The sequence below is a fragment of the Amaranthus tricolor genome, chromosome 8 (assembly GCF_026212465.1).
Source record: "Amaranthus tricolor cultivar Red isolate AtriRed21 chromosome 8, ASM2621246v1, whole genome shotgun sequence".
Classification (NCBI taxonomy): domain Eukaryota; kingdom Viridiplantae; phylum Streptophyta; class Magnoliopsida; order Caryophyllales; family Amaranthaceae; genus Amaranthus; species Amaranthus tricolor.
The window spans coordinates 23795235-23850234 of NC_080054.1; the positions used below are offsets into that span (position 1 = coordinate 23795235).

Genomic DNA, 55000 nt, shown 5'->3' on the forward strand with positions numbered 1-55000 from the left:
TATATATATATATATGCACTATATGTTGCGGTTCTTGAAGAAAAGAACTGTCTTTTCTGTATACTTTCCACGGTTCTATTGCTATCGCGGGCTTTACGCAATCGATCGAATTATATAGATATCCCTTCAACACAACATAGGTCATCGAAAGGATCTCGAACACCCACCAAAGCACGAAAGCCAGGATCTTTCAAAAAATGGATTCCTATTCGAAGAGTGCACAACCGCATGGATAAGCTCACACTAACCCATCAGGAAGAACCGCAACATATAGTCCCTTTTTAAAAAAAAAAACAAAAGGGGACTATATGTTGTGGTTCTAAACCGCATCATATAATATTGTGTCATATGCTGCTATCACAAATTCTGTGGGTCAAAATCGCAGCATATAATAGAGATAAAATCGCAAAATATAAACTTTTTTTCACTATTATTTAATTATTGAGCAAGCATAGAGTTAATTAATGCATAATTTTAAAAGATTGTATATATCATTTCACTTAGTTGAGCTACTTATTTTTAAATTTTAATGTTTTGAAAAATATAAAATAAAAACAACAATTAATTCTTAATTCTTATTGTTGTGTATTTTCGATCCCTTATTATTTGTCACATTTTATCCAAAATAAATTTGACACATAAAAATCATATGCAACAAAGAATAAATTACGACCTATGATTCAAAAAATAAATAGATAAATAAATTACGACCTAGAATGTAGTTAGAGTTATTCATTCGAGTCATTAGATTGATTTTAGATTAAGTGTTTCGAGTTGGTTTAAAATCGAATCAAAGTCGAATTTGGTTATAAGGTTGGTTGAATGTCGAGTCGTTGGGTCTATTCTGTACACCTCTAAATGTAGTAATAATTTTATTTTGGACTACTCTTGTGAAATGCAGTCTCTCGGTGAGACAATCAAAAATTGTATTAATTGGACTATTAAACTCATATATAAGGAATGTCTATGACGAAACTCTCACACACAAAAGTTTGTGTTATATTTTTAATTCCTTTATTCAAGATAAGCTAAAATTCAAAAGAAATTAATCATTCTTCCAAATGCCAAACATGGTGTTGTCTTAGAGTTCTTCACATTCTTCCGGTACTACCACTTATAGTCAACTCAAACATTACTACAATGAACTTCCAATACCAAATACTTGTAACACCACTACCATTGCTGTAGAGATTCAATTTTAGTGGAAATTCTTTTTTGGGATTTTTATTCTGTAACACCCCGGCCCCTCGGACTGCTGGTGACTACTCATGGAGATTGTAGACTAGCCCCACAAACCAACACAAGTCTTTCCAGCGCACTTTGGCCTCACTCGTGCGCACCCGGGAAAACTTCCCAGGAAGTCACCCATCCTAAGATTGCTCTCCACCAAGCATGCTTAACTGTGGAGTTCTTAGCAAATAGGCTCCCTAGAAAAGAAGATGCACCTTGTTGATATGAGTAGTCTATCAATCCTTTTTCAAGTTAAATCTGGGATATTACATATTCACATTAGTAAAAACTCAAAAAAAAAATTGCAAATATTTCTAAAAAAATTTTAGATCACAAGGATTCTACCATCTAAAATAAATATTAAAATTAAAACTAAGAGTAAAAAGAAGAGTTAGGTACGAGAGAGAAAGTAACGAGAAAAATTTTTATTTTCTTATTGATGGACTAAATTAGATTAGTAAATATTTCAATATAAAATTGAATGTAATTAGAAAAAGAGTGCAGAGATATAAAAAAAATTTTAGCCACCAAGTGGTCTAATGCATTTGGTATACTAATACTTGATCCCAAATCCTGCAAATCAAGCTTTACTGTTTCTTTTTATGGTCCCACCTAATCGTTTTATAATGTTGTCCATCACTTTAATTCTCATGCATTTTCAATTTACTTGGTAATAAATGTAACATGGATTCACCAATTGAGTTTGAAGAACATATCTATAATAATCACTAAATTAAATATTTTTTTATTTCCATATATATTTTCTTTTATTACTCCCTCTATGGCTCGAACCTCTAATCTTTTTCTTTTGGTACATGGTAAATTGAGGGTTGGGGAAGGAATTAGCGTGAATCAAATTCAAATCCTTCATAAAAAAAATTAATAGATGCTCCGAATGATAAAATAAGACTAGATTTTCTACCCTTTAATTATAAGATGACTAAATTAAAATAAATAAAAAATGCAAATCAATTGAGGAATAAATAATTAATCACTAAACTAAATTAGAGCAAGGAAAGGTGCTCATTTGGATTATCAAGTTGACTTTGGATTAGATATTTTTGGTCGATTTTAAATCGAGTTTTTTGTTCACATTAGTTTTCACATAATAGTAAATCTAATTTTAAGTCAAGTTAAATTAAATTCGATTATAAGACCAGATAAATATCAAAGTTACTTTTAATATATGTAAGCAAGACTTATCATGTAGGAGTACAATAAATCAACAAGAGGAAAAAAAGCAAGTGATGAATGCATGCATGAAATATTTAAAGTTGTTGAATCATTGGTGATTCTCAAAAGGATGAAAGAAAAAAATGAAAAGTGACATTGGATGCTAAAAACCGTGGTAATGACTAATGAGTAATGAGGAGGTTTTGTGGGGATTCTTTTGTTTGTGTCTAATTGTTTCTATTTTTGATAATTAAAATAAAATTTAAAACGAAAAGAAAAAGATAAAAAAAAGGTGAAAAAGGAAAAGAAGATGCCCTAATTGTCTTTGTGTAACAAGTAGAGTAACGTTTGTCTAAGAATCCTTTGGATTTGGGACTAATATTTTCCACTTTTTTATATACAACTAACACCTCAAAGTTATATGTAAAACAAAACTTTTTTTATTTACAAAATTGCTATGCTTTTATGAGCGTAGATATTTTTTTAAAAAATAATGTTTAATTTACAATTAGAATAAAATTTAATTATCTAAAACTTTTTTTAATCTTTGTTGTTTTAGTAAAGTCTTGTATGAAATTGTCTCAATATGAAATGAATTGTAAAATTAATTTTTTTGGTGATTAATCACTTTAAAACTGACTGTAAGTAATCAGTTTAAGGTTGTAAGCGATCACTTTAAGACTCTATCTTAGGAGGTTATAATTAATCATTTTAAGATTGTAGGTGAATATATTAAGGTTCTAAGTGATCACTTTGAGACTGAAAATGTATATTGGGCGAGACGGTATCATTTGAGAATTTGGGGGTGTTTTGCAAAATAGTTTATTATAGCATTTTAGCTGGATTTTGATACAAACAGGGGGTTGAGTGGTCAAATTAGCAAATGCTAATATTTAGTAAATTAGCTGGTTGAAACAAATTATTATTATAAATAATTTGTTTTGAACAAGCTGCTCACTTTAATCAACTATCAACTATTTAACAAACACTCTATTTAATTTATTAGTTTGTTCTTTTTGTCCTTGTGTTTTACGTGGGAATTTATAAAAGCTTATTTTATAGTATATCCTTATGTTTTCTCTTCTAAAAATTTGGAATTCCAACAGGTTTTGAACAGATTGGATTAAAAATACTTATGTTTGATCTAATCTTCTCTTAATTACTTTTAAATTTTTTCTTAATCACGGTTAAACAATGTGATGGTTGACTTCACATATTCTTTCTAAAAGTATATTTGAATAATAAAGTAATACTTAACACGGAGATGTTGGGAATTTTCAATATCCCTCTTGTTTAACCCCGTCTCATCCAATTTATATTATTTATCATTTTAATTCGTCCCACCTAATTTACACTAATTTTATTTTTGGACAATATCTTACTACTTTTTTTTTAATCTCACCTATACACATTAACTTTTTTAAAAGTTTTATTAATTTAATTTATTCACTCTCTTTATTTATTACCATTATATTTTTCTTGAAAAATTCTCAATTTCTCTTTAATTCAATTCTAATAAGAGAGAGGAGAAAGAGTTAAATGGTACGCTACCCAAATAAAGTAGTACAAATGGTAAAGTAACTTTGTTAAACTCTCCCTTTTATTAATTTTTCTTATTTTCTGAGAACAGAGATTTCACAAAATTTTTCACATTATATAAATTTTTTTCATTTTGATACATTTTTGGGAAGAAATAACATTATTTATCTAACATATTTTAGTGAAACAACAATACATAATTAACTTTTTAAATTTGATTCTTTCATATTAATAATATTCATTCTCTCATTATAACTATTTCCTCTTTTTACTATATTTATCTATTTTTATAATTTCAAGCAAAAATAGTTATCATTTACTCCAATGAATAAATTTTTTTTAATGGAATCTTATCACTCATGATGACTTTCATCAATTCCTCTTCATATTTCAATTGGGAAAAACAAAAAAATTAGAGGGAGTACTAAAAAAGAGAAGGATACAAGAAGTAATAGAAAATTGCTTAATCGGGAAAATGGTGCACTAGAAAAATGGAGCAAGCACATTTTTTTTTCACAAATTCTCAAATACGAGTTTTTACGGTGAAATTATTTATTAAACTAATTTAATATACATTTATTCTATTAAAATGATCACTTATATTTTAAAGTTATCACTTATAGTTATCAAGTGATCACTATTATAATCTAAAGTGATTATTTAATTTTAAAGTGATCACTTTTATAGTCTAGAGTGATATGTACACTTGTCTTAAGGTAATTTTATAATTTTAACGTAATCACTTACAGTATTCACTACTTTTTATAATTTTTGAGTGATCACTTATAGTCTTTAAATAATCACTTACAATCTTAAAATAATAACTAGCAATCTTAAAATGACTAATTAAATAAATGAAATAATTATATATGTTTGTCTCAAGATAAAATGTTCTCGTACAAAACTTACCCCAATTAAAAGTAAATAAAGAGAAATTGATATATCAAAAGGAGAATCAGAGGGAGCATGAATCATTTTGAGGCGCTATTTCGGCCCAACTGGTTGACCATAATTACCTCTAATCATATTAACCGATTTTGTTGATTGCAAATGGTGTAAATGATAAAAAAAACTTTAATGTAATTTTTTTTTCACAACACATGTTGGAAATTTGGAATTCATTAGAACTTAAAAACTATTGTTGAAATGAAAAATTATATATAACACAAATTTTTGTGAGAGACGATCTCTCCAAGAAACCATTAGATAATATAGACTAAATAGCCCATTTAATACAAATTAAAGAGAAAATAAGAATGTGAGCTTCTTATTTGAGGTCGTCTCTTTGAGAGATGATCTCTCACAAGAGTAGCTAGATAGATAAAATTACGAAGCTTTATTATCAATCGAAATGTCACAATACACTAAATGAAAATAACGATAAAATTCATTTTCATTATCATTATTTATTACTCCCTCCATTCTTTTTTGTTCTCGCTTATTATTTGCACAGTTTTCAAAGCAAATTTTAAATCTCAATATCTTTAAATACACATAATAAAAATTATAAAAATTACATAATAAAAAAGTATACATTAAGATGAATCTAACGAGATCTCATATAGACATATTTTATCTTCTAAATATGTGTTAAAAACATTAATTAATATCTCTCTCCTTAAGTAGTAATATTCCAAATAGAAGAACATTAGAGAACGGAGTACTTAGCATTATTATAGGACTGTCATAATACACTACATGAAACTAAGACTAAAATTCATTCTCATTATCAATATTTATAACTTAGCATTATCGTAGGCGGTAGGACTGCCATAAATATAATACACTACATGTAAATAATGCAAAAAATCATTCTCATTAACACTATTTATAACTTAGCATTATTGTAGAAATGCCATTAACACTCCATGAAAAATCTCAAATATTAATTCCAAAGCTCTCTTCTAGTTGCCATCAACATTGACAATCACCAAAACTTTAGAATGTCCTGTATTCATTCCTTTCTTCCATTCTCATATTCATAAAGGGTATAAATAAATGGAAATCTCAAAGTCTATAAGGTGATTAATTTCAATGCTCAAAACACAGTAATACCTCTTAATTCTAACACTAACCAAAGAAACAGAGTCCTTAATCAACAAGCCAAACAGGCCACAGTACAGGCAAATTAAAACGTTGACGTTCACGCCCACATGCCGAAATCAGCTTACCTTCAAAACTGATGAACGAGAAAAAATGGCGATCAATAGCAATCAGTATTTGCAAATTTTTAAATCCCAGGATATCGTAAATCGATGTTGCGCTAAATTACCGGTCCTCCAAAATAATACAGCAGAAAGTTTCTCCTGGATAATGCCTTCCTGTTTTAACACATTCTGAAAATCTTAGAAGGCTGGAGGCTGTAGGCTGTAGGCTGTAGGCTGTAACATTCTGAAAACAGCTACCCACACCACTAAAATGCTACTTAAACTACTACTTTGCCGAATAGTTATATTTTATTTAAATATTGTTTTAACCTCACCGAACCACCAAAAGCTACTTAAATTAATACACCGAAAATGCTCAAAATGTAAAAAGAAATTCAACATTCAGATGTTAGTTTTTGTTGCACCGGGAAAACAAATTCGTAGTTGTGTTTTTTCTTACTGGCGTAGCTGTATACTTCTATTTAATTCCCACTTACCCTTTCAGGATGTTTCATTGTTAGTGTTATAGTACATCTTTTTCGCTCATTGGTGCTTACTGTCTCTGTTTTCATGCAGAGTTTTTTGTTCTCTTTTATCTTTCTAACTTCTAATGCTTCATAACCATGCCCAAACCAAGTGTAACAATTAATATCGAACCGAGGAAACACATAGCAGGAAATTTTTCTTAAAATATTTACATTGTCAAATTATACTCCGAGAAAACAAATAAGAGTTAAACTAAAAGGGATTGTCCTTTAAAAACAAAGAAACAAGAAGAGAACAGACTTATGATAGAGTGATAGAATTATACCTTCAAGAGAAAACTCAACCTTAAACAGGCTCTTTTGCTTACTGAGATCATCATCTACTAGGATGTTTTAAGCACAGGTATTTGTTTAGCGGAATGATTAACATTAGCTTTGTCTGCTTCAATGTTGGAATCCCTCAAGGGCCAATTTTTCTTCAAATTGAGGAGCAATTCCTTCAGCACTAGTTTATCTCCTCTAGTCAGCCCAGTTGCACCGGACCCATCAGGGTCCTGTAAATGCATATTGTTCAGAGGGTTTAACATCTCCAAGCTGGACTTGAACATCCTATCTTTCCTCAGGAAAACACTCTTGGCATCAAACCAAGCTGCCCAACCCTCCCTCAAAGGTGAAACATGGGAATCCAATTTTTTAATTAGAAGTGCATCCTCAATGCTGCCAACTTTTAGCACCTTCCTTCTTACCTCCTCGTCTACAGGTACATCATCTGAACCAAATGCTACCTAGTCATACAAGTATTTTCCCATCAATTACAGATATTCAAATCCAGAGGAAAAAAAACTGATTGTAATGATCTGCATAGAGGGGGGATAGAGCAAATGCATAGAGCTACTGCCTCTCAACACCCCCAAAAATACCTCAAAAAAGGAAATAGATGATCAAGGGTAGTCAGGAGGATTTGAGCCACAAGTAACATTTTTGAATAGTCATTAAAATGAAGTTCATAGCAACACGAGGAAACATTCAATCATTAAGGATATATCAACCTTACTAGGATTGTCATCAGAAGCACGCCCAACATCAAACATTGTAGAATGAGCCTCCCAACGGTCAAATTCATCAATGGATTGACCATCAAACGCACGACGAATTACTTGAGAAACATGATCAAAGTAGTAACCAGTAGATGAACCGGAAGCAATCTTGGGTTCATTATCCTCCCCTTCAGATTCAAGACCCCTCAGGATCTCCTCTTCATTTGAAACCTTAGAGTCATCATCAATGATGTCAAGCTCATCAATTTGGTCATCCGACAATGTAGCCCTGAGTTCAGGATCAGAATCTTGAAGAAGTGGGTCATCAACACTAAAAGAGTCATTAGTGGAAGCAAGTCTATCATCCTTAAAATGTTTGCTTTGGTTTGCGGTGAGGCGGTTATAAAGAAGTGAGACTGAAAGGAGGAGGAGCAAGGCTGCTGTAACTGCACACATATGTACGCCATAACGGTAACGACGTCTTGTACGGAGTGTCCCAAGCATCTTAACACAAGAAAAAAAATCAAATCACACACAACTTCTAAGGCTTAGAACCCTTAACACAATTAACTTCTAAGGCTTAGAACCCTTAACACAATTAACTTCATTTGTTACCCATTGTCATTAAGAGGCTCCCACCTAGGGTAAGGTTTCGGGGGTCGGATATACGCAATCTTACCCTTACTAGGGATAATTATAATATTGTTTCCGATTGACCCGTGGTATAAAAAACCATCCACAACTTCACATAAATAAATAGTGCAAATGATTAAATGAGCTATTTCAATATAGTCCATTACAACCTAAAACCAAAAAACTACAAATCTTTTGCCCACAATGTTGTAGTTAAGATTTAAGAAAAATTATTAGATACCACATATAAAAGACAAAGAAAACTACATAAAAAGAAAAAAGTGTAAAGGCTAACACAAGATGCCAATGTCTCAATGCACAAAAGTTCAAAGCTTTGCGCATCACCGCATTTTGTTTCCAACAAAAACTTAATTTCCACAAGACATACCGACAAATTTTGGACAAGGTGAAAATCCAAAGGTTTCAATTAATTATGTCTTCCTCTAACTCAGATTAGGTTGCTGGTCTGTTTGTCCCAATTGATTATAATAACCATGCCTGACTTTTTTTTGAATATTCGCTTGTTTGTTAGAATCAGAATAAGCACACGAATCTAAATCATTCTCAGCCATCGCAACAACATCCTTAGAAGTCAACCACTTACATTGCAGTGTGATTATTAGTCTTCCCCACACAATGCCAGAAATTCAGACACATCACGTGGAAATTAATTATCATTTGATTCAAAGAAACAGGCTGTAATGGCTTGCTTAATTTTTACCTACTCAACGCATTCACTGAATCGTTAACATGTAAAGAATGTTAAAGCTCGGAAAGTATACATTATCTATTGTTCCTAGCTCTAGTGAGGAAATTAAACGGCTAGTTGAACCTCCCTCCCTTCAAGCCACAAATAAAACAAATGGCAAGACTATCCTTACGGAAACACACACTGAGAAATCGGCCATGTATATTGTATTTTGCCTTATAATCAAATAGACGAAGCCATATATGATCAATTATTGAGAGCCTTATTGAAAATATGCTTAATAGCTCAGAAAATAAAGCAAAGTGCTAAAGTACAAACCTTCCTTCACTTTGGTTAAAGCACATATATTAGTTACTCATCCATCCTAAGTCTTTAATAGGGGAAGAATTCTTTTTCAACTTAAGCTCCCAAATTGTGCACCTTCCTTCTCTTTGGTTAAAGCACATATATTAGTTACTCATCCATCCTAAGTCTTTATAATTCTTTTTCAACTTAAGCTCACAACTTGTGCAACTAATAGGAAGCAAGATGGAAAATTACCTTTATTAAAACACACACAACTAGCTGCTCCAAAATAAATTCCTGATGCAAACAAAGTACCTACACAACACTAATTCAAATATAAATTATTGATTGCTATAACATTAAGATATCAACTGAAACAAAAAACAACAAAGTAGATGCACATCACAACACTAATTCAAATATAAATTATTCATTGTTGTACCATTAAGATGTCAACTGAAACAAAAAATTACAAAGAACTCTTATTCTGACCAAAAAAAACCTTTGTTCGGCATAATTTTCTGTTTTAGTTTTTCATTTTTCTAAACACTAGAAAAACAATTTTAGTTTTTTGTTTTCTATTTTCTCAAAACTGTTTTAAATTATTTTAAAACTAAATGTCATTTATATTTTTGAAACAAACACAAAAGAGACCAAACAGAAGCAAGATGATCATTAGATAAAACACTTGAAGAGTATGACCAAGCATCGTGAGAACATCTATCCTCAATCTACATGATTTTGGCAGCCATTCATAGTCCAATGCCTATTTGAAAATTTCTCCATTAGTGTTCAAGTAAATCTACACAACAATCTCGCAAGAAATCTCAAATGCATAAATGAGGAACAAGATAGAATGGGTAAATTTCTATTTTGTTCAGCAAAGTTATTCATTCATAACAACAATTTCAGCATGTTCAAACATCACTTTAACATGCAGTGAACTCATTCTAGAATGTAGATATAGTACGTTCTTGCAATCGAATACACCTATGTCGTCTACTTTTTCAATATGAAGTGGAAAAAATAGGAACATGAAACATCAAAATTACTTGCAATATCAGAAAAAGTGCATTAAAGACATTAACACTCAAAATTTAAAGCCACAAACTTGCCACCAACAAAAAAACACTATTTGATTTAGCTTGAAATAAATTATGAAGTGTACGGCCTAGGAAATCCATCTAAATTATGAAGACTCTTTCGGTTCACAATTAACTCAGATTTTATTCCAACTTCTTATTTCTAGTCTTTTGATATTTCTCATGATTAACATCATAAATAGATAAGAATACTAATTTGAAGCAAATCTAGAAAATGCTTAAGAATCTTAAGATTTTATGATAGAAAGCTTTAAACCCTTAAAGTAATCCCATATTAACCCAAATCAAAATCAAAATTAGAAAAAACCCTGAAACAATAATCTTCAATACTATTAATATGCGACTAGAATGACGAATATACTTCACATATATTTGATGATAAACACAATTGAACAAAGTAAAAAAGAAAGATGAAAATATAGTGAACAGGACGAAATACATTGCAAATTAGCTCCCACAATCTTTAACAAGATTAAGCTCTACGATTCTAGCAGAATAGGAAAATATAAATCAATGGGTAATAGAAGAAAGGTGTGCGGTAGTGAATTGCGGAACGGCTGCTTACTAATTGTTACTTTGAAATTTCATCAAAAAAGAGCAAGTTTAACTTAAATTAAACGACTTTTGATCCAAAATAACGTTGGGAAACTTCAGAACAAGTAGAAAATTGTAGCTCTTGTTAAGAGTAAGGAATTTGACAAATATCCAACAAACAAACGAAATCGAGCAAATGCTGAGAAATTTGAAAAGCACAAAATTGTAACAGATCAATTAGGGGAATTATACATGAATGTAAAAAAAGCGATAAATCATAATTACCCAGTGATTCAAACAAAATGGTTCGTCTCATCCCATCAATGCCATCGCCAGTCCAGTAATCAGTATGATCTCGATTAGTAAGATCTTGAAATGACTCTGCTAACCTTACAAGCGAAAATGCTTAAATTTTGAAAAAACTGATTCCTTAACAATCAGATCAGGCTAGAGAAGCAATTGTCCAAATATAAAAACGAATGGTATAAAAACTTCAATTTTTCCGATATTCCGCTCAAAGATACTCTCTCCGTTGGCAAAGATTACCGTAAAAGGCAAAGGACCATCTCATTATACCCTTATGGCTGTACGCTTGTACCCCACAAGGATTGAGCGAAAAGAGACGTGTATAGTCAAAAAAAAACCTGTAATTAATGTCTGTGTGTTTGATAGGGGTTAAATTTTAAACTTTTTGTTCAACATGCAAATACTCTATTCATTTAACAAGTGCTTTTAATCATTGTAAAGATCTTTTGTTCATTTAATTTTGCTAATATTTACATTGTCTTTACCGTTTTCTTTAATTCTTATTCAATTTTTTTCTCTCTATACAATTTTAATAATGTTAAAAGGTAGGGAAAATATAAGGAGAAAAGTAGTACTCCCTCCTATTCAGCTTAGGTGTCCCATTTTCTTTTATGATCAAGTCACCTTAAATGTCCCATTTCTATTTTTGGCATACATTTTTGACTATTATACCCTTAGTACTTTATCCTATTTTCAATTATACCCTCTATTACCCTTACTAATTTTCCCTCCCTTATAATTAATCAACATACTTAAATCCTAATTAATACCCACCCATTTACACACTCCCTCCCTTTATAAACCTAAAACCCTACCCATTCCCCATTCATCTTGCCGTTTTCTCATAATCCTGGGTTGAAATCTTCACCTTCTTCCTTATCTTCTTTCTTGTTCTTCTCTGAAAACCCTAAATCTGGGTTGCAGCTTCACCATCTTCCTTTATTTCTTCTGTGTTGTTGTCTAATAACCCTAGATCTGGGTTGAAGCTTCACCTTATTCCTTAATTTCTTTCGTGTTGTTGTCATGGCAAACTCCAGTTCGCCTTTTAAATCCCCCCTGAAGAATCCTAACTCGACAATCGACTCACCCATGAAAAACCCTAACTCACGTACTTCTTTACTTCTGAGAATCCCCAAATCTCCTTACAAATCGCCGTCTAAGATAGACTTTAAAGGGTTCGATGATGGAAACCCTAGATCTGGACTGAAATCGTTTGAGGAAGAGTCTTTTGATTACAATGATGACTCAACTTCTGTTGAGACTGATCCTAAGTGGGGAAGAGAACTTGACTCTGAAGGTGAACCCATTTACACACCTGAGCCTGATATGTATCCTGATCGTGAATATTCTTCCATTGATGCTGTTTTTTCGAATACTGATTGTGAAGAAGAAGATTGGCTTGATAAGCTAGGTCCTTTCTCAAGTGAGTTTCTGTTTGTGTTGGTGCATGTTCATTTTGACTGATGATGATTTTTAAGTTAAACGTTTTTTATGCATTTAATTTCATTGCTCTGTGATCTGAAAGTGAGAGCAGTTTTAGCCACCATAAAATCGAACAAAGGGGGTTTGGATTGTTTTCCAACGTTTAATGCACAAAGATGTTCGATTTTGTACTCAATGATTTCAAAAAAAAAATTACCTGAGAGTACTAAAACAACCAATTTTTTCATTAATGTATATTTGAATAAAAATGTTTCATTGAAAACAACATAAAATTTTTGTTGTTTGCATCTGAAACATCCCGTGTTAAAGATCCCAAAAATATGTCCAAATTTAAAAGGAATTTACATTTCAAACATGTAGCTGTGTTGGTTAAGGTTGTGTTGGCTGATCTTCTGTGTTGTTGTTGTTTTCCTCTGTGTCCCAAAAAATTTTGTTGGTTGCTGTTCTTTTGCTCATATGATGCTTTCTGTTGCAACTGCTGAAATTCGTTGAGATTGGTTGTTGTTTACTTCTGATATTTCTACATTCAAATCCCCTTCATCATATCCCCCTGCATACCCAATGAGTTCCACAAGCTGATTCATTTTTTCTGTACTTAGCTTTGTGAATAAATATTGAAGTGAATCAACAACCACTTGTTTGTCAATAGTCAGGTAATCTGGTAAAGTCCCTTCCCTTGCTGCCTTTGTTTTGTTCATGTGAGGAATGTGATAGTCAAAACCCCCCTGTCTTTTCATGACCTCTATCATACAAGCTTGTAAAGTGATGAATACAAACCTTAAACATTGTGGACTCAGATTTTGAAATGCATTATTCACAGCCCTAAGTAACTCTTTAACATTGTAAGCAGATTTTTGATATTGCAAAGCTTGAATTGATCTAAAAAAACCTAGATCTAGCACGTTCATGTCAGGGGAATTTGGAGGTTGTTGCACTAATTGTATATTAAATCCATCTTTCATTGCCTCTTCTAAAAATTCTCTGTCATTGTGTGCTATATGAGGTTTGGCATTGTCTTGTTGAATGTAAATATGCTTGGACAATTCTGCAGGCCATTTTGCTCTAATGGTTGGCAGCACATTAGTGATAAGCATTTCTCTAATGTGCTCTTTTGTGATTGATTGTATTGGTTTAGTTTCCATCTCCCCCCTTTTCCTGTTCTTTGAGCTTCTTTTTGCTGGCTCCTGTGTAATAAATGGCCAAATGCCTATCTTACCATCAAAAAAAACATCACCTTCAGTTGTAAATATAGGCTTTGTTACAGCACACATAAACATGATTTTTGGTATGAACCTTTTTGATTGACATTCTCTATGTGGTTCTACTTCACCCGGAGCTAGATAATAACTCTGTGTCTCTCGGGTTAGATAGAAGTGTTTTTCATCTATGTGAACAACGTTAGTATATGGCTTAAACTTGAATGCATCATTTTGTTCATCATATTCACATTTAGATAATGCAAAGCTTAACCTGTGTAACTTGTTGTTTTCATTCAAAGTCGGTTTGATTGCGTTTGTGTGCCTTCTTATTACTTTGTTCCTCTTCCACCTACACACCGTTGATTGTGACACTTCCATCTGCTTTTGCTACTGAATGTTGAGTACCCTTGAGTTCATATTTGATGGCCTTGAATTTTCTTCATCGAATTTTATTTTGTTTGCTGCTTCTCTGCCCCCTCTCTTGCTGTTGAGGTTAATCACTGTGGTGTTGTTTGTCATCTGCTTCTTGACATCATTCCACAATCGTGTAATTGTTTTCCTAAAAACTTCAAACTCAATTGCAAGTGCGTTGATTGTGCCTTGCGCTGGTTTCCCCTTCTTATTTAATGCAGACAGCAGCTTCTGCATTATGCGTTCTCTTTGTTGTGTACTTAAGTTTTTTGTAGGAGCCAGTGATTTAGATGAATGTGTAATAAATGACCATTGTCATTGTCTATTTATGCTTTCTGTTTTGTAATGTAATGATTGATTTTTTGTTCTTGTTGCACATTTCAATTTTGGCGCCATACTTTCTGTTTTCTCAATTTATGCTGTGTGCTTTGAAAATTTGCTTGAATTCATGGCGGCAGTTTCTGATTTTCTTGTGAATTCCTTCTTTTCGGACATTTTAATTTGGGGTTTCAAATTAATTTGGGTACTGTGATGATTTTTTCCATTTTGAAAATTTGGTTGTTTATAAATTGGAGGCTATTTAAGAAATTATTAATGCATTTTTTGGGTAATTTGGAAAATCTGAAGTCAATGATCGCAAAAAAATTCGCACTCACATGATCAGTAACGACTGCAACTACACTGAAGCTGTTGAAGAATTGAGAAGGCTCTCGGAGATACCGTAACTGATGTATTTAATTTTTAGTACTCTTGAGAAATTTATGTAATTTCCAAAAATTATTGTAAACGTAGGACTTAATTATGTAATTCAGGACTTAATTAAATTATCGATGTAATTTTGGCGCAAAAAAATTTCAAACTTTTGGTGCCAAAAAAATCAGCTTTTATATTGGGCTAAATTGGTGGGAATCATTAATTCCTTAATCTTTACAATTAAAAACCCATAATACTACTCTCTCTCCTCCCTTAGGGTCCCATTTTGACTTTTCTTAAAATTCGTGAAAAGTCAAATAGGACACTTCTCCTGAATAGGAGGGAGTATAAAAGATAAACTTATATCAGTTTCTCTTGTATTTCATTATTTGTTGTGTCTCAGTACTAAACTACCTTACACATATATACTCCCTCCTATTCAGCTGAACTGTCCCATTTGACTTTTCACACTTGCCGAGGTAACATTTTAACTCTTAATATCTCAAATTATGCTTAATTAAAAATTATAAAAAGTTGATATTAATAATCCTTGTATTGAGACAAATCAAACAAGATCCCGTATGACTATGTTTTAACTTATAGATTAAGAGTAAAATACAAATTAAGAGTGATAAGTGAATAGTGCCAAAAAAAATGGGACAATTCAGCTGAATAGGAGGTAGTATAACACAAGGAAAGGGAAAAGGGAATAAATGTAGTACTATTACAAGGGATGCATTCATTGTGTGGTTACATCAATCAGAACTAATAAGATTTTTCTTTTACTTAACAATTGTATTATTGCACATTGTTGTAATATATGTAATCTTAGGGAGTTCTTTTTAACATTTTTTGATAAGGGAATATTAACGACTCGTTTGACTGTAGCTAATAAATAGTCAGAATGATAACAAAAATTTAGTATAATTTGATAGAAAAATATGTTGGCAAGATAAATAGTTATTTTTACTATATATTATCTCATTGTTTTTAGAAAAAATTTGAAAAAAAAAAAAATTAAGGAAAATTTGCAAAGAAACACCTTTTAAAACCCCTTTTTTTGTAAAGAAACACCTTTTATAATTTTTTTTGTAAAAAAACACCTTTTAAGAGACTTTTTTAAAAAAAAACACCTTAAATCAGTTTCCGGTAACTTTTGCCAACTTTCCGACATTGACTATGCCATTTGTCAACTTTCCGGCGTTGACTTTTGTTTTTATTTTTATTTTATTTTTAATTTTTATTATTATTAATTTTCATTATTTTTGTTTTTATTTTTATTTTTATTTATTATTATTATTATTATTATTATTATTATTAATTTTTTTTTAATTTTTTTTAAAATAATAATAAAAATAAAAATTAATAAAATTAATATTAATAATAAAAATAAAAATAAAAATAGAAACAAAATTAAAAAAAATTTAAAAAAATTTTAAAAAAAATTAATAAATTTATATTTTTTATACTTTTTATTTTTATTATTATTATTATTATTATTATTATTAATTTTTTTAAAATTTTTTTTAAAATTTTTTTTTATTTTTGTTTTTATTTTTATTTTTATTTTTTATTAATATTAATTTTTTTTAATTTTACTTTTTATTATTATTTTTAAAAAAAATTAATAATAATAATAATAATAATAATAATAACAATAATAAAAACAAAAAAAAAATTATAATAATAAAAATTAAAATAAAAATAAAAATAAAAACAAAAGGAAAAATAAAAAAATAATAATAAAAAAATAATAATAATTTTTTTAAAAAATTTTAAAAAAATTTTATTATTTTATTATTTTTGTTTTTATTATTATTATTATTATTATTATTATTATTATTATTATTATTATTATTATTTTAAATTTTTTTTAAATAATAATAAAAATAAAAATTAAAAAAATAATTATATTAATAATAAAAATAAAAATAAAAATAAAATAAAAATAAAAATTAAAAATAATAATAATAATATATCTTTTTGATCCTCTATTCTCAGTTTCTCACAATCAATCACTAACAAATACTCTTAAAGTGTTGCAATATTTGATTAATTTTTCCTTCTATCAAAAAAGTTGGATTTGGCTTCCCCAACTGCCCAAAAGCATATTTGAACTTAAAATAGAATAGATCTAAAACTAGACCAACTCATCTTATATGAGATGGACCCATAATATATTTTTTAGTTGGTGACTTTAAAATCGTAAGTGATCATTTTAAAGTTATAAATAATCACTCTAATACTATAAAAAGTGAATATTTTAAGATTGTAAGTGATCATTATAACGTTATAAGTGATCACTTTAAAACATAAAGTAAATCTTGGGCCAGCCCAATAGAGAGGCTATCACCGTGTGGAAAATTTGAAACAATTAAGCAAATTTAACAAAAAAAATAAAAAAATGAGTTTCAAGTAAACTTAATTCCAAATATAAGCGTTTTTATGTCTGAATCTAAAGTTAGGTATGTTTGCGGTTATTAATTGCGAATAAAAAAATTGGTCAGAAAAAGTCAAAATTATTTGTTCGCACTTAATAACTGCGAACAAAAGAGAGTCAATGTCATAACGTTAAAAAGAACGAAAAAAAAAACAAAAACATTGTTGTTCGCGAACAAACATGGTTTCCACCATTTTGGTCCCTTCTAACGTTATGACATTGTTTTCATTTTATTCGCAATTACTAACTGCGAACAAACAATTTCGACTTTTTTTGACCATTTTTTTGTTCACAATTTATAACTGCGAACATACCTAATCTTAGGTTTCCACATAAAAATGCTTACATTTTGGATTTAAGTTTTAAGAATTAACTAGACTATTTTTTTCCCATTAAACAAACCAAGTAACCAACCAACTCCTTGTTTTTTCCAATAGTCAAAGACATACTCATATCATATAATACCATTATGCTCTGTATTAATAAATTTGTCCAATTTTTATTTTTAGTTTTTATAATTATCTCATTATTAGTTATTTTCTCTGTTTTCATATATTCTTTCCAAATAATTTACATATATTCTATATGTAGTTTATTTATCTTTCCCGCTGCAGAAAATTCTTTTAACCTTTCTCGAGCTGGGGATTCTTTTGGCCGCGCTCTCCTTTAAAGGTATGAGTTTCCGCCGTCCTTCTCTCCCTAAACCCTGACTATAGTTTTCTACGAACGGGATATAGTGGGTATGATGATTTCTTATCAATCGATATGAAAAAACATATTCATATAGGATGTTAATAGATTCATCTCAATACATACAATCTAAATATTAACCTTATAGAATTTTAAAAACTTCGTAATTTAAATTATTTGACCTTTAAATTTGCATTGAAATTCGTAAAAAAAAGCCAATGGGAAGAATAATAAAAACAGAGTAAATATAATCTATTTCTTAATCTCCGTATAATATTACAAATCTTTTGGTTTGCCATTGATAGTTGATACTGAAAGAATGGCGACCAAGCTGCCCAGCCAAAGCCCACTGATAAACAAATACTCCTTCATAAAGAATATCGAAAAGTCAAAATTACCCCTTGAACCCAAAATCCTACCCCTAAAAAAAACCTTTTAAGTTATGTCTACGAGTAGGTCTTCAGGGTTATAAAAGGAAACTTTGAATCCCATCTATAAGAATACTCAATAATAACTCTAATCTTTAAAATTACTCCCTTTCACCCCTTTAATTTGTACTTAATTTCTATTTAAAGGTGTCTCGTCTTTCTCATGTAAATCATTTCTATTTAACTCATCAAATTGGTAATGGTCTCTATAATTTTTTTTAATTTCTGTTTAAAATCATTTATCATTTTACTCTTATGAGTTCGACATTTATTACTTTTCTTATATACCAATTATAAATTAGATGAAATAAATCAAATAAAAAAGAAATAGAATGTAAAGCCAAATCAAAGTTTCTATATAAGTTTTTTGTAAATGTAACTTTAATTTTATTAATCAAACATATGAAATAAAGTTACATAAAATTAGTATGTTGCAAAAACATATGACAAGTTCAAACTTTTGCTTAACATACACCAAATGTGAACTTCATCGTGAGGAACACCATATATCGAACATAGTAACAAAAATATTTTGTATGTGAACTTGATATTAATTCTAGGCAAGATGCTCTTTCCTAAAGCATCATTTCCTCCCTACTACGGTGCTTGAGAATATAAACCGAAAATATATTATGAGATACAAAGAATTATATAAAATTCCTAGCACAAGGAACTTAGAACGATATGAGAAAACTTAAGTGGAAGAAAAATGAAAATGTACAATTGAAGATTGCAAGTTCTCTATGTAAAATACTAGAGAAGAAAAGAAAAATCAAATATTGCATGTATATTCCATGTACATCTCATATAAGAAATAACTTACACTTATTTTCTATATTTATAGAAAATCATACAATCATTCATGAAGTAATATGTCACTTCATGAACCGCAACATCGATTTATAAATCGATGTCGATATTAAATCAATTCATCCCAATAATTCAGTTAATATAACCATAATAACCTTAAGTAGTTATTGCATGACTAACAAAACCAAATAAAACGAACATTGCAAAAACCAGCGCAAAAGTCGCGAGCTGCGCCTATGCTTATACTATAACAAAAAGTTTTTGCAATCTTAGGATATTTCCTATTAATTATTGATTAAATTAATTTATTTGATTTAATTAATTATAATTTTCAATAACCTTTATACGCTTTAAATGACAACAAAGTCTAGCAAATTTTTATATTTCTTGATAGACTTTTAATTTATTTTTTGAATGTTCAAAACCAAGCCAATCCTTAACCTTTCATCCTTGTCTTAATTTTCCTCTATGTAATTGATAAATTAGAAATATCTTGTTTTTTTTTTTAATATTTGTTCATTCATATCAAGAATACTTTTATTAGACAAATACCTACAAAAACCTCAATTTACAATCCTCCTTTATTCTCTCTCTTTTTCTTTTATTATTTCTTAATAATACCGATTGTAATTTTTTTCTAATTTAGAATAGATAAAAAAAAATTTAAATTCACGACAATTTTTTTAATATCTCTAATTTTTTACCTTAGCCTAAACATATAAAAACCCAAAACAAAAAGAAAAAAAAGAGAAGAAGGGTTATAATTGTAGGGTACATTGATTTAATAATTGGTTAGCAAAAAAACCAGATTTGTTTAGAGGAAGAGAGAGAGAAAACGAAAGGCAAACACACATCAATTTCAACCCTTCCCTTTACTGAAATAAAAGTACCAACCATGGCTAAAAAATAAGGTATAACTACTACTCATCTACTCCTACATTATTATTCCCACAAATTTTTTAACCTATTTTCATTTTATTTTATTTTATTTGAATTTAATTTTGTTTATTCATACTTGTTCCAAATTCTATCTGCATTATTATTTTGGTTTGTTAGGAAAGAACTAAGAACATAAAAAAGTGTCGTATTTTTTAATTTTATGTCACGTTCTTGAATGTATTGGTGACCCTTTTAGATATGCTTCGTTTTAACAACAGCAACATCTACAGTTGGTCCAGTTAGTCACCCTCTTGAAGCAAGAAAAAAAAAAGAATTTTTAGGTTAAATAATGAAAAACCCTAGATCAATTTAATGTTTTTACATGATTTGAAAATTACCCAGGTAGAATTTTGGTTGTAATTGTACTTGGTACTTTTTATTTTTGTGATTTGGACCCACTTTGTAGGATAATGTTGTATGTGGGTTTTGGGTTATTTTTAGATCTGTGCTAGGTTTCACCTGAAACTAACATATTTATGAATTTAATTTTTGGTTGTTTATTGAATATTTGTGTAAAAATTGAAACTTTTTTTGTTTCTGATTTAGGGTTTTCAAGTGGTGTGGATGCTGAGATTTTAATTTGTCAATAATCAGTGAAATTTAGCTTCTGTTGGTTATGTCCCAAGGCTGCTGATTTTGTAAGGTACATAAAAAGTTTTATTAGGAATTCAAATGCACAAATATTACGCTAGTTTGTTGATTTTCTATGAGCCGGATACATTGGGTATAAGATTTTGATTTTGATTCTTTTACTACTTAGTTTGTAAATTGCAAATTGTGCCCATAGAGCATCTTCTTCAGCTGGACTTGATTAATGTCACATATCACAAATTCTTGTGGAGTAGGTCTTACTGTGAGACGCTCTCTGTACATGGGCTGAACAACCCAACCAATATAATTATTAGCATATGGGTTCTTTGTTTTGAGGTCGTTTCATTGATAGACGGTCTCTCACAAGAATAGCTCGATTGATTAAGGTTTTGGTTATGTTTTAATTTGGCTAATCATGTCAATAGTCATGCTCTGGTTTCTACATTGATGAAATATTGGTTCATTATTAGCCATATGACCATGTTTTGATTATTAGTACTTCAGTAGGTTCCCTCCTCCCTTGGCTGCTGAAAGCCGATCAAGTACCATATAATGCGGAAAAGGAAACGGAAATGAAGAAGATATGAATCTAATCTGATATAGTAATGTTTTAAATGAGTTTATGTTAAGTTTATAAAGATAGAGAAAATTTCCTAAAAGGTTTAATTGAAGGAAAATACTCCTATTATGTAATGTTTTAACGAAAGGAATTGTTTACGTTACGTTCTAACCGAAGAAAAGGTTTTTATTGCGTAAATGAAGAAAAATTTTGCGTTATATTTTAACAGAAGAAAAAATTTAAGTAATAGCTAACAAAAAAGTTTAGGTCATGCACCTTTGCTTTCTCCCTATAAAATGTCTTTTAAGTTTATGTAGAAGTTTTTGTTTTACTAAATTTTTTTCCCCCAAGATTTAGTGTAGTAAAAGGTTATGCACTAAATTTGTTTACTGAATATTGGTTTTATGTGGGTAATTATTTTTTACCAATATGCAATAGTGTGTTGATATTAAACTAAATGAAAAGTAATGCATAAGATTTTTAATTACTGAACATTTTATTTTAAATAAGGAAAGTTAATTAAGTGATTAGGTGATAGAGATTAGAGAATGATAAAACTTAGTTAAGTGTTATCATTTTGCATTTTACTTTTGTTTGTGAATTTTGGGTTGAGTAACCTGTCTAGTGTCGACACATAGAAGCATGTTTTCGTTGACAACACATATTGAATTTGACACACTTTCAAATTTTGGTGGCGCAACTGAAACAATAGATGAAGTTATTATTTTCTTATATGTTGAAACTTATTTTCTGGTAAGTATCGTTCTTTTGGGAAAATAATATATGCTCAAAAATTGCAATTATAAGTAAACATTTTTTTCTCATATAATGAGAAACAAAAATAGGAAATTTAAGTCCTTTTAAGCTTCTTTCTATATTTTATTTAAAGATATTGGTGGTTTTAGGAATGTTTTGATTGATACAATGAAAAGTAAAATTGATATTTAAAAGATTTTTGATTAATTATTATTTTTGTTGAAATCAATGTTTTCATTTTTTGATCTTGATATTTCATACAACTACTCTTGTGAGAGATCGTCTCTCAAAACAAAAAGCCCACATTCTTATATCTCTTTGATTTGTATTAATGGGCTATTTAACCCATATATCTAATGTGTCTCTCAGAGAGATCGTCTCTTAAAACAATTTGTGTATTTCATATTGATGATTAGACTTTAAAGTGTTTCTTCCATATCCTTTCTACCTTTTAAGTGTTTTATCCTCTCTTTCTCCCCAACTTGCGATATAGTAATCTATATGGCATGTCGTACTTTTCTATTTTTTAACTCCCTTCAATCTATTTAGTACAAAATACTGAGGAAAGTTTCCTTCTAAAATACTATCCACGTTTTCTAATGATGCTTTTAGTTTGTTGTTTACACGTCTTTACAATTGTTGTTTACACTCTTTATAATTCTCTTTATAATGTAATTTTTTGAGTCTCTATTTTTAGATTGTTTTGTTTGTTTCCTTCTCCTTTTCCCGGCCATAGAAAAAAGTCGGAGGTTGTAGTAGTGGTCGCAATGTCGCAGACGCGACACCTCATTTTATGACTCGTTTTGTAGACATCACATCGTATATTATTAACTTGCAAAATATTCATTTTATTAAAGTAATTCAAGTTAACTGTGACATGTATTTAACTTAAAGCTTCTAATATATTTTTAAGAACCTAATACATATTTTAGAAAAAAGATTATGATGGCTAATATGTTAGAATGATAGGTTTACAATGCCATGTTACTCCATGATTTTGAATCACATGTCACGTAATGGGGTTTTGCCGAACGATTAGCCCAATATCCGTTATAAAACGACCATTATTTACGGAACAATCTCATTTTTGTTCCATGGTCTATACACTCCCTTGCTAAATAATTCGTTTACATCATATAGTAGTAGGTTGAATATTTGGTTTGGTAGAGTTTATGAGATGCAAATATGGTGGGATCAAAAGTTGGTGTGAGATTTAAGTCGTCGTCGTCATCATCATCATCCCAATGAGTCCCGCCCAAGGCAGGGTATGGGGAAGGTGGGAAAGAGGGCAAACCAATACCCTCTTCACAAGGAGGTTGCGATCGAAGGGAATCCTTCAACTCGAGTATTGCCTAGCATATGAGGTCCCTACAAAGGAAAAGTTTAAGCCTGGTGTGAGCTTGGGTCAAATGGATGTAGCAATATTGAGCAAATTCAAAATGAATTTGTTAAAAATGTTAAGGGACAAAGAGAGTAATTTACTAGTTTTAGGTTATTAACAATTTCTAAATGAAACTTTTTAATTCAATTAATTGGATGACATAAATTTAGTTTTGTTTGTTTGATAGTCTCAATCACTTCTCTGATTCTTTGCTATTGTTATTGGTTTTTATTTAGGTTTTTGATGCATTAAGCATTATCAGTTAGTACTTATACAATCCAGTTGTCTCTGTGTAAGCCATAGTGTAATGTGTGATTTTCCCATATAAATTGTATGTACTTGACTGCATACTCCATCTAATTACAGCTTTTTGTTATGCATACAACTCCTTGATTTTCCACAAGCATTTGAATTTTGATTAAAATTTAAATAATTAGGATGGCATTGCGATTGTTTTTCGGGTGATATGGAAGTTCTCACGCATTCTATCCTCCTCTATGCTGAAAAGTCTCGTCACTGTCAAGAGAAACCAGTCATGGAGTCTGTGGAAGAGACAAAGTCCGATTGCGATAAACACACCAAACAAGGCCCTTTAGACGAGAAGTCGGACTGTAGTCTAGCGATTTTGAAAGGGGCCATACACACAATGCAATGCGAAGTTCAAAATGTAGATGGGGAAGCTTTTGTTGTAGAAGAGAGCGCTAATGGGTCATGCTGTAGTTCTGATTTGAATGGCCCAAAGTTAACTAGGGCTTTCCTTGATCATGGTGATGATAGTCTAGAGGAGCAGGTCCAATATAAAGATGCGTGCCTTGATTTTCAAAATTCTCATGTAGATGTGAACACTATTGATAGTGAGCCACTTTCTGAAAATAAGGAAGAGGAGTTGTCTATATCAGCATCCAAGTGGCCGGAGCAAGGTGAATCCCTAGCGTTATGGGTCAAGGTATGGTTTCTTTTATATGTTTTCAATGTTCTACATTGGCGTACTTGATTATTGCAACTCTGCAAACTACATCGTTTTACTATGCTAAGATTGCACTAATTTTATCTCCCCCCTCTCCCCTTCAGCTATTTTTATGATTGTTATCCTTAGGGTTAATAATAAGATAAAATAAAATCTTATATGATATATAATAATTGAAACAAAAATGAAGTTGATACGTGTCGTTTTTCATCAAAAAAACTTCCGTGTATTTTTAAGGGAATAGTTGGGACTTAAAAAAATTTGACTACATATTATATTGAAATTTTAAAAAATTTCAATGATTATAGTTTTGTATGAGCTGTCGGCTTTCTTCCCTTCTCAAACCCTGATTATAGTTTTCTATGAGCGGGATACATTGGGTATGATGATGATGATTATATTGAAATTTTAAAAAATTTAACTACATAAAACGATTCATTTAAATCATGTGCATTTCTTATTTATGTAAAATTGCGCATGATGTTTGTTACCAAGGGTTAATCGGAAACAACCTCTTTGTTAGTGTTATCACTAACAAAGGTAAGGTTACATACATTTGACCCCTACCCAAAACCCCACCTTAGGTAGGAGACTAGGAGCCACTTAATGGAATTTGGGTAATGTAATGTGTATTATATTGACTTATTTGGGTAAGTAAGCTATTGGTTGCAATTAAAATTTTTCCTCTACCTAAACTTGTAGTCTGAAGATGAAAAATGTGATTTTAACATAAAAATGATAGTTTTGATCAATTCATTGAGTTTGATTGTTATTCAGTAGGAACAAAAAATAATATCTTTTACACCAAGATGATTGATTATAGTGAGTGTGATATATAGTACTATGATTGATAAATAGCTGTTTATTTGCCTAATAAACTTCTTAATTTATACAAACAACGTTTTAAAAGTTAAAAATAACACTTTTGAAATCTATTATACAATGACTAAATATCAATGTGTATTAATATCTTAATGTGTATTCTATATAATAGCATAAATCCATTCTATTACATTACATTATCCCAATTCTATTGAGTGGCTCCCAGTCCAACCTAGGTTGGGGGGTTAGGTTTATTCTTGTCAGTGCTAACATTATCAAAGAAGTTGTTTCCGATTGACTCTTGGTAGCAGACATCACGTCCAACTTTGCATAAATAAGAAGTGCACAGGACTTGATGAGTCGTTTTACTAGAGTCCATTATAATCCAAAAACAAAGAACTATATATCTTTGGCCCTATCAAAATAAGGGGCATAAATATATAAGGGAAATCATCTATATACATCGCCAAAATAATATTTATGTGTGAAATTATAAAAAAATTGTAAGACAAATCATCATAAATATTATGCTAAGTTTGAATATATACACAAGATATGAAAAGTAACAAATTTTTGATTAAGTTTTATGCTAACTATGCTAGAATTTTAAAAAATACAAAAAAAATATAATTGATATGTTATGTAACCTACTCCTTATTTATGGAAATAAGAAAGATTTTATGCTAAAGATTAATATGTTGAATAGTTGTTACATACATTTTAATTCTATTTTCATGTTTTTTTTCTTTTCAATGTTTACTTATTTTGATATTGTGTTGTAGCTTTAATAGAGTGAGAGTTGACAATTTTCAAATTGATGCTCTATTAATTTTTTTTATCACATGAAACTTTATACGCAATATATATTCTCTTTTTATTATGATTATATTTTAATTTTATGTGTGATGTATTCTATCTAATAGCAAGAGATACTAAATTGATGAATCATTTCAATCATTATGATTACATGTTTTTAAAATTGTATCTTGATAAGTACATTGTGATAACGTGAACAATATCTAGTGAAGTTAAAATAAAATTTTGTAATATTTGCTATTTTGCTTATCAATATAGCGAAATGAATTTTACCTTTATAAAGCAAGAGCAAAATATTTTAATATCATATTCTATAAAATGGATTGCATCCAAGTAGTTTCTGATTATTTGATTAAATATTTAAAATCATGAAAGGTACTTTTTTTTTATCGAATTATGACAGTTACTTTGGCGTAAATAAAAATATATCATTCTAGCAATGTACATTAGAAGACATTTATTTCATTTTAAAATTACATAATGGTGCAATTTTTAATCCTTGTGCTTGTATTACTCTTTTATGCAAGTATAGTGGAGAGGGAAGTGGCAAGCTGGAATCAAATGCGAAAGGGCTGACTGGCCATTAGCAACTGTTAAAGCAAAGCCGACTCATGACAGGAAGAGTTATATTGTAATATTCTTTCCACACAAAAAGCATTATTCTTGGGCTGATACGCTGCTTGTTTGTGCAATTGACGAGCTTCCACAGCCTATTGCACATCGGTCACATAAAATTGGAGTTCAACTGGTTGAAGATTTGACTGTTGCACGCCGCTTTATCATGAAAAAGCTAGTAATTGGCATGTTGAATATTGTTGACCAGCTGCCTATTCAGGTGTCAACTTTTAGGTCTAAATTCCTTTTGATAAGCTTTAACATGTCTTAATTTGATTTCTTTTCCAATGCTTTATGCTAGTAAAAGGGTGTCAAAGCCTTAATCCTATCAGATCAATCTGCTGCATGAGCAAAAAATAATTTTTTTGAGGTTGTTCGCAAAGACCCTCCTCCTCAATTTTTTTCTCTTCAGTTATATTCTATTAGTTTGTCTCCATCAAAGTCATCATCCTCCCCAAACCCCATAAGGTCTAAACCCTTTTCTCTCTACATATACTGGTGCATTTTGAGGCTGATGCCTGATATTGCACTTACCAAACTAACGCAGGCAATTCTTTGGTTCTCGCTTTTCCGCAACTCCAACTTCCCACCAAATGTCTTCATTTGCACTTTATTTCTTATAGTGTGCCAGATATCAATTATTGGATACAAGCTGTCTTTTTAGACCAGTATGATGCTATTTTAATCCTTGTCAGTTTTGAAGTCTTCTTATTTGCCCTTTTCTTAATAAGGATCACTTGTTTTAGGTGCTGGTTGAAACTGCTCGTGATTTAGTTGTATGGAGGGAGTTTGCTGCGGAGGCTTCTCGCTGTAAAAATTATCCTGATCTTGGAAAATTGCTCTTAAAGCTCCAGAATGTAAACTCCTAATCCTGTGCATGAATGAGAGCCCTTATTTCTAAATGTTATCATTATTTAATTATTTTGCTCTTTTCTGAACTATTTTCTTTTCCATATGTTCTCTGAACTTTGAGTTGCCTCTAACTTTATTTAGTGAACTATTCTCTCAAACCTTTTCTTACAGATGCTATTACAACAGTACTTTGATGCTAACTGGATGAGACATTCTTTCCATCTGTGGGTTGAGAAATGCCAGAAATCCCTTAGTGCAGATTCCATTGAGCTCCTAAAGGAGGTATCCATTTGTCTTTGCTCTACTTTCCTGCATAGAATTGGATGTGTTTGGCAGTGATGTTAGTACGTTAGCAGTTAGTACCTGCGGCTGTTAGGTGTGGGGGAGAGTTGATCTTGAGTGAGAGTGCCCCTTAGAAGTTAGAAGATGAATAATCCTTTTAATGTTAAGCATATTTTTAACTGTCTTAATACACATTGCATATGATCCTTTAATGTCATTTTCATGTTGTTGGCCGAAATTTTCTGATATCTTATTAAGAAACATTTAAAGACATGTTAGAGCCACAGAATTCAACCCTAGTGAGAGTCTGAAGTTGACCACTGCGACATTTTCCCTCTTTTCTCTCCTTTTTTTAAAAGTGCCTTGCATCAGGAATTGAAGAGGTAGAGGGACTCTCTTTTCCCTTGTCTAATGTGGTAACAAGTAAGCCTCGTGTGGGTCTTGCATATTTAGCCATGGACCATCTCTTGGCCTACTAGAATTTCTATCTTCGTTGATTTTTCTCCTTATTTCATTTAATTATCTATATTATATGTATGAATTTTGAGTTCAAGTGTTCTTTCTTCCTAAGAAAGTTCTTTTGCTTGTTGAGATTTAATTTGGTTGAGTAACGATGCTGCCTCAAGAACTTCTGTTGTTGCTTGGAAAAATATGTGTCTTCCTAAATGGTTTGTGGTCTCAATTTGGATAACATTGGAGTATGGAATGAGGTTGCCATTGTGCAACAACTCTGGGCTATTTAGGTAAAAAATGATCGTCTTTGGATCATATGGATTCACAACTACTATATGAAATTTATTTCACTTGTGGATTAGAAACTTCCCACCACCGCATCATGGATGTTGGATAATTGAGAAAAAGTGTGTTATTAGAGATATGGGTTGCTGGGATATGATCTTTGGTGGTTTGTTTAGCATTAAGAAGGTATATCATATGTTGCTTGGAAATTTTGATAATGTTGGTTGGAGATGTCTTATTGGTAATAATCTTGCGTCTCCTAGAGCTGTGTTTTGTGTGTTGTTGATGGTCCAAGGTAGGCTCCCTACTATTCATAGAATATGTAAACGGGGTATCAATCTCAACCCCATTTGTGAGTTATGTAGGGATGTTGATGATTCGCATGCCAATGTCTTTCATGATTGTTCCTATTTGGTTGCACTAAAGGACTTTGTCTTAAAGAGCTTTAGTCGTATTGATTTTAGCTGTAGCTTTAAGGATGAAATTGGTATGTTTTTTAAGCTTAGTAGGAAGAAGTATTAGAACGAAAAGCTGCTTGTGCTGTGTTGGTCTGAACTTTGCTATGGTACTTGGGCAATTAGGAATAAATTCATATTTGTAACGGTCTAACGCTTTTTACGGCTGCTGCTAGGGACATCTTGTTTGAAATTGCAATTAGATGAAATGGTCCTAAATAATGTTGCTGTGCTGAGGCATTTTTGCATTCTCCTGGTCCCTTTTTGCCGAGTATGCTGGTTGCTGGTGATAAGCAGTGTAGGTAGTGGGTTTCTGTCGGTTTAGTTGTGTGTGTGTGCAGGGGCCTGTGTGGTGCTGCAGGTTTCCAGTTTCCTGTCCTCTGCTCTGCTGGTGAACTGGGCCTGCAAGCCTTTTGTTTATTTGTGTTTGTTTCTTTTGGTTCATGTGGATTTTGGGCCTGCACAATTGTTAGTTTTTCATGTTTTTTGTCAGTTCCTAACACAAGAGTGGCTTTGAGCAGCCCTTCATAGAAGGTGGATACTTATTCCACACCATAGTGTAAAAACAGTGTAACAGTTGCGATTCCCCTCGTGGTAACAGAACGGTGATGCGGTTATCGTAACGCCTGTTTATCGGTCGAAACCATAAGATATTCCTTGATACAGCTTTTTACACCTTAACAATGTGGAAAATATCGGTTCTTTTTTTTTTGAAAACTTTGATGCGGCCTTGTTTTTACACTATGGTCCACACTGATGCTTATATAGGGTTGATTCTTGTTTTTGTTGTCGCTTTTGGTGGGGCTTTGTGCCTTTATGGTGTTGGGTTGTTGCCTTGTACCTTTTATGCTCTTTTTTGGAAATGACCTTAAACACTTTAAGCAGTGTTTGATTTAAACATTCTTGTGAACTCACTCATTTAACTTTTTTTTTTGCTTGTGTTTGATTCTGTTATATCTTACTGCTCTAGGAGCTAGTGGATTCTATTTTGTGGAGTGAAGTCAACAGTCTTCGAGATGCGCACGGGCAACCAGCATTAGGTTGTGAATGGAAAACGTGGAAGAATGAAGTCATGAAAAGTTTTTCAATTACTCATACTGTGTCCGGCAGTGGAGGCATCGAACAGACAAGAAAAAATGGTGTAGAGCATACTAGTGTTATTCCATCAATCACAAGTCTTCAAATTAGCCGAAAGAGACCTAAGCTCGAAGTACGGCGTGCAGAGCCCCACAGTTCAGTTGTTGAAAAAAAGAGCCGTCAGGAAAATACCATTCTTGAGATTGAATCGACTTTTTTTGCTGGTGAAAGCACTATGACTGCCAATAATGCGCACATGCCTTCTAACATTGCACAATCTTTCTCTCTGAGTAATGTCGTGGATAGTATGGATGATGTCGTGCTTGATACTTCATTTACGGACCCCACTCCGAAAGAAGATAATAGATTTGAAATCGCGAACGGGATTTTTGATACAAAATCCGTTGGTTCTAAGGTCAAGAGTAGGCAATGCGTTGCTTATATTGAGGCAAAAGGAAGGCGATGCGTGAGGTGGGCTAATGATGGTGATCATTACTGTTGTGTTCATTTGACTTCTCATTTTGCAGCAGAATCTTTCAAATCAGAGTTCACTTCACCAGTTGAAGCATTTATGTGTCAAGGAACCACCAATCAAGGTAGCAAATGCAAGCATCGCTCATTGCCGGGCACTTCTTTTTGTAAAAAACACCGTCTTAATGCTGATGGAACATTGTCTTCAAATACACCCGGAAGTACATTGAAGAGAAAACATGAGCTGCTAGACAAAACCGAGAACACATGCAAGGAAATTGTCATGTTTGAGGAAGCTCAAAGACCTCTTGAAGAGCATTTGACTTTGACCTCACTTAATGGGGGGAATGCATCTAGTGAAGGAAAAGCTGTTCATATGCTTCTGGAGCTGGTCGAGGACTCTAACAGTAAGAATATGGAGGTTGCCTTTTGTGTTGGTTTGGGCATGGAGGAAGGCCATGCTGAATGCCGAGAGAGCCCCAAGAGACATTCACTCTACTGTGAGAACCATATACCAAGTTGGCTGAAACGCGCTAGAAATGGTAAAAGTAGGATAGTCTCAAAAGAAGTGTTTCTTGATCTTCTGAAGACTTGTTCTTCCCAGAAGGAAAAACTGCATTTGCACCAAGCATGTGAGATTTTCTTCAAGTTCTTCAAAAACATATTATCCATAAGAAACCAAGTTCCCCGAGAGATTCAATTTCAGTCGATGTTATCAGAAGCTTCTAAAGATTTACATGTTGTGGAAATATTACGGAAGTTGGTTTCCATGGAAAAAGAGAGGCTGATTAGAATATGGGGCTTTAATCTGGACAAGGAAGCACAAATATCCCGTTCTCCAGTTGAGGAACAAGCTATGGTTACTGTAGTAGAGGGGGCTGATGATGATGGAAGTTTCAAATGTAAAATTTGCTTCGAAGAGTTTTCCGATGATCAATCACTTGGGACCCATTGGATAGATAGTCACAATAAGGAAGCACAGTGGCTTTTCAGGGGCTATGCTTGTGCAATTTGTCTTGATTCGTTTACTAATAGGAAGGTTCTTGAGACACATGTACAGGAAAGACACCATGCTCAGTTTGTTGAGCACTGCATGCTTATTCAGTGTATTCCTTGTGGCAGTCATTTTGGTAAGTCCAATGAGCTATGGTCACATGTTTTATCGGTACACACCGAAGGTTTTAGACAGTCGAAAAAAGGGGACAATGGTCTCCAGTTGGCGGACACCCAACAGAAACCTACTCTGTTGAACCCTCCTTCTGTTGACAATTCTGAAAGCCAGAGCAGTATACGAAAGTTTATTTGTAGGTTCTGTGGTCTAAAGTTTGATCTGCTGCCTGATTTAGGTCGCCACCATCAGGCAGCTCATATGGGGCCAAGTTTAGTCAGTTCTCGTCCAAAGAAAAAAGGTCTCCGCTTTTATGCCTATAAACTTAAATCAGGAAGACTAAGCCGTCCTAGATTTAAAAAGGGTCTTGGTGGAACATCTTATAGACTCAGAAATAAGGGTAGCATAGTTTTGAAAAAACGGTTGCAGCCCATTAATCGTATAGGTACTGGAGGTTTAAATGTTCCTTCTCATGTAATGGATACGACAAGCATAGTTCGACCAACTGAGGCTCAGTGCTCGGCCATTGCAAAAATGTTGTCTTCTAAAGCACAAAAAACAAGACCTCGCCCTAGTAATCATGAAATATTGTCGATTGCGCGTTCTGCTTGCTGCAAATATAGTGTTCAGAGGTCTCTGGAGCAAAAATATGGTGAATTGCCTGCTCGTTTATACTTGAAAGCAGTTAAACTTTGCAGTGAGCATAATACTCCTGTAAGTTGGCATCAAGAGGGGTATAATTGCTCTAAAGGATGCAAACCCATGGAAGATCAAGCTTTGGGGTCTGTTTCGTCTTGCCCTTTTAATGATCATGGAATAGCGGATAATACATCGTCAAATTCACTTCAAGATGAGTGTGAAATGGATGAGTGTCATGTCGTCTTACACCCACATCATTTTAAGTGGAGACATTTTCAAACAACTATTATCTTGTGTGATGATATCAGCTTCGGACAAGAAAGGGTACCAGTTCGTTGTGTCGTAGATAAAGATCTGATCGATTTGCTTCATAATCCAGTATATGATTTTGACGGACAAGTCGTTTTCATGCCTTGGGAGAGCTTTACGTATGTTACAAAGCCATTGTTGGCGAAATCCTTTGATGTCAATATGCAGGTACATAAGCTCATTTTCAAGTTCTACTTACCAACTTCACTTTAAACAAGAAAAATGAGCTTCAAATGAGTTCCGTATTTTTTTTCTTGACGAATGAGTCTGTTGATAAAGTGTTTTAAGTTTTTTGATACTCGTTTCTCATATTGGATGCTTCTTGTTTCCGCTTTGTTTTCTCAAAGCTTTCAGCCTAGCATTGACCTTTAAGCATCATATAGATTTTCTTTCTTCTTCGGAGTATTCGTGTGTGGATTTGATATTTTGTGTAATAATATAATTTTTCGACTTCCTTTCAGAATTTGCAGTTGGGATGTCGCTGTTTACAATCAGCTTGCTCTCCCAATAAATGTGATCATGTCTACTTGTTCAACAATGACTATGAGAATGCGAAAGATAAAAATGGCATGCTTATGGAGCAAAGATTTCCCTATGATGATAATGGTTGCCTAGTTCTTGAGGTAACTATTCTTATGGGGTGTATGCCTGCTTTAATTTGCTCTTTACATTTGGCAAAGGCCAAATATATGCTAAATGTCATTTGTGCTCTACTAATGTATTCGTGCTCTCTATGAAAATTGGATATTTAGCTGTTGGTGGTTGCGCTTTTTATTAATTGGGTGAATTTGCAGGATAATTACCTTGTTTATGAATGCAATCACTTGTGTAAGTGTAGTAGCAAATGCCCAAATAGGGTCCTACAAAAAGGGGTTAGAGTGAAAATGGAAGTCTTCAAAACAAAGAAGGTGATTTTCTTGAAGACTTTTTTGAGATTGTTTTGGTCTTTGGACTATCGGCTGATACTTTCTGCTTTCTTGACAGGATTGGGCTGTCCGAGCGTGTGAAAAAATATTGTGCGGATCGTTTGTATGTGAATTTGTCGGTGAGGTATTAGATGAACCGGAAGCCAGTAGAAGACGTAAAAGGTTCATGGCATACCCTTCATCTATCTGCATGGGTCGGATCTGGGTTGGGTCCCACTAGACCTAGATCCACACCCTAGTTTTTTATGGATCCAGACCCGGGCCCAATTCCATAGGGTCTGAAAAGTTTGGACCCAGACCTTAGGGTCTCGCCTACAAATTTGCTACCAAGTTTTTGCTTAAGTATTTTTTTTCTTAGGTGCGGAAAAGAAGGTTGTGGTTATTTCTATGACATGGCAGCTCATTTTCAACGTGTAAGTGAATGGATGGAGGGTAAAGGCAAGTACATTATTGACGCTACAAAATATGGAAATGTTTCACGGTTCATTAATCACAGGTGAGGATGGAGTTGCCTAAACTACCTGGTGAAACATGTTGCATGCTTTCTCATGTTTTCATTCTGAAGTATATAGAATTTTCTTTTGGGCAAGCCCAATGTCGCATGATTTGCTAATCTCCCTGCGAATCGCGAATAAAAAAAAGCGAATTATGGTCGGTTTTGGGCTATGAGTCAACTTAAGGATAAGATTCTTGAATCATAAATACGATTAGTAATCTGGGGTTATGCATTTTTAATCACTTACAAAAGATACAAGAAAACATTTTTGACAAATATTTGTTGCAGTACGTTATCATTATCAATTTTCACAGTTTGTTTGTCTTTCTTTTTACATCGTAACTATATCCTGACTTTGTTTTCTATAAGTTTGAATCTTAGCCTGACATTCGTTGCGTTTGTTCATTTAGCTGCTGCCCCAACCTTGTTAGTCACCTGGTCGTTGTGGAAAGCATGGATTTTCAACTTGCGCATGTCGGTTTCTACGCGAAGAAGGATGTAAGTGAAATTGATGTCTAGAAAAATAAATAATGCTAGATACTGAATTAAACTTTTGTTAGTTTTTAGAGGTACGAACTTTGTTTTTCTAGTGGCTCTCCCCTCCTTTCATATTAAGGCCGTGCATTCGATTAATGGCTCGTAATATGTAGCCTTCGTCTCTCTAACTCCGAGTAATATGTTACTCGCAAGGCCAAATATACCCTTGGTTTAAAGGCAATATTACTGAGGGTAGTATTGTAATACGACGCTGTTGATCAAAATCCCGTCACTCTTTCTGCCTCCCTCAACGCCTTAACGACTTCCAAGTGCTACCACCATCTCCACCCATTTTCCTTCCGTTTCTTTGTCATGCCTTTAAATCTTAACCTCCTATGTTTGTTATATGCTTGATGACGGTAATAGGACCTTTTGCCCAATTCTGACAACCCGAACTAACACCTCTATCAATCTATCCGTCCATCAGTTCACTAGAATCAAACTCTCATTCCAAGCGTTAGGTAACATTCAAAATAGTTTTATTTTCTTTTTATGTTTCTTTCCGATCTTCATTATTATCACTTGTAACTTCTTCTCTACGTAATGGCAGATAGCTGCAGGGGATGAACTTAGTTTCGACTTTCAATATGAGTCGCATGCTGGAGATGGACGTACTCACTTCAACTTGTAGAGGCCGCCTTCAGTAATAGTATTAGCATAAGTTTTTAGGCATCAATTGTTGAATAGAAGCTGTTTTACGGCATTGTAGCTGTATTTTCCGTTCCTTTCATCGACTTATTTGGTAGAGCTCAGCCAATGCCATGCGTTGTCGTATAAGCCGTCCTTGGTCCTCCTGTAAATTGATTGTTTCATTCTCTTTAGCTTTGTTTACAATCATCCATTTCTAATATCTGTTTAGCTGCATGTGTTCTCGAGTAAGAGTTCTGGTAAATCTTTTTTCATTATAGCTCTGAACATCGATTGTTCTGGAATCTCGAATGATATCTGTGAAAATCACGTGATTTTTCGATGCAATTTATATCGTTGGTAACACTGTAAATGGATCGAGTTGGTGTGTGGAAGAGATCCGAAATGGATTGTGAAGCAGCATGGTGTACTCCTAAGCAGAATCCATAGTAGATAACTCTAAAATCATAGAAATTTAGAAATGTCTTGGACACACAAATAGTAAAGAAATTCTACATTGATATCTGCAACTGCAAATCTCATAAAATAGACCTAAGGATATAAAAAAGCAGTTATTCTTGTGAGACACCGTTTTTCAAAGAGATAACCTCAATATCAAAGAGATGACATTAAAATAAGAAGTTCGCACTCTATTTTCTCTTTAATTTGTATTAATTGAGTAATTTTTCCCATATATCTAATGCGTCTCTTGGAGAAACCGTTTTTCACAATTTGTGATAAAAAAGGCTAAATACGAAAAGCGTGTTGCGCTAGGCTGCCCATGTGTTGTATCTATCGTGTCTTGTGACAAATTGTATTGTGCTAAGTCATGATGTGAATAATGTTGTGTCAAGTTGTGCTTGATCACCTAAAAATGAGGCTTAGCCATGGAAATCATATCATGTTGAGTTGCTACTTTTGACTTATTTTTTTTCTAATAAACAACCAATAGTCAATCTCTTATAAACAATTAATCTACCTATCTTAAGCCAATAAAACAATCAATACTTCAATTGATCAAACAAATCAACTAAAAAGACCATCAACTTACAACCATTTGACGAACAATGACCCATATTTTATTATTCACAACAAAAATAATACATTACTTGACTCTAGGGGTGAAAGTTTGGTTTTTGGTTTGGATTCGATACAAAATCAAATCAAATCGAATAAAATTTGGTTTTGATATTTTCAATCCAAATCAAAATCATAATATTTATAATCCAAATTAAACCGAACCGAATTTTAAAATACCAATTCAAATTGAACCGAATAGACCGAATTGCACCGATTTGTATATTTTGCACCGAAAATCAAATTTGCACGTATTGTTTCAAACTTATTCTTTCTAAAGCTCCAAAATAGATATTAATAATTTTAGGATTTTTAATTTGAACAAGTAAAAAACTTTTAACAAAAATCTGAAAATAAGGGCAAAAATTCAAAATGAATCAAATGGAAGATATAACATGCCTTTAATATTTCGATTTTTTCAGTTCTTTGGTTTTGTTGGACCCTAGACCGCGTCCAAACCGAAAACCGAATTATAATTAAAGTTCAGTCCAAACCAAAACAAATTTAAAATATATTCAAACCAAATTACTTATTTGATTTGGTTTGATTTGGTATTCGATTTTTCACCAAATTACTTACACTCCTACTTGACACTGCTTCAAAATATAACAAAAAAAAGAACTTGCTCTACTATACAATTTTCAGCAAAAAAAGGAAAAAATTGATGAAATAAGAAAAAATTATGAAACAAACCAACCTAGCTAATTAGCTAACTAGCTTAGTACTACTACTACTATATTCTTTTCATTCCTTTTTCTCTTTGTTTAATAAACTAGGAAGACATAATATTATGTTTTTATACCAAAAGGCAAACAATAATAAAAATAAAAATCTAACCTTCATTAACAATAACAATAATAGTGATGAAGTTGTTACACTACATGTATTCGAACTCTTCCAACAGAAAAACCAGTGGCTTTCTCTGAAACATTGCTAGAATGACGAAGCCCTAAGGTGAGTGACACGTCACCAGAAGCATTACCAAAGCTAATCACAGTAGTGGGACCCATATTTTGAGCCCCATCAAAGTGATGGCAAGTGTCTCCCAAATATTGGGACACACTAGGAAGCTGAACAGCCGTATAAGGAGGTGGTTCTGGTAATGGGTGTGGGGCCAACATTGTATTATGATGAGTTGATGATGTTTTGGGTTCTGAAGAGGAGGAAGACAAGTGATTCTGTGTTGTTTGCTGGTTTCTTTCCTTTTCTGTTTCTTCTTCAATTTCTTTTGACTCTTGTTGGTACATCTCTTCAATCATGGGTTTCCATAATCTTACTCTTGCATTTATGAACCAATTTGATACCTGTGAATAACATGCATTTAACATAGTAATTTCCACGGAACATTGAGATTATATTATTAATTTTTCTTACAAAATATGAATAAATATATATTCTTATCGGTACCACTATTAATCAAAGGAGACACTCAATAAGTGGTGGTACTTTTAAATTGAGAATCACTATACTAAATTGTAATATGGTGGCCTTCAATAAAATTATTCTTAATGCTTACTTATATTATTCTTAATGTTTACTTACCGTATCCTCAATGCCTACTTATATCATATTTAATGCCTACTTATAATATTTTAAAAATATATAATAAGTCGGCCAAATTAAAAATATCTCTCACAAGAATTTGTAAAATATAAAATGAATGGTGAATAAGTGCCTAGTGCCTACTCACATATCCTTTCCATATATAACACATTCTAAATCAGAATCTAAAGGGAATTTTTCTTTTTATTAATATAATGGAAATTGAAAGCATCTTACATGAATTATTAAATAAAACCTTTACAAGTTAACTTCTCAATAAATCATTGTGAAATTGCAAGTGAGCATTCCTCAACATATTTTTATATATGAAGCAAATTTATCAATTCATTTTATTAAATATCTTTGTTTATAAATCTTTTAACTTATAACACTTGACATTTCACAAGTTGTCACTATGATAATATAAAAGAATAAATTAGATAGAACATATGTATTATTAAATAAGAAAATATTTCAAAATATCGTCCTCCTATATGATGAAGGTAGAAGAAGAGTTTATTTCAAATTTCAATTATTAATTAAGAAAGAAATAAATGACACTATATATTACTATTTCTTCCTTTGTCTTGTTTGGTTTAATGCAAATAAAAAGTTGGTATTTTTAAGAAATAGGTGGATAATGATAATAAATAAAAAGAAATAATAAATTATATAAATAAAATTAATAGAAATTAAAATATATAGATTATTATCCAAAAATAAAAATAATACAAATTAAATAGGATAGAGAAAATACATCTTTAAAATTTGTCCTTTTAACTATTTTTTTAAGAGTTTTTTTAATTAAAAAAAAATCGAAGTAAAAGGTAATTGTATTGTATAATAAAAAAAAAACAAGAAAGAAAAGAGGTGAAAGGTAGTTATGATGGAGTGTTGTTATACGTGTTTACTGCAAGGCTGTGAAAATGTGATTAGAGCTTAGTATATTGATTATTACATGATCCAACTGACAAGGGACGCATCATCTAAACCTTCCGTGGGAGTGTCTTTCTTCAAATAGGGCTACACCCTACACCCTTTTGGTTGTCCTATATCCCAAGGCTTATAGGGTAATTTTTTCATTTTTTTTACTTTTTACGCTCTTCTCGTTTAATATTAATTTCATTTTTGAATACTGAATGTCTCTTATTTCGCATTAATTCTATTTTTAGATATATGTATATACTACTTTCTTGTAATCTCCTCTATACACTCTAAATCTTTTACGTTTCGTTGTGGTACTAAATGATGGTAATGAGAATGATTTATAGTGTAAAATTTTATCAAAAGTTTCATGTCATTAATTCATATGGTGATGATTTTAATCACAAAAAAACTTTTTATTTATAAATTTCTATTATCACCTAATACCACCTCTTTTAATGGTAGCCATGAGATTTTTCAATTAAAATTACACTAATTTTCATTATCATTACCACCGTTTATTACTACCTACCAAACCGACAATTAATTTATTACCAATGTAGACATTTTCTTAAAAACACTTTACTTACTCTGATGCTAAATTAAAGTAATGAAGGAGTAATTATTTTCTTAAAAATTTTGTGTTTAATATCATTTTGCTACAAGGCCGTTTTTAAATGATAATATATTTCAGAATTCGGATTAAAATATAGTAAATTGAGCATATTAACATTTAGTTGGGCATAAAATAGATAGAGAAAGCATGGGTAAATACCTGACTTCTTGATAAACCAGTTTGTCGAGCTAACAGATGTTTATCAGCGTCGCTTGGATACCTAAAAAAAACTCAGATATATTATTAAATTAACCCAATCCTTAAATTTCACAATCCTTTTCATTATATTGACACTTATTTTTTTAATAAAATTACTAAAATTTTCTTAAATTTATTTTTAATTATAAAATCAACCATTATTATTACTAAACTAAATTTATTAATAATAATTAAATTAAAATAAAAAATATTAATATTAAAAAAGAAAAAAAATTTAAAATCGGAAAATAAACCTAATCACACGTTTTGTGTTGAAATTTGATACATAATCACTCTTTTGGCCAAACCTTTTGATAGGAAAATCACATTACTTCAATATTTGCAGCATTAGAACCTAGACTTCAAAATCTTTCCAATGATACATTACATGCCCAATCACGATAACTGAGCGAGAAACGACGATCATTTAAAATTTGCTTGTGTTAAAATTTGATATATGTTTAATCTTTTGGACATAGCTTTTTATAGAAAAATTGTATTAATGCAAGGTTTACGGCATTAGAAACTAGATTTCAAGAGCTTTCCAACGACATATTGTATGCCCAATTCTGACAATTGAGCGAGAAATGACGACCATTTAAAATTTACAGTGATTTCTAACATGCAGTCGCGCGTGACGGACTGCGGTATGGTCGCGTAAAATGCGCGACCGGACCGCGGTGGAGTGGCGCATCTTACGCGACTATACTGCGGTCCGGTTGCACGCAACTAGATGTTAAAAATTCCTGCAAACTCTAAACGGTCGTTATTTCTCGCTCGGTTATCGAAATTGAGCATATAATATATCATTAAAAAGATCTTGAAGTCTAGGTTCTAATGCCTCAAACATTGCAATTATATGATTTTTCTATTTAAAGTTATAGCCAAAAGAGTGAACATATATCAAATTTTAACACAACATATTATGGCGCAATCATATTGATGCTTATTTTCGATGGCCATTGTAATTTCATTTTTAGTTTTAGCTTGTTTTAGTTCAATGAGTATTCGGAGAGAGTTTTTAGAGAGATGTTAAAGCTTGAAGATTTGAAAAGTAACTAGGGGCAATTTTGGAGATTCAATATATAAAAGGTAGAGATAAAATGTAAAGGGTTGCGAACTATAATAATACCCTAGATTAATTAACTAAGTTAGTATGCATGTATTGAAATGAAATCATAATATTAAACTATTATTTAAAATATGTTACCTCCGTATATGTTCTTCTCAAATAGAATTACGAATTTTAGTGTCAGACTTTGACTACGATTTCTCATCGATATATAAGAAAAAATATATTTATGTGCGATCTTGTTAGATTCGTCTCAATATATACTTTTTAAATGTCAACTTTTTAGAATTTTCGAAAACTCACAATTAAAATTGTTTGATTTTAAAGTTTGCGTTGAGATATGCGAAAAAAGTGAATGAGAAAAATATTTGAAAACAGAAGATATATGAGAAATTCAGAAAATAATGTTGTTAGTGGAATATAAATCGGTGTTTTAATTGTCAGTAATTTTAAAAATCAATCAACATGAATAGAGTGAAATAATAATAATAATAATAATAATAATATGACAGTTTGTGGGATAAATTAAATAAAACATTGATAAATATTGGAGTTTAAGAAAAGATGATTTCAACAATATTTTACTTTAATTATATTACGACAATACTAAAATTGTATACATATAAATTAAAAACGATATTTAGATATATTTTGTTTGGTGTTATAATTATTTAATTCAAAGTTAAAGGTCAATTTTTGATGTTACAATTTTAGAAGCAATTTACCTATTGGGATACTAATTACTAGAATATATTAATAATATCCATTACTCTTTCTCCATCACCAATGTAAGAATGAAAAATAAAATCTTATTTTTTACATCAAACAATTTCTAACTATTAGATTTACTAATGAACCTTTCCATACTTTTTAAGTAATAGAGCTAATAAGTATATCCTACTTCCTCTTTTTAAAATACCCAACTATATAAGACATAACGGTATTATCAATCTTCAAACTTATTTTATATATTGTCAAGTGGGATCTTATTTGAATTGTCTAATCGCATATTTTTATAATATCAATTTTTTATAATTTTTAATTAATAATATTTTAAGATATACGTAATCTAAATCACATATTAAATTGCGTAAAAAGTAATATGTAGTATTAAACTAGTCAAATAGACATTGTAGGGTGTGAGAATAAATAGAAATTAAATAGAAATGAATTTATTGTAAATGTAGAAGAATGAAGTGTGGCTTATTCTCTATCCTGTTAATGAAAAGGGCGTTAGAATCTAAGAGAGAAAGGTGATGGAGAGTGTACATAGGACAACTGTGTTACACATTTCAATCTTTGTCATTTTTTGATTTATACTCCTATTTAATGTTTGTCTCTGCAGACCAACAAAAAAGTATGATTGCTGTACAATAACGTTCATGAGGTTAAAAAAAAAAAAAGTTAAAAGGTGTATATTTAGGTGTTTTTGACAGATTTTAGGTATAATATTTTAAATTGATTTGCTTTTAATTTTCAGTATTTGTAAATATTTTACCAATTTGATTTTGAATCAGGTTAAATTATACTCAATTTTGGTTAATTGCCTATTTCAATGGCTTTAGTCTATTTTTTGCTTCTCATGAATACCATTGGCTTTTTGCTTGTCATTATATTATTTCTTGGAACTTATGCTGTCATTGATGCAGACATACACTAGAAAAAGTAACAGCAAAAGAAGAGTAGTATAAATTAATGGAAAAATTAATTAGGATAATTCATTGTTTTTATGATTTTTCAATGATAATCACATTTTTTATTAATTATGAATAATTTTAATTTTAGAGATATTTACTTAGAGTAAATTCGGGTAATCGGATGATTTGATATAGTAGGTAATTTACCAAAAAGGAAAACTGCAAATTAATATAAAATTGGAGAAAAATTTTGAAAATTTACATACAATGTTCAATACTCTAACTAATTAATATAAAAATATTGGATTATTCCGGCTAATTTTACTAAATTAATTAAGTAAATAAAGTTAGACATTCATGTTTCATTAGTCAATGTTCAATACTCTAACTCTCAATCTCTCAATGACTTATAAAATGCGCTTTCTTAATCTCATCGATGGTGAAAAGCTTTGGTTAATAGTTTAAAAAGACACAACAGTTCTAAATTATAGATTATCTTCATTGGTTAGTTTAGAAATATTAATATTATTGAGAGCAATATACTACTCATTTTATTCAACTCTTTAACCATAATTCTAAAATAGCATCATTTAACTAAAAGATTTTCACATTTTTGAGTTAAAGGGTGTTATTCAAGAGGGATAAAGTGAACACTCATCTATAAATTAGAGCTATTTATGGGCGGGCTACTCGTCAGACTCGACCCACCTGGCTCGAAAAATGGGCGGGCATGAACAACGTGTTTCAAAAAAATTTTAAGTTTGGACGGATTATACCCGCCCGCCAAGATAAATGGACGGGTAGCAACGCCAAAAAAATATCCGCGGGTATACCCGCCCACCCCGCTAAGTTCAATATATTAATTATTATATAATTAGTTCTATTGCTATGAAACTAGTAGTCTAGTGTCTAGTACTACTAGTCTACAATACATACCCAACTTTAGTAATTAGAGTCCATACTCATTTTAATAATTTTTTTAATTTATTATGATTAGAGAAGTATATGTCTGGACTTCGACTCCGTAGTAAGATAAATCGATGATGGAATGTTTTTGTTGGATTATCTAACATAATGTTTATATTCATGTAATTTGAGTGTTTTGAGACTTTTTATGTATTTTGGACAATGTATTGTATTTTAATTGTTATTAAAACTTAATTTTATGATTTGTATTATATTTTAAATTTTTATATAATAAATACCCGCCTACCGGCGAGTCCCGCCCGCTTTAAAAATGGGCGGGTAGCAAAAAAAAATTACTACTCGATCCACTACCCGTCCAAGCCCGCCCATGAACACCTCTACTATAAATCTATAATCATCAACGCACAACGTTATGATGCTTATATGTGTTTTTAAAACCCCAAAGGTTAACATAAAGGGAAACCACAATTCATCTAATTTTGCTAAATTTCTCTTTATAGTATGTTTCTTAAGTTTTACCGCATTTTTTATTTTTTGTCATAAATCATAATACACTCTTTTTCTTTAATTTTTTTTCTATACATTTCGTTCACTTCTCACAAATTGAACTTTTATTTCCTATGTTTCTCTGTTTTTAAGTTTGTATAAATTTATACTTATAGCAAAAGTGAAGAAATTATAAAAAATGATAAATAAACCATAGTGGAACTACAAAATCTTAGCTTGTATCATTCGATCCTTATATTGCATTTAAGATTCAAGGAACAATATTGTGTTGGAAAAGGTCAGTATTAATTATAAAATGGTTTTAGAATTGTACTCTAGTTATAGCCATGTTTAAAAACTATTTAAACTGGTGTTGTCACTTATTACTTGTCACAACTCAAAACATCTCAAATACCTATATATAGTAAGTACTAATATAAACGAGCAACTGTATATAGACACAACCTAATAATTCTATAAAAGATAGAAGTACAAAAGAAAATACCTTCTCCGTTTCATAATTCTTGCTACTGATTTTGACATATTGTGTGGGAAAATATCACTATTAGTAGCAAGTATTATGAAACGGAATAAATATATAATATAATAATTTAAACTCAAAAATAAATTTTCACTATGTGGTAACAACATTGAATAATAACTACGTACTCCCTCCCCTTCATTTAATAATGACATAAAAATTAAAAAATTGAATATAGTGAATTAAAGTGGTGAGATATTTTAAAATAGAAAGACAAATACATAGACTAAAATTGAAGAAGTATGTATAATATGTGGGCTATAGCCATGCCCTAAAATAAAAATAAAGTTGATCATTTGTAAAAACTTAAAGACTTAATCTGATTCATCAAAAACATTATCTGATCTATCAATATTAGCTGAATTAAACTAAGCAATTCTGTCCATACTCTTGATGATCTATTAAGATGACATCAACTATTTTTAATTTACTTATAAAAATTAATTTACTAAATTTTGTTGTATATATTGTAGTAAATAATAGATTTTCAACACCATCTATCATGTTCAAATAGATAATTCTATAGTAAATGACTTTTCAAGTCAACTACTCTACCAATTTAATAAAATACAAATTTATCAATATATATTAGTATTTAATATTAGATTACTGGTACGTGTATACTAGAGTTGATTTTTTAATTTGTATAAAAGTATATAAATTTTTTTAGCTTATTTCCTACATATATTTTTAACTTTTTTTTTTTTACTTTTTTATAAGATTCTAATTCTAATTAGTAAGAAAGATAAATAGTTTATACCTCACAATAAATAATTAATAATTAGGATTAGATTATTATGATATTTTGCTTCTGTGAAAGGAAATTCCTTATTCACCGAACTAATTCGAAATTCAAAGTACTAACTATTCTATTAGAAGAAAAATAATTCTGCTAAAAACAACAAGCAGAAAAAGATAAAAAACAGGTATGACCATGATGATGATCAAACAAATTTTGGTTCATCCTTTTTACCCAATTTTTATGCAACAAACACACATACAAAAGGTAATCTTTTATCCCACATTAATAAATTAAAGATAATTATGTGCACATTTTATAAGTTATTAGAGGCCTTCTTATCGAAGCCACATGCATGGTTTTGAAATGAACATCATGTTTCCCCGATAGTATATGGTGACAATTCACAATAAGTCCAGCCTAATTTGTTGGAATACATAACATATTATGGGGCCTCAACCATCAGTTTAAGCTTTTGATTGAGTTAGTTCTTTGATATGGTATAGAAGCCCTTGAATCCCGCTCACCACTCATTTAAAATGCAATATTAAGCGCTTCTAGCCTCAAACTCTCATATATAAAGGAACGTATTAGAGTATGTATACGGAGGCCACAACTATTAACAAATTTATCATAATTTAACATTAACAACAAAAAACAAAATCACAAAAAGAGAGATAAATTAATTAGGAGAAGAGAAACATACGGATGAAGGAAATGTTCAAAGAGCCATGCCCTTAAAATTCCAACAGATCTCTCAGGCAATCCTCTTTGAGGTCTCCAACCTTCTTCATCAATCATTCCCATTTGATGAATTGCTCTTTGTTGTCTTAAACTTTGTTCTAGAATCTTCAACCTTGGTGTTTCACTCTTTGTTATTCCTGAACTTGTTGGATCTTTTTCTCCAAGCATTTCACAACTGTGTTTTAGCTGCACTTGTATTGCTTCCTTTAAACATCTAAAATGTCTAGACATCGCCTTTTGAGCTAACAATGTGTATGGAATTGATGCTCCGTAACCCATTATTACTTCCATTGAGTTTACTACCATATGCATTTGCTTGGAGTAATGGTTGTACCTTCTATCCACCTAAATGCATAACTAAAAGTTTAAGCTCATGGTTAAGATCTTAGGATATGTTATATACTCTAACACATCTCATCACATTAGAGTCAATTGAGCTAAAAGTGTTGATGTAGCATATACGACCTCTGATACCATTTCAAGAGACCAACTAAATCAAATACTTAAACTGGTAGTTTCATTATGCTTGCAGTTGATGGTTAAGATCTTAGGATACTTGCAGCATAGACGGCCCATCACATAATATTGTTATTATTTTTTTGAATACATAAACAAAAGTTTAAGCTGATAATTAAGATCTTAGGATATGTTACATACTCTAACATGTCTCATCACATAAGAGTCAATTGAACTAGATGTGTTGTGTAGCATAGATGACCCCTTTGATACCATGTCAAAAGACCAATTCAACCAAAAAAATAAGCTGGTGGTTTCATCATACTTGCGGCTATTAGTGACATTATTACCCACACAACATGTCACAATCAATTGCAAGTGTTTTAGAACGAAGGTAATATATTTTTTTGATTGATCAATACAGTTAGGATGAGGGAATGGATTTGAAGGAACGACACTGAGAATTGAACACAAACAACAGTATAATCAAAAGTTTAAGTTGATGGTTGAGGCTTTAGGATGATATGTTATGTACTTTAACATGCTTCATCAAATAGGGTCAATTGACCTAAAAGTATGGATGCAAATACTATGTTAAGATCAGACTAGCTAACTAAATCAAAAACTTAAACTCGGTGATTGAGATTTTATGATAGGTTATATAATCTAATACAAAATTTTACATAAGTAAAATGATATGTACTCTAACTGAGACCAATTTCCTTGTTATAATTTAAATAATTATAAAAAAGGAGGTTGATAAGTCACAAGTTTCATGGGTATACGTTATTTGTTGAAGAGGAGGTTACTATGTTGTTTTCACTCCTCAACTAACTTATAAAATAACTTAGCTAACAACAGAAAATAAGCCTATATTTTATTTCGTTCAAATATTAGTACTTATGTGACACAATCATATGTATTGTTTAAGCTCCGTATAGAATAAGACATGAAGTATATATATGTAGCTTGCCTTAAATACTTCTGTAGCAACTATTTCAGAACAGAGTAAGTATATAATGAAAAGTACCAACTAAACAAGAAATATTATCACCATGCACCCCTCAATCATTGCACTAATGATCATTCAACAAGTAATTAACTTTGCTTTAATCTCAAAAATCTACGCCAAATTAGAAGTGAAAAGAAGATAAATGAAAAGCATAGAATATCAACTTTTTTTTAAAAAAAAATCATTTAATGTTGTTGGTAGCATAGTTAATAAAAAGAAGAAAAACCCTAAATAAATTAATAAAGTAGATGGGAGTAAAATAAATGAGGAAAAACCAAAACTTTTTGAAGTAGGGACAAAATGATTTATTAATGGAGGGTAGGAGGCTGAAAAAAGAAAGAATATCCTCCTGGGTGTTTCTTTGCCTCTTTTCTCACTCTTTGCCTAATTGTCTTAGGCAATACAATTCATTTTGTCTTAACTTAAACAAAGTGCCTAAAGGCTAGAGTAGACTTAAATAATTTAAATTTTTCTTAAGTCAACATATTATTAGACAATATAATTAGTCTTATTTATAAAATTTGGTAGGTACGTAGTATATAACTAGGTTGTCTATTTATCTACACCAATCATAATTAACGATTCAATTTAATTGCTAAAATGAAGATTCATGGAGAGTAATTAATTCTTATATACATCTAATCATAATTATAGTTAACATCTAAGTATTTCGAAAAGGTTGTTATCTAGGGAGGAACGTAGCGAACAAACTGGATACATACCCCCTCCAAGCAAAGGATAAAGAGGACCCAACCCCGAATAATGGGCCCTGCAAAGAGCAATTCTATCGTCTATTAGTTCATACGCTTTTAGTTGAATTAAATAAAAAAAATAAGATTTGGTCTTGTATATAATGTATTATGGACCTCAACCATCAGCTTAAGTGGTTTTTGGTTGAATTTGTTTCTTGACATAATATTAGAATCAACGTAACAAGAGGTTACATGTTCGTATCTCAACCACTTCTCATTTGAAGTAGAATATCATCTACACTTCTAGCCTAAATGACTCTCGTATAAAATGAGATATTAAAGTATATAAGATATCCTAATACCTTAACCATTGGTTTAAGTTTGGGTTGTGTTTGTTTCTTGAAATGACTCTTTGGTGTAGCGAAGAAATGAATAGAAGTAAATAAAGCAGGAAAGAAAACATACCTCATCCAACATTGCTAAAAGTTTGACCTTCCTCCTTTGATGTTCAATCCTATCAGCTGGTGTTAATTGTGGTGGATCTTTTGTCAACGACATAGATCCACCACCACCACTGCCACCGCCACCGCCACTCGAAGTCGGGTTTTGGTTTGAAGAATCTTGCCTCACTAAATTAGGCTTTTTCATTTGACTCCTTCCAACACTACAAAACTCTTTTAGTAATTCTTGAGCAGGCTTAGCATACTTAGAATTTCTCAACACATTGGCTACTCCCAAAGATGAAGTGGACGCCGATCCATATCCAACATGAAATTGAGCACTACTCGGACCTCCAAACCAACTTATGATTTGAATTGGATCCGGACCCGGATCCGGACACGGAGCTAGATTCTTGAAGAAATGCCCACCTTGAAATGAAGGACCTATTCCTGTAGCATTACCTTGCTGGTTCTTATTGAAAAACATAATATCATTTGTCTCACTATTTGAACCAGAAATATTTCTAAATTCCTCAACTTTAGAAAGTTCTAGATGTTTCAATGAAGATGATAATGATAAACCTTGTCCACTTGATTCAGCTGCTTGATTATTATCAATATGTGTTGTGTTCCAAATATGTGGGAACACTTCTAGTGGTTGTGAAGATGGTGATCTTGGGTGTTCAAGTTGCATGGCTGCAGTATTTATTCCACCTATATGATCATAATTATGCCCAGACACAGGACCCCGATCCGGGCCCGGACACGGACCCAGACCACCGACAGCACGCCGGTAATCCAACATATCTGGGTTTGTAACCGGCTGATACCCATGTGAAAAGCTAAACATTTCCGACAACATCCCGGAAGTTTCGTACACGGGATGGAGTACTCGTCCGTCTTCAGACGTAGGAGCCGCGGTGGTCTGGTCAGTCTGCCGCGGCTTTAAAGCCGCAGCAGATCTGTCAAACCCATTTGGGAAGCTAAAGATATTTGAATCTGCTGCTTGCTGGTGATTTTGATGGTGATATTCTTGGGACATAGAAATTTCACAATTATTGACATTAATTAATGATTAATGTGATTGGTTTTGCTACTTTAATTCCCATATAACCATCATCATCCTTAACTTCATCATCATCTGCAATTGCAGTAAAAGCTAGCCTTAGCAACAATCTATTTATAACTTTGCCAAAGATCATTACATGATGAAATACAGCCATTAGAATTGCCACAAGAGTCAGCTCACAAATATTATTAAAAAAATAGCCCTTAATTATTTCTGTCAGCAAAGCAATTTAATCAAAAACTTAAACTGATAGTTGAGACCTCAGTATATGTTATAACTTTAATACGTCTCTCACACAAAAGCCTTTTAGGCAAGAATTGTGGATGCAACACGTATCCTTCTCATATGTCTGACGCTAAGTATTCTACATTACATGAAAGGTGGTTGAGATTCGAACCCCGTAAACTCTTATCACGCTGGCTCTGAGACCATGTTAATGAACCAATTCAATCAAAAGTTAAGCCGATGGTTAAAGCCCATAATATATATATATTCTAACAATTTCAATCAACAAGTACCCAAAAGAAAAGAAAATGAGGGATTATTTTTAGTTTATAACAATAACATATGAATATCTTTTTCTGGTATAATTTCCATACCTTTCAGAATAATAAGAGGAATATAGACAGCTTTTTGCAAAATTGAATCTGCAGGAAAAATCCTTTTGTTAAGCAAGCTAGCTTCTCTTTCAATATAATTGTCTCTTGTCTCTTGTCTCTAATATGGTCTATATCAATCTTTCTCTATCAACCTCATCTTTTGGTTTTTCTTTTGCTTATGATTTTTGGGTTTGGGTTATGCTTTTTCTATGTGGTTCTCTTTGCAGTTAAGTGTGCTACTTTTGCAATCTACTTCTTGAAAGAGATATCAACTAATTGCAAAATATATATATATATATATATATATATATATATATATATATATATATATATATATATATATATATAAAGAATTGGGTTATGCTTTTTTTTTTTAAATTATTATTAAAGGTTATTGTGTTCTAAGTAGTAGGTTTCTGGATAGTTGCGGTGGTTTCACTTTTTTTGAGGATTTTTTTTAGCTGAGGGATTAGAGCCGTTCCTAAAGGTAGTTTTGAGGTGCAACCGCCTAGGGCCCAACTTATAAAAGGGTCCAAATTGAGTTAATCCTTATCATTAAAAATTAGTTTGTGCATAATTTCTAATCTTTATATAATTTAAATTTTTATTTGACATTAATATGATGAAAAAAAGAGAAATTATATGATGCATAGTTGAAGAAAAAAACCAAAACTTTACTTATACATGGGCCCTTTTTTTATGTTTCGCCTAAGGCTTCAAAATTGTCAAGAATGGCACTGCGAGGGACTGTTTGACCGCATTCTTCTTTATGGTATGAGTTGTCTTCTATCTTCCCTCCCCAAACCATGATCAAAATTTTCCTATGAGGGGGACAGTAAATATGATAATGCTAGGTCTTATCTGAACTGTCTGGTACCACTTTTCTTACGATAAATTTAAATTTGATTCTTATTAACTCTTTCCTTTTCCTTAGCATTTAAAAAAATATATTATATAAATTGCAAGTTGAGAAATGGAGACGGATAGAGAGAATTTTGTTTTTGTTGTGTGTGTCCTAGCATTGATATGATATATTTTTACGCTACCCTAAAGAGAAGGAAAGTAGTTAGTGAGAGAAAGTAAAAGAAAAGATGAGAAGAGGTTGATTTTGTTCTTCTTCACCCACTCTCTCAATCAATCATTTATTTTTAAGATTTTTTATTTTTGTATTTCTAACTACTACTAATCTCATTTATTATTCCCCCATTTGCCTAAAGCTATTAGAGATTTTGCATGGAAGGAAACCAAATACATACTACAAAATGATTTAGGTTTTATCAGGGCATTAATGTTGGTGGCCATTATTTTCATTGCGTCCCAATTTTATATATGTTGAATTTCTTAATTTACATTTAACTTGTTTTATTTTTTCATCTCTTAAATGTTATCAACTAAAATCAATATTGAAATAATATGGACGATAAATTCAACCCTGAAATATTGAGATAAGTATTGATTCCAAGTTCGTAGTTTAATTTCGTAAATTTTATCAAAAAAAATATTTACTCTAAGAGGTTCCTGTTAAGGACTAGATACTATTAACTAAGCTTGGTTGGTGTTAAGGTTGTTCGTTCGAGAGTATTTGCTGACTGAGAGACTTCCCTTTGCTATATAGCCCTTCTCGCAATAAAAAACTCCAATGACCAAATCTGCACAAGTAACAAGGCATTGAGGGTTCAAAAGTGTTCTCCGAGGACCTGCTCCGATGCTCAAGTTAGTGATCGTGTGAGTTGAGTACCTAGCAAGCCCGATCACAAGTGCTTTGTGGCCTTAACTTGGAGGAACCTATTTAGGGTTTATTTTATCACGTATGGCCTTAATGAATGCTCAAGTCAAACAAGAGTAAATGAAGTTAATGCCAATAATTGAGAGTAATAAATTCAGGTAACTTCTAATGAAGAATAGTTAGTTTTACAGAATGAAAATTAGTTACCTTAAAGGTCGTGATTAACTTGGAACATGGGTACCCTCATTTTACCGTTATCATTTTTATGTGGTTTTCCTTAGTTTTTCGCGTAGACTCAGGTACACCCTTGTGCATAGATACTCTTCACTTGTGCATAGATACTTTTCATTGGCTTTGCAGAGGAGCATTAAATATAAAAAACTTGTTTTGAGGAAAACTCTATGTCTAGTCGGTTAAAATACTTATCAATTATAGCATTATTAGAGTGGAAGAGGTACTATAGCTGAATTGTTCCTCTGCGGTTCTACATTTAATGTTTCATCCCATGAAAGATTTTCGAAAGATCTTCCTAGTTAATGATGGAGGATTAAAATCCTACTTTCAAGACCCAGATCCATACACATACAAAAGAAAATTATGAAACTTACTTGAAAATATGATCCATAGAAATTAATAATAAGTAAAGGTATTGTATGTCAATTAAAAACTATATCTAGAGAATAATATGATAAGGCTAAAATTAATGTGTATGAGAAAAAAAGACATGATCTAAGCTCTTCCTCCAACTAGGGCTAATAATCTATTAAATGTTTATGTTTTAGTATGACAGATAGGTAAAAATTATATAAATTTAGATTTGGTAGACAATGGATGGATATGAGTATAAATAGTTTTACCATGGATAGCGAGTGACTGAGTGCATATGTGCATAAAAGTCTTATCTGCCATAGGTAGTGGGTAGAGGTTTTATTCGCCTCGCATCCACCCGCCTTACCCCATATCCACTCAACCTACCTCACCCCTTACCTGCTTATGTCCACAATATGTTATTTTATACCGATTTATATATTTTTATTAAACAATATCAGACAAATATTTGAGGATACTAAATTTTTCTAAAATACCCTAGTTAAAATTACATTATATTTTAGTTATAAATAACATCTTAGATGAAATATGAATTTTAAATGTTAGTTTACAGTTAAAGGATATTAAGGATTATTGATTATAAAGTTTCAAGTTTATCATACTTCCTTGCAAATTTACACGGGTTAAATAAAATTAGAAATGCAATCAATCAGAATGGAATAGCGATTGATAGGGTACATATAACGCGAACATGAAGTGAATATGAAGTGGATATAACTATAATAAGTATATTTGATTAGTAATCAGGGTGGAAATGTCTTTAAATACAAAACCTGATGGGTACGGTGGATATGAAAATTTTACAATGTGGATGGTAAATAGATGATGGCAGGTTACAAGTGAATATGAAAATTTTAAATTGATATAAATATGGTTATATGGAGGAGAGTATACTACTCTCTTCATTTAAATTTCTTGGTTTACATTGAGCAAAACTATGAAACTTTTTGATCAAAATATATCCAACAAACTAAAATGGAGAGAGAGTTAGATGGAGTTCTCCTAACATCAATAAAACTTGTCTTGTGTGAAACAATCTCTCTGTTACTATACATGGGTTTAAATAGTCTAATTAATACAATTATTAGCATATAAACTCTTTATTTTGAGGTCGTCTCACCGAGAGACGGTCTCTCACAATAGTAGCTGTAAAGTAAACTTGATTTTCTTCAATTTTGCGCGTGTGAGCTGCTTCTCATCTCAGAAAGTTTGAATGAATTAAGCAAAAAATTATAAAAAAAAAATCATAAAATAAGCAACGTTTGAACTTATTTCCCAAAGTAAGCACTTTTTTCTCAAAGATCTATATATGGTATTCATTGACTTGGAGAAAGCATATGATAGCATACTACAACATGTCATATGGGATAGCCTCAAGGCTAGAGGTATTTGTTCAGTATACATTGAAGCTATACGGGATATGTACGACAGAGTTTCGACTAACATTCAAACACCGGTGGGGATAACAGAGCTTTTTCCGGTTAAAGTTGGATTACATCAGGTATCGGCTCTAAGCCCTTTCATTTTTACTGTCATTATGGAAGAGATTTCCAAATCTATTTGGGAGACGGTACCGTGGTGCATGCTATTCGCTAATGACATAGTGCTGGTAGCAGAAACTAGAGAGGGGGTTAGTAACAAATTGGACGAGTGGAGGGAAGCTTTAGAAGGTAAAGGGTTGCGCATTAGTCGTACGAAGACCGAGTATTTGCGGTGTGACTTTAGTGGGACAGCTCCGGTAGGTGAACCAGAGGTATCCATTGATGAAGCAGTTGTTAAAAGTACGACCAAATACAAGTATTTGGGATCGATCATTCAAAGGGATGGGGAGATTGACAGAGATGTAAACCATCGTATACAAGCGGGTTGGCTCAAGTGGCGAGCAGCCACCGCGGTGCTATGTGATAGGAAATTCCCAAGCAAGTTAAAAGGAAAATTCTACTAGGCGACAATCAGACCTGCTCTGCTATACGGGACCGAATGTTGGCCTGTAAAGAAGATTTTTGAACATAAGATGAAAGTTACAGAAATGCGTATGCTGAGGTGGATGTGTGGGCACACATTGATGGATCGAATTAGGAACCAAGAGTTTAGGGAAAAACTAGGGGTAGCCCCTATTTCTGAAAAAATGCGCGAAAATAGATTGAGGTGGTTTGGACATGTGCAGAGAAAGACTTTCGCCACCCCGGTGAGGAGGGTAGAAAGCATTATAGTAGAGGGTAAGAGGAGTCGAGGAAGACCCAGGAGAACTTGGGATGAGCAAATAAGAGTTGACTTACATAAGTTAAACCTCTCTGAGGGCCTGACTAGAGATAGGGTAGTTGGAGACACCATATCCATGTTTTAGACTACCGATATCCTCTTAGGTTACTTTTGGGTGTTCTTGCCATCTTGCTTCTCTCATTTCTTCTATTATTAGTTTTGTTTTCCTTTGTTTTCCTTTGTTTTCTTCTGTTGTTGGTTCTACTTATTTATTTTATTTATATGCATTCGATTTATCCTTTCCGTGTAGCTATGTCCTATTATCTTTCTCGAGTTGGGGGACTCCTTTGGTCGTGCTCTCCTTTATTGGTATGAGTTGCCGCCGCCCTTCCCTACCCAGACCCTGTCCATAGTTTTTCTGTGAGCGGGATACA

The 55000-nt window shown here is 31.7% G+C and overlaps 4 protein-coding genes across 15 annotated transcripts in view; 2 read left to right on the plus strand and 2 right to left on the minus strand.

Moving 5' to 3' along the window:
* Nucleotides 1-5541: 5541 nt before the first annotated feature.
* LOC130820482 (uncharacterized protein At4g19900-like) lies at nucleotides 5542-11495 on the minus strand. Of its 8 annotated transcripts, none has more exons than XR_009045215.1 (6): nucleotides 11161-11495; nucleotides 9494-9553; nucleotides 9272-9377; nucleotides 7624-8115; nucleotides 6901-7359; nucleotides 5542-6263 (listed from the first exon to the last, which is right to left on the minus strand). XR_009045215.1 is itself a non-coding variant. In XM_057685873.1 (5 exons), exons 4-5 carry the CDS (start codon nucleotides 8113-8115, stop codon nucleotides 6958-6960), a joined length of 894 nt encoding a protein of 297 aa, XP_057541856.1. In that variant the 5' UTR covers nucleotides 9272-9382; nucleotides 9494-9563; nucleotides 11161-11466; the 3' UTR covers nucleotides 6271-6957. The 8 variants fall into 8 exon arrangements, 3 of the variants coding, with proteins under 3 accessions (XP_057541854.1, XP_057541856.1, XP_057541857.1); XR_009045214.1 differs by having other exon boundaries at nucleotides 9272-9382; XR_009045212.1 differs by having other exon boundaries at nucleotides 9272-9382; nucleotides 9494-9563.
* Nucleotides 11496-20065: 8570 nt separating this feature from the next.
* LOC130820483 (histone-lysine N-methyltransferase SUVR5) lies at nucleotides 20066-35495 on the plus strand. Of its 4 annotated transcripts, none has more exons than XM_057685877.1 (13): nucleotides 20066-20206; nucleotides 20781-20877; nucleotides 23959-24467; nucleotides 26659-26961; nucleotides 27488-27598; nucleotides 27765-27875; nucleotides 30039-32840; nucleotides 33134-33295; nucleotides 33467-33580; nucleotides 33657-33760; nucleotides 33957-34094; nucleotides 34505-34592; nucleotides 35182-35495. In XM_057685877.1, the coding sequence occupies exons 3-13, from the start codon at nucleotides 23988-23990 to the stop codon at nucleotides 35260-35262; spliced, it is 4494 nt and encodes a 1497-aa protein (XP_057541860.1). In that variant the 5' UTR covers nucleotides 20066-20206; nucleotides 20781-20877; nucleotides 23959-23987; the 3' UTR covers nucleotides 35263-35495. The 4 variants fall into 4 exon arrangements, with proteins under 4 accessions (XP_057541860.1, XP_057541859.1, XP_057541861.1 ...); XM_057685876.1 differs by lacking the exon at nucleotides 20066-20206 and adding an exon at nucleotides 20217-20576; XM_057685878.1 differs by lacking the exon at nucleotides 20066-20206 and adding an exon at nucleotides 20217-20515.
* Nucleotides 35496-36746: 1251 nt separating this feature from the next.
* On the minus strand, nucleotides 36747-50302 carry LOC130820485 (BEL1-like homeodomain protein 4). Of its 2 annotated transcripts, XM_057685880.1 has the most exons (5): nucleotides 50030-50302; nucleotides 48387-49502; nucleotides 45724-46106; nucleotides 39577-39637; nucleotides 36748-37639 (listed from the first exon to the last, which is right to left on the minus strand). In XM_057685880.1, the coding sequence occupies exons 2-5, from the start codon at nucleotides 49401-49403 to the stop codon at nucleotides 37208-37210; spliced, it is 1893 nt and encodes a 630-aa protein (XP_057541863.1). In that variant the 5' UTR covers nucleotides 49404-49502; nucleotides 50030-50302; the 3' UTR covers nucleotides 36748-37207. The 2 variants fall into 2 exon arrangements, with proteins under 2 accessions (XP_057541862.1, XP_057541863.1); XM_057685879.1 differs by having other exon boundaries at nucleotides 36747-37639; nucleotides 48387-50288.
* Nucleotides 50303-53673: 3371 nt separating this feature from the next.
* Nucleotides 53674-55000, plus strand: part of LOC130821668 (uncharacterized) — a 5923-nt gene continuing 4596 nt past the window's right edge. The window contains exon 1 of the mRNA XM_057687457.1: nucleotides 53674-53865. Coding sequence (XP_057543440.1) covers nucleotides 53674-53865 — 192 coding nt within the window. The remainder of the gene's footprint in view (nucleotides 53866-55000) is intronic.

Excerpts from the sequence above, each read along its gene's own strand:
- LOC130820482 (XM_057685871.1), bottom strand. The coding sequence starts at position 8,115 with ATGCTTGGGACACTCCGTACAAGACGTCGTTACCGTTATGGCGTACAT. Across the intron at positions 7,360-7,623 it reads CTGATGACAATCCTAGTAAG|GTAGCATTTGGTTCAGATGA; the intron begins GTTGATATATCC and ends TTGTATGACTAG.
- LOC130820483 (XM_057685877.1), top strand. The coding sequence starts at position 23,988 with ATGGAAGTTCTCACGCATTCTATCCTCCTCTATGCTGAAAAGTCTCGT. Across the intron at positions 24,468-26,658 it reads CCCTAGCGTTATGGGTCAAG|TGGAGAGGGAAGTGGCAAGC; the intron begins GTATGGTTTCTT and ends ATGCAAGTATAG. Across the intron at positions 34,095-34,504 it reads TCACGGTTCATTAATCACAG|CTGCTGCCCCAACCTTGTTA; the intron begins GTGAGGATGGAG and ends TTGTTCATTTAG.
- LOC130820485 (XM_057685879.1), bottom strand. The coding sequence starts at position 49,403 with ATGTCCCAAGAATATCACCATCAAAATCACCAGCAAGCAGCAGATTCA. Across the intron at positions 39,638-45,723 it reads TTTGAACATTTCCTTCATCC|GTATCCAAGCGACGCTGATA; the intron begins GTATGTTTCTCT and ends AGTTTTTTTTAG. Across the intron at positions 37,640-39,576 it reads CTGGTTTATCAAGAAGTCAG|GTATCAAATTGGTTCATAAA; the intron begins GTATTTACCCAT and ends TGTTATTCACAG.